This window comes from Lycium ferocissimum, chromosome 4 (genome assembly GCF_029784015.1).
Source record: "Lycium ferocissimum isolate CSIRO_LF1 chromosome 4, AGI_CSIRO_Lferr_CH_V1, whole genome shotgun sequence".
NCBI classification, from domain to species: domain Eukaryota; kingdom Viridiplantae; phylum Streptophyta; class Magnoliopsida; order Solanales; family Solanaceae; genus Lycium; species Lycium ferocissimum.
In genome coordinates, this window is record NC_081345.1 from 6,737,674 (window position 1) to 6,800,547 (window position 62,874).

General features: G+C 37.0%; 2 protein-coding genes and 1 long non-coding RNA gene across 5 annotated transcripts; 2 read left to right on the top strand and 1 right to left on the bottom strand.

Moving 5' to 3' along the window:
* Positions 1-11,173: 11,173 nt before the first annotated feature.
* Positions 11,174-11,644, bottom strand: LOC132053697 (secreted RxLR effector protein 161-like). The gene has a single exon (XM_059445811.1). It carries the CDS (start codon positions 11,642-11,644, stop codon positions 11,174-11,176), a length of 471 nt encoding a protein of 156 aa, XP_059301794.1.
* A 14,577-nt stretch (positions 11,645-26,221) lies between these two features.
* LOC132053698 (retrovirus-related Pol polyprotein from transposon TNT 1-94) lies at positions 26,222-27,348 on the top strand. Its single transcript, XM_059445812.1, has 4 exons — positions 26,222-26,309; positions 26,571-26,878; positions 26,936-26,989; positions 27,145-27,348. The coding sequence occupies exons 1-4, from the start codon at positions 26,222-26,224 to the stop codon at positions 27,346-27,348; spliced, it is 654 nt and encodes a 217-aa protein (XP_059301795.1).
* Positions 27,349-28,152: 804 nt separating this feature from the next.
* On the top strand, positions 28,153-33,530 carry LOC132051478 (uncharacterized). Of its 3 annotated transcripts, XR_009413727.1 has the most exons (5): positions 28,153-28,227; positions 28,399-28,481; positions 28,583-31,496; positions 32,561-32,706; positions 32,858-33,530. It is a non-coding gene; the product is annotated as an uncharacterized LOC132051478 (long non-coding RNA). The 3 variants fall into 3 exon arrangements; XR_009413726.1 differs by having other exon boundaries at positions 28,159-28,481; XR_009413725.1 differs by having other exon boundaries at positions 28,159-31,496.
* Positions 33,531-62,874: the final 29,344 nt, after the last annotated feature.

Genomic DNA, 62,874 nt, shown 5'->3' on the forward strand with positions numbered 1-62,874 from the left:
CAACGGTGTATGATGTCTATTTTCTCGGATATGGTGGAAGATTTCTTGGAAGTCTTTATGGATGACTTTTCGGTTGTTGGTGACTCCTTTGATAAATGCCTTTCCAATCTCGGTAAGGTATTGAAGTGGTGTGAAGAAACCAACCTTGTACTTAATTGGGAGAAATGTCATTTCATGGTGAAGGAAGGGATTGTCCTTGGCTATAAGATTTTCGAGAAGGGTATTGAGGTAGACCAAGCAAAGATTGATGTTATTTCCAAGCTTCCTCCACCTATCTCCATCAAAGGAGTTCGTAGCTTCTTGGGACATGCCGGCCTCTTTCGGCAATTTATCAAAGATTTCTCAAAATCGTCAATCTGATGTGTAAGCTTCTTGAAAAGGAGGCTAAGTTTGCGTTTGATGAAAAGTGCCTTAAGGCATTTAATGAATTGAAGGAAATGCTCACTTCTACTCCAATTATTGTCTCTCCGGATTGGTCATTGCCATTTGAGCTCATGTGTGACGCGAGCGGATTTGCTATTGGTGCGGTGCTTGGGCAAAGGCACAAAGAAATCATGCACCCAATTTATTATGCTAGCAAAACCCTCAATGGTGCTCAAATGAATTATACCGTCACCGAGTAAGAACTTCTAGCCATTGTTTATGCTTTTGAGAAGATCCGGGCCTATCTTTTGGGATCCAAAGTGGTTTTTCACACGGATCATGCGACATTGAGATATTTGATGACAAAGAAAGATGCAAAGTCGTGGTTGATTCGTTGGGTTTTATTGTTGCAAGAGTTTGACTTTGAAGTCAAGGATCGAAAAGGTTGTGAAAACCAAGTTGCGGATCATCCATCCAGGCTTGAGGAAGCCGGGAGACCGAGTGGAGATCTTGAATTAAATGATGCTTTTCCCGATGAACAACTTTTGGTCGTATCTTGTGAAGTTTCTCCTTGGTATGCGGATATCGCCAATTTCTTGGTGACGCATCTTATTACCGACGACATCATAGCTTATCAAAGGAAATTTTTTTTGAGAGATAGTCGTCAATACTATTGGGATAAGCCCTATTTGTTTTGCACTTGTGCTAACAACATCATTCGCCAATGTGTGTCCAGATCCGAGGCCATGAAAATCTTGAAAGCTTGCCATGACTCTCCCGTAGGGGATCATCATAGTGGGAACCGCACTGAGGGAAAAGTGCTTGAATGTGGCTATTATTGGCCCACCCTTTGTCATAATACAAATTTGATGGTGAAATCTTGTGACCAATGTCAACGCCAAGGGTTAATTGGGAGGAAGCATGAAATGCCAATGAATTTTGTCATGGAGGTTGAACTTTTAATGTGTGGGGCATCGACTTTATGGGCCCATTTGTGAGTTCTCATGGTATGCGGTACATCCTTGTTGCGGTTGACTATGTGTCCAAGTGGTTCGAAGCGATAGCATTGCCCAACAATGATGGCAAGAGTGTCACAAATTTTCTCAAAACGAACAAATTCACAAGGTTTGGCACTCCTAGGGCAATCATTAGTGATGGTGGCACTCACTTTTGCAACAAGCAATTCACTAATCTCATGGAGAAGTATGGTGTGAAGCATAGGGTGGCAACTCCATACCATCCCTAAACTAGTGGTCAAGTCGAAGTCTTCAATCGGGAGATAAATAGTATCTTAACCAAGACGGTTAATGCAAATAGAACCGACTGGTCATTAAAGCTTGATGGTACTCTTTGGGCATATAGAACGGCATTCAAGATGCCCATTGGTACTTCTCCTTATCGGTTGGTGTTTGGAAAAGCTTGCCATCTATCGGTTGAACTTGAACACAAAGCTTTGTGGGCATTAAAAAATTGAACATGGATTGGGACGAAGCAGCCAAGTTGCGGTTGTTTCAAATGAATGAAATGGATGAGTTTCGGTATCATGCCTATGAAAGTGCGGCTTTGTATAAATAAAAGATGAAGCATTATCATAATGTTAAACTTTTGAAGAGAGATTTTCAACTGGGTGATTCGGTGTTGCTATTCAATTCAAGGTTGAAGCTCTTTCCAGGCAAACTGAAATACCAAGTGGTCCGGTCTTTTTACTTTGGTGAGTGTTTCACCCAATGGTTCGATGGAATTGAAGTTTGAAGATGGGACTCATACTTTCAGGGTGAATGGCCATCGGGTAAAGCACTACCATTGGATGGTTGATGGGGACAAGATTGTCGATGCTCACCAGTTGAAACATGACACCAGACCTTGACACTAAAAGTGGTATTACGTCGTGTCGCGGCATTAAATTGTGCGCTTCTTGGGAGGCAACCCATGTTCATTTTCGCATTATGTTTTTCATTTCGTTGGTTTTTGTTTTTGTGTTGTTTGATGTTTGTTGATGTGTCTAGGAACCTAAGTGTTGAATGCAGAAATTGCCAAGGAAGCAGATGAACGATACGCATTCGACGGACCGTCGATCAGTTCGACGAGCCGTAGAATGCGCCGTCGAAATGGACCACCTGAAAGATTCATCACTGGAAATAATGGCCTTTCGACGATAGGTTTGACGCTCCGTCGAATTGAACGACGGTAAATTCAACGGGCGTTTTTCTCCCTTGCATATAAAAAAAAATGAAAGGGGAACGACGTTGCACTCGACGGAACGTCGAACCATTCGACGTTCCGTCCTTTTAACGCGTCGGTTAGGGTTATCCAAATTAATATAACCCGACGTCTCTCTCTCTCTCTCCCTATTCATTCTTTTTAAATTTTCACTCCTTCTCCTCCTCTTCCGCTCCCATAGCCGTTACCTACTTTCCCCTATCTTAAATTCACCCATTAACCACCATTCCTCTCATTAACCATTATTCTCTCCCAAGTTTGCTCTCTCATTCTGTAGTGTTGCAATCCTAGTAGTGGCTCCTTGTGTGTTCATCATTCCTTAAGTGCTAAAATCAAGTCTTCTTTCAATTTTAAGGTATGTTAGATCATGTATTGCTTGTTCACACGTTCATACTAGTTGTTTGCTCGTCTTCCCTGTGTTGTTGTTGTTAGTTTATTTTTGCTAGTGGTTTGTTTGGATGTGTGATTCATTGGGTATAACTGATTGCTGAAAATTGAGACTCGTGGAGCGAGTGCATCGTATTCCACCGAGTCGGAGGGCATTACAACAATCGTTACCTCTTTCATGAGATTGTTGTTGTTTTTCCCACCACCTGTTTGATGAAATGCCCAAGTGTGGTGTTGTTTGAAATTTTGGCTTGGAGGGCATTACGACCAAGGAGTTGTTTTGCCCGCCAATTATTTTTCATATTCTAACCCGAGCCAACGTGGGGGTGAAGTCTGAGTAACCCCAATTACGAGAGGGTTTGCACCACGACCCGAGGATCGTATTGAATATGTAAGAAAAAGACCTGCAGATCATTCGACACTAAGTTCGACGGTCCGTCGATTCATTCGATGAACTGTCCTTCTTAACGTCGAATGATTCCTCACAGAAGGTTGAAGCAAAGCAAACTCGACGGTGGACTCGACGGCCCATTGAATCAATCGACGGGGCGTCCTTTCCACCGTCTTTAAGTTGAAATTTCCAGTAACCAAAAAGGGATCGACGATGAGATCGATGACTCGTCGATCTGTTCGACCTTTCTTCGAGCCGTTCAACGGGTCCACTGGCAGCTTTAACATTATCACATATTTTGCATCTTTTTCTGGTTTTGCTATATTTTTATGGTTGTCTTAATGATGAAGGGTGTTCTTTTTGCAGATATGCCTCCAAAGAATCCAGTCAAGCAGGGTGGTGGTCCTAAAAAAGGACGAGGTCGGGGATAATCGACCCTTACTCTTAGAGATGAACCCTCCAATTCTGAATGTCAAGAGGTGGTGCCAATGACTACAATGATAGCACGGACCACCACTCCTCGTGCAGCATCACCTGCCCCAAACTCCTCCCAGTCTGAAGAGGGGGAGTCATCCTCCACATCCGCTAGTGCTAGCGAGGCAGCAACAGAGCAACAAGCCGCTCCTGAACTGAAGTCAGATGAGGAACAAGAGCGGATGCGGATACAAAAAAGGGAGATAGCTGCAATCCTATTTCCTTATGATGGGTGCAGAAAGTACTACATAAAGGGGGCAACTACAGTCGCCGGGGGTAACCCGAGAAGGAATATTCAAGAAGAGGAACAAATCAGTATGAGCGGATTAGAGAGTTACCCTTGGATTACTGATCTCATCCAAAGACTATCATCTAGAGGTATTCACACAGCCTCCAGGGGATTATTGCCCGACCATGGTTAGAAAATTCTATGCTACCTACAGAGTGCTACTAGAGCAGCGGCACAAGAACAAGAGAGCTTTGAAAGTCGCCCCTCCATTAGATACAGTGTATGTTCGGGGTGTACATGTTAATATCTCAGCCCGCACAATCAACAGGTTTTATTTTAGGGATGACTTCATTGAGCCAGCCACAGTGGAATGTGATGATAAGTTTGAAAGAAGAGCGGAGCAATCTGTGAGAGAATGTTTGCGACAATGATGGCTCGAGGTCCGGCAGACAAGGCACCATGGGTGAGTAACTTGTCTGCCAAGATACATAAAGCTGATATCAGCTTGAAAGCTAAATTCTGGTGGAATTTCGTCATATATAGCATTCTGCCTACGGACACGCCGGATAGAGCAGTGGTTGTGGCTGCAATGTTATCCAGGTACCCGATGAACTTGGGTGAGTTGACCAGTAGAGCCATTCGGGCACGCGTACCACAAGAGGCGACAACTTTGATATTCTCGTGCTTTATCACACAGTTTTGCAGGATGGCCCAGGTGAGACACATTGATACATTCGCAGCCACTCTCCCAGCAACGAAGGTGTGTGACATCACACGGAGTAGGGATGAGACACTCCGTACATCTCAGACCACCAGTACTTCACTGCTAGACTTTTCGGATGAGCAGACTGAGCATGTTATAGATTCAGTGTCACAGGGCACAGTTGATCTGGGAACTGAGGGCCCTTTCATAGCAACTGCCTCCACACCATCTGTAGCTGATGCTACCACTTCTTCAGAGGCACCACCTCGGCCTGCTATCCCTTCTTCAGCTCCTATTCCTCCTTCAGCCGCAGCATCAGCCTCTGAGGATATCTTTGTCCTCAACAGGGCAAACTTCAGAGAGTTTGCCATCAAGGCAGAGCGAGCTGATCAGCAGGTGACCCGGATATTACAGCAGTTGGGTAGGTTTGTTCGCAAAGAGATTGCACCAGAGTTGGAGCCTCTTCAGGAGGCTATGGAGAGGCATCACGCTAGGGTGAATGCGAGACTTGACGGTTTAGAGAGGCGGATACTCACTATTGAGAAGAAGGGTGAGAGTGGTACTTCTGGAGATGGGCAGACCGAGCTTGCACAGCTCAGAGCTGAGGTCAAGGCCCTTCGTGCGCGAGAGAAGGTTATTGTGGATGATCCGATACCACCTGCGCCAGTCGCCAGCATTTCAGATTTGATCAAAATAATTGACTTGGTGACTGAGGACGAGACTAGGGAAAGTCTCAAGAGAAAGAGGACTGAGACATTGGCTGATGATGATGAGGAGGAGGATGATAATGAGGATGAGGACCCCGAGTTTCAGGAGAGTATTCGTCGGTCGCGCCTAGACACGAGGTTCACCGGAGCATCTTCCAGCACCAGTGCTATCCCAGCACCAGTCAGGCCGATTACGATAGCTTCTCAGGACTGCGGCCACGGGCCGCCGGCTCCACCTCCCCGGGTCCACCGAGCCGGCAAGAGAGAGAGAGTTTCCATCCGCACTGATGCGGAGGAGACACCTCAGCAGCAGCAGCGGGATTAGAGCATCTCAGGTCGGCCCCTCCACCATGGGGTGATGGTATGATTTTGATGCATTGGGGACAATGCATCCTCTTTTTGCTGGGGGTGGGGTAACCTGATGTATCTTGTATTGTATATGTGTGTTAAATCTTACTTAAAGTAATTGTGACTTTAGTGGTTATTGCATTTTGAACTTATGGCATGAATTTTGAGAACAAATTGGAATGAAAAGGATATTTTTGAACTTGGAAATGAATTGATTTGAAATTGACCCCTCCGAAATTTTATTGCCTATCATTAGTTGTAATGAATTGACATGTATGGTTTTTTTTTGTGACATCATAGATATTAGAGTGTGTATGGGTTGAGTGTTCAAATCCTTATGCCATTGTGCATGTGAGAACTTCATGTGTTTTATTGTTGGCATATGTGGATCTAGAACTTGCCTGGTAAGTTGTGCTATATTTCTTAGGATAGTTGGTTGTGAAGTGATCGTAGGCTTTCCTTGTAAATAGTCACTTTAGCCTTAAAAAGCCCAAACCCCGTTCTATATGAATATCAATAGTTCCCCCTTTTGAGCCTTTGACCCATTTTTCTTGATTAGCCGTAACAAACCTTTGCCCCTCTTCATGAATTAATTCCATCTTTGCACCCATTCCCTCCTTGACGCTATGAGAGAAAAGAGGCAAATCGCCTAAGTTGGGGGTGGCATATGTGTGAAGTAGAGGCTAAGAGCCTAAAGCTGGGGGTGTGTGAGTTACATAGTCAAGAACTAGATGTGATAGCCAAAAAAAAAAACAATCTAATAATTGTCTCATAGAAAGATTGTAAATTCTAGTAGGAATCAAATCATATCATAGTCATAAGTTGAAGAATTAATCATGAATAGAATGGGCGTGCAAAAAGTGAGAATGTGTAGTGTCGAGGAGGATGAGTCACTGATTCCCAAATAAGTATCCTACCCGTCCCCGAGCCTACATTACAACCCAAGAACAAGTCCTATAGTGATCACAACTGAACCATTCGAAAGTGTTAGGCATTGAAATTAAGGGCAAGCATATGGTATCTGCACTTGTATATCATGAACTTCTTTGTGAGCGTGAGTGCTTTCTATTCTCATTTATCCTTGTCCCGGTTCTTATCTTAAAACTGTGTGTGGGACATTCTCTGATCTAAGTGAGGGCATAATGGTGAATACTCGCACGCATAAATGCTTATGATAATGTGATGTCATTGATTGAAGCGTCATAGTCAATTCTAATAAGTTATTATGAAAGAACTTTGTTTTGAAATGAGAAAAGAGGGAGTTGATGTGAAAATGCATATGCCGGTAGTGATGAACAAATACCATTGTAGTTACTTTTACTTTATTTTTAGTATAGTTGTAGTTTTTATTTTGTAGTTGTTTTGTCTGACTTGCTTAAGGACAAGCAAAGATCCTAAGTTGGGGGTGTTGATGTGCCGCGGATTTGTGGCACATTATATTCGACGCCTTTTTACTATGAATTTTGATTGTTTTCAAGTAAGTCTGGGTCATTTTAATGTGTTTTTGTTGTGATTTAGGAAGATGATGGCCCAAAAGCAAAAATAAAGAACAAAGGAAAAATTGCCTGAAAATGAAGATTCGACGGTCCGTTGATCAATCGACGGGCCGTCCTTTGAAGAGTCGATAAGTTCAATTTTCCAGTGATGGCCTAAGTTGAAGAGGACAAAGGACGGAGCCATCGATGAAGTGTCGACCTGATCGACGTTTCATCGTTTGTATCGTCAAACAGATTTGTCTACCAGAAGAGAGAAAGACGGAAAAATCAACGGAGTGTCGAACTGGTCGACAGCACCGTCGAATGGACCATAAAATTGAAGAAACAAAAGACGAAGGCATCGATGGACTGTCGAACTGATCGACGGTCCGTCGATCTTGCTACAGAGGTAGTTTTGCCAATTGCTGATGTGCGTTTTTGGAGCCTATTTAAAGAACATTTTAGGTTTTTGTGGACAACTAGACATTTTCCACGTTTTTGTATTAGTTCCATTGGTGGGTGAGCATTGAATACACCACTTTTGGAGCTTAGTGAAGACAAAAAGATTACATTTCCACCATCTTTATTACACTTTGTAAGCTTTATGTCTCTATTATTGCTTACTACTTTTGTGACCAACATGTGTGAGTAGTTTCTTTAATCAAAGTTGTTGACCCAAATGATGGGTGTTATGTAATGGGTGTCTAATATATATATATATATAATGGGTTGTGATGTGTTTTATTATTTCTCATATTCATTGTTAGTTAGTGGTTGCGAACACTTACTTATGCACAAACCCTAGTTTTATTTGGACAGATGAACTAGGGTTTGAGTTGAAATAATATAACAAGGACTTGGGGCGCTAACTCTCGTTTAATGAACTCACTTAGGGATAAGATGAGTTCTACTTGGCATATTTAATCGGTTGTACTTGCAACTTTTCTATATTTGGGAAAATCATGAAAAGAAATACTTTTTAACTATTGGAAAATATTAGGAAGTGCAATAGAGATTAAGTGCATACAAAACCACTACCCATTAGAAATATATCATATTGATACCCATAGCATAACATCTAATCACAGCGGGGACACAACTTTGGTTCTTTTAATCCAAACAAATTCCAAATACTTCAAAATAGCGAATACAAACCAAAATCCTTTTTCTACACTAGTCGGAATAGAACTAAAGTCTTTAGAGATTAGTAAAATATATGATTAGTATTTATTTCACGCTTTATTCCCTGTGGGATTCGACCCCAACCTAGTTGGGTTATTATATTTGACACCGACCGCCTTACACCATAATTTAGGTGTAATTTGAGCGCATCAGTGATCCTCTAGAATTAGATCTAAATTTCACTCTTATTACTACAGGAAATACCAGTCGCTATACAAAATAAAAAGATTCTGGACAAACATCTAGCCTAATGTAAGTTTAATAGCAATCATTCGAACCCGACAAATTATTCTTTCCTATATGATTCTTTTGCTTCCATTATGTTACGTTCTTAGTTGAGAAAGTTTTTTTTCTTGATCAGTCCATTCTTTGTGGAAACAATTACCTTCAAGTAATGATACGTTTGCCTCATCCCTTTACCTTCAATTTTCACATTCCCTCACCAAAAGATCGATGCATATAGATTTGGCATAGAACATGGTAAAACATTTGCGTCCTCACATTTTATCCTTTATGTGCTATTTGCACCTTGCTCAATTATGTACGAGTGCATGGCCTTCTTAACATTCACATTTTCTGCGACATTCTTCTTCTGAGTTGGGCCGTAAATGTCGAACATTTACTTCTGCATAGTATCGGTGGTCTCAAAATTGTTCTATAGAACTTATGTTTCTTATATAATTGTTCTGTTTTTGTTAGGTAGCTTTTTATCCTGCAGCACTCCAATATTACTCCTTTATTATCGTCACCATGTTATAGTTTAAGTGTTACTTCTTCGTCTATCGTATAATCTCTTGGAAATTAATCCAATATATATGGATTATTTGCATTTATGCACTACAATCTCGTCTATCAACTTTCACCTTTATCCTTTTAATGGGTGCAAACTTGTAGTGCACATATTTTGTCTTAATTCTATTAGCCCTAAAATCCTTATCGTCCCTAAAATCCTTATCGTTTGATTGTTTCTCCATAGTTTTGTACGTTTGGTTAATTTTCAATCGCCAATTAAAATAACAACACAACCATGCCTCATGCTAAAACAAGTCGAAGTTAGTTATATGAATCTTCACCGTTTATGTTGCTCTATTTAAGCTCTGTTAGCCAATATTATACAAGTTTAGTTTTGTAATATTAGAAGTTCTATAATTTTTTAACATGGATATATATAACTGGCAGACTAGAAGACTCTTAGCGAACACTGGACATAAAGTAAATGCACCAACATGAAAAATTTGATCCTAACTAATTTGTATCACCAATATAAATCTCTATTCCATTTTGCCCCATTGTTATCTATATCCACATAGGTCCCTAGAGATTGTAGGTCCATAGAGATAATACTCTTCCATGTGATATTTTCGGTGCCCACTTGCATGTATTTGATGGTGTGGAGTCATCCGAAGCTCCATTTTGTGCTTTATATTTTTTATATCACTAGGCGATGAGGACTCGCTTATTGGTGGTTAGATCGTTAGGTTTGGTCACGACCTTTAGTTGTCATGACAAAAAGATTTCAAGTTTATCACGACCCAAGTCGCGAGCCCTATTAGGCTCCATTTTTTCATGTTATTTTGACCTCCAAAATAACGAAGTAGAAGTTATTTTGAAATATCATTAGTAAAAGGAAATGAAAAAACAAATCCCAGTGGAGACGAAAATACTAGGTGATTTCTTCCCATCTGTCTTAGTCTTGGTGGACAGAGTTATTTGGTACCTATTGCTGGTGAGAGGTAGTAGGTATCCCATGGAATTAGTCGAGGTGCGCGCAGTAATTTACAGGACATCACGGTTATATATATATATATATATATATATATATCCTTTTACAAAATTCTCAAGCAACTTTGCTTCGAATCTCTCTTAAAGTAAAAATAAAATTATTGAAGAAAATATTCAAATTAATTTAAAATTTAATTTGTGTGTGTGTGTGTGTCTATACGTATATATATATATATATCCTTTTACAAAATTCTCAAGCAACTTTGCTTCGAATCTCTCTTAAAGTAAAAATAAAATTATTGAAGAAAATATTCAAATTAATTTAAAATTTAAAAACCAACAAACTACAATTTAAAAAAAAAAAAAAAAAAAAAAAAAAAAAAAAACCAAAGCCAACAACCTACAAATACAAAAAAATAGAAATTATGACGTTTTTACATAACATCTTAGAAGTGATGCATCTTCTCCTCTCTTATGATTTCTTTCCACTTATTTGGAAGTGAAAGAAAATTGTTACCGGTAATTCCAAACTCATTCGACAATTTTTCGGTGAACAACCTGTTAACGTTTTTTTGGAGGAATGACCTTCATCGGTCTCCTTTTACCAACTCAATAACCACCTTCAATGCTTTTTCCTCTAGTTTTCCTCGTTGCGTGATTATTCCCTCAAGCTAATGGGATTAAATAGTTGTTATAGAGAATGTAAATAAGGAAATAATATTACACAATCTCTCAATTGCCTAATTGTAGGGATTTGGGGATATTCCCATATCTACACTATCATTACGGGGATATAGGATATTCTCATATCTACACTCCCCCTCAAGCTGGAGCATATAAGTCATATGTTCCAAGCTTGCCACAAATATAGTCAATTCTGGATCCTCGGAGTGATTTTTTTGTGACTATATTTGCTAGTTGATCTTTTGTGTTGACAAAACTCGTCGCGATTTATCTTGACTCAATCTTCTCTCAAATAAAGTGACAATCTATCTCAATGTGCTTCATTCTTTCATAAAACACAACATTAGAAGCGCTATGTAGTGCAACTTGATCATCACAAATCAATTTCATCGGTTCAACTTCCCTCATCTTCAATTCTTGGAGAACTTGTCTGAACCATATAAGCTCACATGTAGCCAATGCCATAGCTCGACACTCCGCCTCTGCGTTTGATCTAGCCACAACATCTTGCTTTTTACTTTTCCAGGATATTAGATTGCCTCGAATTAGAACACAATAATCTGAAGTGAACTGCCTATCAGAAGGAGATCTTGCCCAATCTGCATCAGAATACCCAACAATGTGGGTGTGTCTCTTGTCTTCATACAATAAACCTTGTCCTAGAGAGATTTTGATATATCGCAGAATGCGAACTGTATTCCAGTGACTATCACAAGGTGATTGCAGAAACTGGCTAATTCCACTAACAACAAATGACATGTCTGGTCGTGTAATCGTACGATAATTGAGTTTGCAATAAGTCTGCGATATCTGCTAGGATCTTTTAGAGGCTCCCACTGTCCTGGAATAAACTTAGTATTTAGATCCATTGGAGTGTCCACATGTTTGCAATTCAACATACCAGCGTCTTCCAAAATGTCTTAAGGCATATTTCCTTTGTGTAATAGCAATGCCATTGCCAGACTGTGCCACTTCAATGCCTAGAAAGTATTTTAGCCTGCCCAAATCCTTAGTCTGAAAGTGACTTGAAAGGTGTTTTGAGCAATACCTTCATGATCATCACCTGTGATAACAATCTCATCAACATAAACAATTAAAAAGGTATGTTTGCTATGTGATGAATGCCTATAGAATACTGAGTGATCAACTTCTGTTTAGATCATTCCAAAATGTTGGACAACAGCTTAAAACTAGCCAAACCATGCATTAGGAGACTGCTTGAGACCATAAAGGGACTGACGAAGTCTATTGACTAGTTTATAATTAGATAATATAGATATGAGATATGGGAACATCCCCAAATCCCTGCAATTAGGCAATTAGGAGATTGTGTAATATTCTTTCCTTGTTTACATTCTCTGTAACAACTATTTAGTCACATTAGCTTGAGGGAATAATCAAGCAACCAATTCCCAAATTCTCTTCTATTTTCCTTCTAATTTCTTATGGTATCAGAGCAGGCTGGGATCGAATCTCACCGCCACTCATTATCAAAAAGTATTTCCACGTGTTTGGTCCATGAAAAAAAATCAGGCCCTCACGTGAGGAGGCATGTTGAGAATATAATAGAGTATTAAAGGTGTTTACTCTCTAACAGCTTAAGCTTTTGGATGAGATGGTCACACAGTTCAACGGGAAAAAAAATTAAATATAGATAAACTCACATACAAAGTTATTTTTCATTATTGTCTAAAGTTAACGGTCGACCATATATATTACCTAAACTAACTTTTAATTTATATTTAAAGATCTTTTTGTGAAAAGTTTCAAACGATGTACATTAAAGAAAAGTATAATTAGAAAATATCACATGTATTATAGGAGTATGTCCATTCGACCCATTTGGTGGGAAGTTACTTGAATAATTGTCTCTGAATGACTAGTTTGTCGAAAGCCACGTCCTCCTAGTGTCATGAGTTTATAGAAATCTACCAAGGTATAAGGGAGACAGTCTTAACTTTTCCTATCAAATGTAAGGTAGAAATACATAGTAAAAGTACATGAAATAAAAAGAAACGAGAACTGATCTTTTTGAGCCCAAGAGTTCCAAGGGAAACTGCCTTAAATTATCCTATCAAAATTAAGATGCAAATGTAAATACTCTTCTTTTTCCAAGTTATACAATGAATATTTACTGGATTAAGCTTTATTTTGGCTGCAAATAACCATAATAATTAAGATAAAAAATAAAAAAAATTAGTACTTAACATCTCAAAATTAATGAAAAACATAAGCCAAAATTCTTCAATCCTTTACAATAAAAATTTAGGGAGACAAGAATGGGGGAAATTTATAAGGGAAAGGATAAAATGATTCCTCATCAAGTCTTGTGGTATTTTCCTTGAAGTCAAGACAATAAAGGTAATCTATGTCTAAAAAATCAAGTACGGACATGAGGTGGCGTAAAGATAAACATTTGGAAAGGCAAATGGGTTAATGATTCTTAAGCTCGGCAAGAGTTTGACAAGAATCATCGGTGATATGCATGAGAACATGTAAAAATTTGAATTGGCCTTGCAACTGATGGTTTTAATTCATGGGAAAATGACTTAATAATACTACTTAAGACTCTATATTACAAAATATAAAGATACTTTTTCTTATTTACAAAACATACCAACAAAATTGCAAAGTATACCAAATAGAATATCAGATTTGGACTTAATGAGATACCCACGATTTTGGGCATTTTTTAAGGAAAAAAATCTGATTTTAAATGTGGACTTAATTATAGGATAGTTACCAATCAACTTCTTCTCCTTTTTTAAAAGATTCTTCTCTCTCTCCCTCTCCCCCTATATGATAGACACCATTTCTAGACCTAAAATTCATCTTCTCTCATAATATAAATTTTCAAACTAATATTACAATTTTTTTTATTACTGACATGTGTATTAATTGTATATAAAAATTGATTTGTATCATTTTGAGATATGTGCGATCATTGTGTGTTTGAAATACTGTATAAATGTTGAAAACTAGTATATGTATGAAATGTGTATGGAATGCGCTATATACTATCATTTTTTAGATATATGTGGCATAGTGTGTATGGAATGTGAATAAATTCGATATAAATTAATCTAAAAAATGTTGAAAATTATACGAGTATGGAATGTGGTTTGTATCAATCAAAAAACTTAATATACATATATACTTTCTCATAATCTACACATACTTTGATTAGATTTTATACAATTTATATACTTTATCATAATCAAAATATACATACAACTTTTATACATACTTCATACATAAAAATTATAACGAATTTATACATTTATACATATTGCATACAAAAATTTATACAAATTTATTTTTTGTATGAACTTTGTATGGAATCTGGTTTGTATCAATTACAAATTTATTATACATAGTTTCTCAAAATTTATACATACTTTGATTAAATTTTATACAATTTATATGCACCTTATCATAATCAAAATACACATAATTTTAATACATATTTCATATACAAAAATTATAACAAAAATTTACAGTTATACATATTGCATATAAAAATTATACATATATGTTTTCTGATGTATATAAAAACTACCGATTAGTATTGACTTTTTGAATAAAAGTTGAAGAAAATTAGAGAACAATATCTCTTAATTTTGAATGGGAAGATAAAAGTGGATGAAATAAGGGAGCATGGAGAAAATCAAGTAACAATATATTTTAATTTTGATTAGAGAGAGAAAATTGGATAAAATAATGAAAGCAATCTCCTTACCTTATTTAATTCTTTTTAATTTGCCTGATTTGTATGGATTTTGTAACAAATCTATTGATATATTTTGTAAACTGAAAAGTATCGTTATATTCCGTAAATATAACCTCTTAGTATGTACATATATGTTTTTTGCCCCTTAATTCATTTGGTAACATGAGCCCATCTTGTAGTACGTCGCCTGTCATTTTAGTTCTGTATAATCTTTCACTACTTACTCCTAGTCCTTTGAGAGCCCATCAAAGATGCCTAAATAATACTTCCTCCGTTTCAACTTAATTACCAGATTCAAAAAATAAAATAAAAAATACTTCCTCCGTTTCATTTTATGTGACCCTGTGTTGCTGAGCATGAAATTAAGAAAGAAAGGAACACTTTTGGAACTTGTAGTTTAAACAAAATATAACATTTTTTAAAACTTGTGGTTTTAGACATACCATAACATTTGTGACCATAAAGTTTGTCATTAAGGGCGCAATAAAAAGTTTAAGTTACAACAACAACAACATCCCCAGTGTAATCCCACAAGTGGGATACGAGGAAGGTATGATGTACGCAGACTTTACCTCTACCTTTGTTGGGTAGACAGGTTGTTTACGGTAGACCATCGGCTCAAACGAAGTGTAATCAAAGCAGAATTGGAAGGAAAATGACGACAGTAAAATAGCAATATGAAAAAGCAAGTGAAGCAACAGGTAGTAGTAAAAAGTGAAGAAAAAAAGTTTAAGTTACATTGTTTCCAAATTTAGAAAGAGATCCTTAGGGTCGCATAAGCTGGAATGGAAGGAGTAGTACATTAGAAAATTTTATATAATTTAACTTGTATAATACTTGTAAATTTTATAATGTTCAGCTATATAAACTATTTTTGAACATATATATAATATTTCGTATGAATCAGGTAACTTATATGATGGAGCACTGAGGAGTACATGACATGCCCTATATGCAATAAAAACACATCTTCACACAAGTTAAGAAGTAAAAAATGTTACATGGGTCACCGTCGGGGAGAAGTAAGAAATTTGATGGGAAAGTAGGAAAAACGTCGAAGCAAAAAGAGCTTTTTGGAATGATACAACAATTGGATTTTTCAGTAGTAATAGATCAGGAAAACACTCAAATAAAATATATGTTGTTCTAAAGAGTTGAATTAAGTGAGGAATGTATTTTATATGAATTACCATATTGGAAGAGTTTGAAGTTGCGGCATAATTTAGATGTCATGTACATAAAAAGAATGTTATGAGGATGTTTTGGGGACATTATTAAATATTGATGGAAAACTAAGGACACAGATAAATTATTAAAAGATCTTAAAGATATAAGCATAAGAAAAAAACTACGGTTGCAACAAATGGTTCCAGTTATATGATGTCATTTGTTTGTTATGATATGTTAAAAAAGGAAACAAATCATGTATTTTTACAGTTTTTCAAATTTCCTAATGGTTATGCTTCAAAATCTTGCCATGTATAAGTGTAATTGATTGTACATAACTGGACTAAAAAGTCATGGCTGTCATGTCCTGTTACAACCAATGTTGCCTATTGATAGTTAGAAATTTGTAAGAGAAATGATAGTCATTACATTTTAGTCAAGTTGCCTTATCATCATCATTCATGAGATTTTGAAGTATAAACATTAGGAAATTTAACAGATTTTAAAATGCACAATTTTCTTTGTAACACATTGTAATAAGCTAGTGACATCGTATAACTAAAACGATTTGTTGCAGCTGTAGTTCATTTCTTATGTCCATATCCTTGAGATCTTTTCCTGCTTTATATGTGTCCTTTGTTTCTCATTAATATTCAAAATTACCCCCAAAGCATTCTTATAAATATTTTTTTTCTATGTGCATGACATCTAAATTATGCCGCCAACTTCAAACTCTTCTAGTATGTTACTTAAATAAGATATTTTCTTCACTTAATTCGATTCTTTAGAATGGTGTTTATTTATGTGGGTGTTCTTCGGATCTATTAGTTATGAGAAAATCTAATCGTTGTAATATATCATTTTCTGGAAGCTCTTTTGGTTTCAATTTTTTTTACTTATTCCACTAATTCCCTACTACCTGTAACTGTATTGTAAAGGATTTAAGCACCTATCATAGGCTGGAAAGTCATTTGTGGTCCATAAAACATGCATCTTGAAGTGCTTTCTAGTTAATGCATCAAATGTCTCTACGTCATCACTCCGTAACTCATTCAGTTCATCGACCAAAAATGCAAATAAATATCCTTATCTCCAGGTACTTGAGGACTAGAAAAAGCAATGATATCATCAAAATGGGCCCTTAGAACATTTCTAAGGAAGAAGATACAAGGAAGCTAAAATGACAGGGCACATACTATAAGATGCAGAGGCGGGTCTAAGACTTAAACTCTTGGGGTTCAACCTTTTAAATTTTTTAGCATTGAACCATTATATTTTTAAAGTTATGGGTTTATATCTACTATTTATTATAAATTTAATAAATTTTTAGATATAAATTTGTACACCGCATCAAAAGTTTGGGGTTCAATTGAACCCCAAATTATAATGCTCCATCCGCCCCTGATAAGATGTACTTGTGTTTCCGAATGGATTAAAACCATCCGTTGCTAGTAGGGCTGGGCATAAATGCCGAAGAACCGAAAACCGGACCGAACCAAACTAATTCGGTTCTTCGGTTTCAGTTTTTCGATTCGGTTTCGATTTTATTTTTTCTAGAACTTCAGTATTCGGTTCGATTTTATTTTTTCTAGAACTTCAGTATTCGGTTCGATTTTCGGTTATGGGGTCCTGGTTTTTCGGTTCTTCGGTTTAACCGAACTTTTACAAAAAGATATTGTACATTGTTACACGCATTATACTCAGGCCCAACAATTTCCGATCCAAGCCCATCCCTAGATCCTAATCCCTGTAGTTTCCCTTTTTTTTGCTATTTTCAAAACTTTCCAATCCAAGCCACACTTCGGCTGCTCATTGTTGATTTCTTACTGCTAGTGTGCTACTGGTTGGTTGCAATCATCAACTTGTGTGTTACGAAATGCAGGGCTGCACAACGAGTAGGTTTAACTTGTGCACATAAATCAACTATTCTGGTTCTCTTGTTTTGAACTCTTTTCTACTGCCAGTTGTGAAAACTGCCAGTTGTGAAAAATGGTTTTAAACAAAGCTGTGTTTTTAACTTTGTGAAAAATTGAGGCAGTGATGAATGATGATATAACTTTTGGCAAATAATTGGTTTGCACTGACGCAGCTGCAATTTTAAACTTGTGGCCCAATTTTTAAAGAAAAAACATAAAATAGCACATTTTGAATTAAAAAAAAAAAAAGGAAACTCATTTTAGAAGCAGAAAAATAGCCATTAATCAGCCCACATCAAAAAAAAGAATTTAAAAACCGAACCGAACTAGTTCGGGTCGGTATTCGGTACACACTATTGAATAACCGAAAACCGAAGATCCGAACCGAACCGAAGAACCGAACGCCCACCCCTAATTGCAACGCCCACCCCTAGTTGCTACGCCTCAATCTAATTTTGCGAGGTTCTTGTGCAAATTACTGACGATTCTTGTCAAATTCTTTCCAATCTTCAAAATTAATAGGATGTTTTAACACATTTGCCTCAGCAAGATGCTTTTCTTTATGTCACCTCATGCCCACACTTGCTTCTCTAAACATAAATACCGTTTGAAGTCTCGACTTTAAGTTAATATACCGCAATACATCATGAGAAATCTTTTAATCCTTTCCATTATCGATTTTCCACCTCGAAGTACCACAACATAGAACACTTGTCTCTCTAAATTTTTATTGTGCAAATATGAATAAATTTGGTTAACTTTTATCTTTAAGTTTGATTTGGTCTTAATTGATAAGGTTATTTGCAACCAAAAAAAGCTCAAGCTAGGGAAGACATGAGGTCCCGTTTCTTTTTAGTTTAAGTACTTTTACTACTCATTTGGGTCTCAAGTTTGATGAAAAAAATTAAGATGGTCTCCTTTGGGTTCCTTTAGATTTCTATAAACTCATGCATTAGAAGGACGTGACTTTAGACACACTATCCATACAGATCAATTATTCAAGTTAATAAGTTATTCCTGCACCAACACCAAATTGACATCTCATTCTTTAAAAAGTTATAAATGTAATATTTTCTAAGTATCTTACATTTAATTCACATTTATATTGAACTTTTCATAAAGACTTTTTAAGTATAAATAAATTAAAAATTATTTTTAGGTTACATATAAAAGCCACTGTTGCACCTAGGGCTCTAGTCTAGTGTTAAGGGTAGCTTAGGCACGCATCACGAGTTCAAGCACTGTTCAAGCTCTATCGTAGACAAAATCTTAATATTTAAGTGGAGAATATAGAGACATAGGTCCATTATCCACCAGGTTTTAACGGTGCGCCTGCAGGCCGTTGAGGATTTCTGGATTATCAAATACAACAACAACATACCCAGTAGAATCCCACAATGTGGGGTCTGGGGAGGGTAGAGTGTACGCAGACCTTACCCCCACCTTGAAAGGTAGGGAGGCTGTTTCCGAAAGACCCTTGGCTCAAGAGAGAACAAGACAAGGTCAGATAGGGACAAGCATATCAAAACAATATGAAAACGAGAATTAAAGCGAGAAAGTCATGATAAAGCAGTCTGGAAAGAAAGGAGCAGTAGCTACCATAGATAAATAAGATAATCGAAGTGCAAGACCCAACAAATATATGCAGAGATCAAATGACAATACACGAATAAGCATAACTACAACTACTAGGACGAGAGAAAAAGCGAGACTACCTCCTAGCCTTCTATCCTAATCTGGGTCCTCCACAACCTTCTGTTTAAGATCATGTCCTCAATAAGCTGAAACTGCTCCATGTCCTGTCTAATCACCTCTCCCCGATACTTCTTTGGCCTACCTCTACCTCTCCTGAAACCGTCCATAGCCAACCTCTCACACCTCCGCACTGGGGCATCTGTGTCTCTCTTCTTCACATGCCCAAACCATCTCAGCCTCGCTTCCCGCATCTTATCCTCCACCGATGCCACTCCCACCTTGTCCCGGATATCTTCATTCCTAATCCTATCCCTCCTAGTGTGCCCACACATCCACCGCAGTATTCACATTTTCGCGACTTTCATCTTCTGAACGTGAGAGTTCTTGACTGACCAACACTCCACCCCGTACAGCAAAGCCTGTCTAATCACCACTTTGTAGAACTTGCCTTTAAGTTTTGGCGGCACTTTCTTGTCACACAAAGACTCCGGAGGTGATCCTCCATTTCATCCACCCTGCACCAAATACGATCTGCAACATCATCGTCGATATCCCCATCTCCCTATAAACTAGACCTAAGGTACTTGAAACTTCCTTTCTTTTGGATGGCCTGGGTACCAAGCCTCACTTCCTCGTCAGCCTCATGTGATACACCACTGAACCTGCACTCCAAGTACTCTGTCTTGGTCCTACTCAACTTCAATCCTTTAGAATCTAACGTCTGTCACCAACCCTCCAGCTTAGCGTTAACTCCGCTACGAGTCTCATCAATCAAGACTACGTCATCCTTGAACAATATACACCAAGGCACCTCACCTTGTATTTGTCGCGTCAATCCATCCATCACCAAGGCAAATAAAAACAGGCTAAGAGCTGATCCCTAATGCAACCCCATCAGAATAGGGAAGTGCTCCGAGTCTCCTCTGTCCTTACCTTGGTCTTAGCTACATCATACATGTCCTTTATCGCTGTAATGTACACCACAGGTATACCTTTAGCCTCTAAGCATCTCCATAGAACCTCTCTTGGCACTTTGTCGTAAGCCTTTTCTAGGTCGATGAATACCATGTGCAAGTCCCTCTTCCGCTCCCTATACTGCTCCACCAATCTCCTCACAATATGGATGGCTTCTGTAGTTGAGTGCCCCGGCATGAATCCGAACTGATTCTCTGAAATAGGCACACCTTTCCTCACCTTCATCTCCACCACCCTCTCCCACACTTTTATAGTGTGACTTAGCAGCTTGATACCTCGATAGTTGTTGCAACTTTGAATGTCGCCCTTATTCTTGTACAAGGGAATCATTGTACTCCACCTCCATTCTTCAGGCATCTTTGCCATCTTGAAAATGACATTACACAACCCAGTCAGCCACTCCAAGCCTACCCTGCCTGCACTCTTCCAAAATTCCCTAGGAATCTCGTCAGTTCCGGTCGCTCTTCCCCTGCGCATTCTACGAACAGCTTCCTTAACCTCCTCAACCTTTATACTCCTACAATATCCAAAGTCGCGACGCCTATCAGAGTACTCCAAATCTCCCAACACAATGTCTCTGTCCCCTTCTTCGTTCAAGAGTTTATGAAAGTATGACTGCCATCTCCGTCTAATGTGAGCTTCCTCTACCAACACTTTGCCATCCTCGTCCTTGATGCACTTCACTTGATCTAGATCGCGTGCCTTCCTCTCTCTCGCCTTAGCAAGCCTGAACAACTTCTTATCCCTACCTCTGTCCTCTAGTTCAGGATTATCAAATATGTACATAAATGTGTATTTATGTGTATATATATATCTATATTAGATAGCAATCCAGAATAACTTTATATAAGTGTGTATAGATTTATTTATTTTTACCCAATGAAAAACCAGACAAAAAAGCCTTGAACGCATAAAGAGAACAACGGGAAAGATAGTTATTGATATTCTAGTTGGTAAATGGAGTGTAGTGAACCCGTTCCTTTAGAAATAATGTCAAATGAGCTTAGAATTATTGGCAGATTTTTTATTTTCTCTTCCAAATGAGTGAAAAGAACTAACAATAGAGGAGAAAAGATGCAACAGCTTAGACATAATGTGATGATGTTATTAACTTTTATTTCCGTATTTTGTAGCTTGTAGTTTTTAAAGTTTAATATTTAAAATGATTTTAGTTCATTTGAATATTTTCTTCCATAACTTTTTTTTTAACTTTACAAGATATTTAGAATAGCTACATGAGGATTATGTGAAGGATAGCTATAAAGATATATTAAAGAACATAAGTAGACAATGTCATTAAATGTTAAAAACTTTTCGCGAGTGTCTAGTTTGAGGAAGAAGCACATAAAACTGAGGTGCGAGAATTGACTTCAGATAGTTGGAATAGGCTTTGTGGTACCTGGAGTAACCCCAAACATAAGGTAATTTAGATTCACGTGAAAAATACTATACTTATCTAGATTTTATTTGCTTTAATAATGTTTTATTTCCTCTATATAGAAACAATTAACAATGTGAGATAAACAAAGAAAAAAAGATCTAAGATTTCTAACCATCTTATGACATCAAAAGGCATCTGCGGCTGCTTTTTGTGAAATTGTAAGCGTGAGCTGAGTTTTGTTTTTCTTTTCTGTTTATTAGTGACATTTCACACTTACTTCTAACTTCTATTTTTGGTGAGATGAAAATAACACGAAAAATTGGTGCCTGATAAGGGTCACAACTCTCAAGCTTCCGGTTGTAACATGGTAAATTTTTCCAAGTGATCGCTTAATCCCCTTGTGACTGAGAAAGTATAAAGCATAGTATGAAGTTTCACGCGTCTCCGTACCCATAAAACATACGCAAGTGGGTCCCCCTACCATCATGATAGTCATGACTAGCAAATTTATTTTCTCGCACACACATAGCAATATCCGTGTGCGGGGCTTGTGAGCAAATTCATGTAGCTGTGAGTTGGTAGGTAGTATAGCTTTTACTATTTCATTATATCTTGTCAGTGTCTGGATTATGGAATATTAGGAATTGAATTGATGATTGAGGAGAATTCTCAAAGCTACACAATTTGCATAACAAAGCACTTGACTAAAGTGTGGGATGGAAGCTTAATTATTGCTGCAAACAATTGTGGAACATGTATGTTAGCGTTTATTATGCGGCACCGAGGTAATCAGTGAACTATTCTACAATTCTTATCTTTAAGGGAAGAAAGAAAAAGAAGTCAACATAAGAGAATTTCATGTTTGTAGTTTTCTATTCTATTAAATATAATAGATGTAGAAACTTTCACTAAGCTGTCTTATTTATTTGTCCTGTCTGTAACTGTCTTTCCTCCTCTGGAATAGGATGTTGAGTCCGATTGAACACATAGTCAAACATCTTTCATACATTCTCACGTGCCATGAGCTTTGGAGTTGAGTAGGTCCCTCGGACATGTGGGGCCCACCAGAGTTGAATAGTAAATACGCGTGGTCTTGTTCACGCGTATAAAACGCGGTTTCTTGTTTGCTTGCACGCGTTCTTTCACACGGTTTACTTTTCACGCGGTTTCTTGTTCACGCGGTGATCTTGTTCACGCGGTGTCTTGTTCACGCGGGTTCTTGTTCACGCGTTTTTACGAAGCTTATAAATAGAGTTCTAAGCTTCATTTGGAATGACACCAAAAAATCTCGGACAATACATCGAGTGAGAGCGGAAGTGAGGTATTCCATAGATATAAGAAAATAGTCGTGAAGAAAAATAGAGTGTGAGTGATATTGTAGTAAGGTGGGAAAAATCAAAAGAGTGTTTTTCTTTTGTGGGTGTAGTGGTCTTAGGAGTATTTATACTCGTTACTACACGATGTAAAATTCCTTGCTATAGTGATATCAAATTACTCCTCTTGGCCGTGGTTTTCCCTTATTCGAAGGGTTTCCACGTAAAACCTTGGTGTCATTATTCTTTGCATTTTATTCTTGCTAATTTAACCATAAGTTAGTGTTCCGCGTTTATCACTAATACCGTGAATATTATTTTTGCGGGTCTATTTTATTCCCAACAAGTGGTATCGAGCCAAGGTTACATGCAGTATGCTCTGTGGTTGCGGCACGATCGAACTTCCACATCGAAAAGAATTACTTTGGTCTTCGAATAAAATAGTATTTGTATTTGTGATAAACGATGGAAGCCAACACTAGTAGAATGATTACTTTAAATGGCGTAAATTATGCCATTTGGAAGGGCAAAATGGAAGATTTGCTCTATGTCAAGAATTTTCATGAACTTTGTCTTTGCAAATAAAAAGCACGATAATAAATCGGATGAAGAGTGGAATTTGTTGCATCGGCGAGTTTGCGGCTTTATTAGACGAGTGGGTTGACGATAATGTGTTGAACCATATTTACGGGAGACACATGCTCGGACCCTATGGGAGCATCTTGAAAGTTTGTATGCTCGAAAAACTGGTAACAACAAGATGTTTTTGATAAAGCAAATGCTGGGTTTAAAATACCACGATGGTTCCGCAATGACAGATCATCTGAATATTTTTCAGGGGATCATGAACCAGTTATCTGCTATGGGCATTAACTTTGATGAAGAAATTCAAGGCTTGTTTCTACTTGGTTCCCTACCGATTCTTGGGAAATTATTAGAACTTCATTATCAAATTCTGCTCCGGATGGTGTGATCTCTATGGATCTTGCCAAGAGCAATCTTTTAAATGAAGAGATGAGAAGAAAATCTCAAGGTTCCTCCTCATCAGATGTCTTGGTGAGCGACACTAGGGGAGAGGCAAGAATCGTGGTTCTCAAAATAGAGAACATCATAGAAGCAAATCCGAAAGCGAGACTTAAAGATATTGAGTGCTATCATTGCGGGAAAAAAGGGCACACAAAAAGTTACTGCCGGATTTTGAAAAAGGAGAATAGAGATAAGGAGGAAAAGAAAGAAGATGGCAATCGTGTTGCCGTTTGTCACTACGAAAGATCTTGTTACTATCCTTGATGCGGATCGATAAATATTGCTTGTGATGAGTCAAGGCTTGGGTTGTGGACGGTGGTGCCGCATCTCATGTGACATCACGGAAGGAATTTTTCTCATCCTATACTCCGGGTGACTTTGGAACTTTGAGCATGGGTAATGAGACTTGTATCTAGGGTGGGCTTTGGTGTTGGAACGATTTGTTTGAAAACTAGTATTGGAACTAAACTAGTTTTAAACAATGTAAAGCATGCACCCGATGTTCGTTTGCACTTGATCTCTGTCGGTGTTTTGGATGATGAGGGATATGTCAGTACCAATGGTGCTGGAAAGTGGAAGCTTACTAAAGGTTCCATGATTGTGGCTCGTGGCGAAAAACGTCGTGGTCTATACTGGACTACGGTCTCTACCTGTGTTGATATGGTGAATGCAGTTGAGAGCAATAGCTCTTCAACGTTATGGCATAAGAGGCTTAGCCACATTAGCGAGAAAGGACTAAATGTTCTAGCCAAAAAGAAATTATTGTCAAATTTCGAAAGTGCTAAATTAGAAAAGTGTGAGCATTGCTTGGCTGGAAAACAAAATAGAGTTTCTTTCAAGTCTCATCCTCCTTCAAGAAAGACGAGTTGCTTGAGTTGGTGCATTCAGATTTATGTGGTCCAATGAAGACAAGGACTTTGGGTGGTGCACTTTACTTCGCTACCTTTATTGATGATTGCTCAAGGAAACTTTGGGTCTACGTCTTAAAGACTAAAGACCAAGTGTTGGGTGTCTTTAAGCGAGTTTCGGGCCTCGGTTGAAAGAGAAAGCGGAAAGAAGGCTGAAGTGTATTCGTACGGATAACGGTGGTGAATATTGCGGACCGTTTGACGAATACTGCAAGCAACAGTGTATAAGACACCAGAAGACTCCTCCTAAGACTCCTCAGCTCAATGGTTTAGCAGAGAGGATGAACGGGACCTTGATGGAAAAAGTTAGATGTTTGCTTTACGAAGCAAAGTTGCCGAATTCCTTTTGGGGTGAGGCATTGTTGACCGCCACACATGTTATTAATCTATCCCTGCGGTTGCTTTGCAAAGTGATGTTCCAAACGAGAGTTTGGTATGGCAAGGATGTTTCCTATGACCACTTGAAAGTGTTTGGTTGCAAAGCTTTTGTACATGTGCCTAAAGATGAGAGGTCAAAATTAACTGCCAAGACAAGGCAGTGCATCTTCATCGGTTATGGCCTTGATGAGTTTGGTTACAGGCTATATGATCCAATTGATAATAAGCTCATAAGAAGTCGTGATGTTATCTTCATGGAGGATCAAACCATTGAAGATATTAACAAAGCGGAGAAGATAAAATCTTCAAGTTCTGAAGGTTTAGTTAATCTTGATCAAGTCCCTCATACAAATGTTGATGAAGTTGGTGGGCTCGATGACGATGGTGATGCCCAGAATGATGTTCCAGATCAGCATGTTGATGATGATAACGATGCTGCTATTGATGAGGTAGATGCTTCTACTTATGAAGTCGTGGATGAGCTCGGACATTCCACTTAGAAGGTCTACTAGACAGCATGTTCCTTCTTCCCGTTATTCACCTAATGAGTATGTATTACTCACTGATGGGGGAGAACCTGAATGTTATGAGGAGGCCATGGAAGATGAGCACAAGGATCAATGGATCGAAGCCATGCAAGATGAGATGAAATCTCTGCATGAGAACCATACTTATGAGTTGGTGAAATTGCCTAAGGGCATGAGAGCTTTGAAGAACAAGTGGGTGTTCAAAGTTAAAGCTGAAGAACACAGCTTGAAGCCCAGATAAAAAAGCTAGATTGGTTGTTAAGGGATTTGGTCAAAGGAAAGGTATTGACTTTGACGAAATATTTTCTCCTGTCGTGAAAATGTCCTCCATTCGGACGATTCTTGGTTTGATTGCTAGTCTTGATTTGGAGATTGAGCGGATGGATGTGAAGACTGCTTTTCTTCATGGTGATTTAGAAGAGGAGATTTATATGGAACAACTTTGAGGGCTTCAGGAAAAAGGTAAAGAAAATTTTGTATGCAAACTTAAGAAGAGTCTATATGGATTGAAGCAAGCTCCCAGACAGTGGTACAAGAAGTTTGAGTCTGTTATGGGGGAGCAAGGCTACAAGAAGACTTCTTCGAATCCTTTGTGTGTTTGTACAAAGATTTTCTCATGATGACTTTATCATCCTTACTCGCTATATGTGGATGATATGTTGATTGTAGGCAAGAATGCTTCCAGGATTGACGAGTTGAAGAAACAGTTGAGTAAGTCTTTTGCAATGAAAGACTTGGGTCATGCTAAGCAGATTTTGGGCATGAGAATTACTCGTTCAAGAGATGAAAGAAAGCTTTATTTGTCACAAGAAAGGTACATAGAACGTGTACTAGAGCGCTTCAATATGAAGAATGCTAAGTGGGTTAGCACACCTCTCCCTGGTCATCGAAACGAGCAAAGAGATGTGTCCTACAACAACGGAGGAAAAAGAGAGAATGGCCAAGATTCCTTATTCCTCTGCCGTCGGAAGTTTGATGTATGCAATGGTATGCACTCGACCAGATATTGCTCATGCAGTCGGTGTTGTTAGCAGATTTCTCGAAAATCCAGGAAAAAAGCATTGGGAAGCTGTGAAGTGGATACTCAGGTATCTAAGAGGAAGCTCAGATGAATGCTTGTGTTTTGGAGGATCAAATCCAATTTTGAAGGGCTATCTGATTCGATATGGCGGGTGACCTTGATAACGAGAAAATCCCTCTTTGGATATTTGTTTACTTTTTCGGGGGAGCTATATCATGGCAGTCAAAGTTGCAGAAGTGTGTCGCACTATCTACAACGGAAGCGGAGTATATTGCGGCTACTGAAGCTGGCAAAGAAATGATATGGCTCGAGATTCCTTCAAGAACTTGGATTGCGGCAAATGGAGTATATTGTCTATTGCGACGGTCGAGTGCAATAGACTTGAGCAAGAAACTCGATGTACCATGCGAGAACAAAACACATTGATGTCGGATATCACCGGATTCGTGATGCTACGGAGACAAAAAGATTCCGGTTGAAGAAAATCCACACGGATGGAAATGCGGTGATATGATGACAAAGGCGGTCTCGAGGCAAAAGCTTGAAGTTTGTTCCAAGCTAGGCTGGTATGAGCTCTCGGTGATTCACAAGAACATTCTTCCCCATGTCGTCGGGAGGGGGAGAATTGTTGAGTAGGTCCCTCAGACATGTGGGGCCCACCAGAGTTGAATAGTAAATACGCGTGGTACTGTTCACGCGTATAAAACGCGGTTTACTGTTTGTTGTTCACACGTTTCTTGTTCACGCGGTGATACTTGTTCACGCGGTGTCTTGTTCACGCGGGTTCTTGTTCACGCGTTTTTACGAAGCTTATAAATAGAGTTCTAAGCTTCATTTGGAATGACACCGAAAAATCTCAGACAATACATCTGAGTGAGAGCGGAGTGAGGTATACCATAGACTGTGTAAGAAAACAGTCTGTAAGAAAAATAGAGTGTGAGTGATATTGTAGTAAGGTGGGAAAAATCAAAAGAGTGTTTTTCTTTTTGTGGGTGTAGTGGTCTTAGGAGTATTTATACTCGTTACTACACAGTGTAAAATTCCTTGCTATAGTGATATCGAAATTCTCCTCTTGGCCGTGGTTTTCCCTTATTCAGAAGGGTTTCCACGTAAAATCTTGGTGTCATTATTGCTGCATTTTATTCTTGCTAATTTAACCATAAGTTAGTGTTCCGCGTTTATCACTAATACCGTGAATATTATTTTTGCGGGTCTATTTTATTCCCAACAAAAATGACCAACTTTGAGCTTCTCATAAGTTACATAAGGATGTCTTCTTTCGCCTGAATTATGCGAACCTCACAGGTGAGTTTTTCATGAATTCCTCGTCTTTTGCTTCGAAGTTTCTAGTTTCTTATCTATCAGTTGCTGAATGGTTCCAGTTAGTACTATTTTGCTTCCTATTGTGCTTGGGATACTTTCAATTTTTAACTAGCTTTAACAATTCTTTGTACCATTCAAAATTGTACCTTTTAGGTAGTATTTGGCCGCTTCATCTTGTGACCATACTGTCAAGATACAGAATATGGATAGCTTTACCTCGTAGAAAACTCTTATAGGTAGCAAACACTAATTGCCATTTATCTTTTTTACTTCTCTTTCCCCCTTTTCCGATCAGCTTCTTTCAAATTCTTCATCACATGCAATGTGTATTATCCAGGACATGAACACTGGCTATGGAACTTTGTATTCTCTGTCGATGGTGCTTTTCTCATCACAGGTACATACTGAAATTGTTATGAACTGTAAGAATATTTCTGATATTTCCTCCTGGCTATAGTGTAACTTAAGAGTACTTATTCTGTCTTGTGTCATTTGGATGGGGCCAGTGTCACGACCCAATTTAGCTGTGTCGTGCGGGCATCTACCTTTCCCACCTCGGTAAGCGAACCCTTATCCCAACGATCTCAAATACATGAAATAATAAGTAAATAAGCGGAAGAGATAGAAATACGTAAGTCTGACATAATAATAAATAGGATATACAAAATACATCACAACCACCCCAGAAATCTATGTATTCATACAAGAGCAACTACTAGAATCTACGAGTCTGGAAATATCAATAATACATCAATAGTCTGAATATGTCTCGGAATATCAAGTAAGACATAAAATAAAGGAAGAATCTCCAAGGCAGCGGACGTCCCCGTGCTCACCCTGTAAGACTCTAGGGAAAATGAGCTAAAAGAGACATCTGAGAGTGGAATGAAGGATAACGGATTTCATTTTTATTTTCTCATTTCTTTTATTTCATAAGTTTGATTAAGTTTAAATGGGGCTGAATTAGAATATTTAACAACTTAGGGTAAAAAATTAAAATATCAAAAACTTGTAATAAACCCAACCAAATCCCTCCCCGTTTCCCCATTTTTCAAACGTCTCCTCACTTCTCTTCTCTCTATATTCTTCTCTCCCCTTTTTCCTCTTTAACCCACTTTTTTCTACTAATTTCTCCTTCAAGAACGCTTTCTCTGCAAATTCGAGCTTTTTCAGGTACCCATTTGTTTTTATTCTTATTTATGTTGTTCTTATGCTCATTTGGGACATGGGATTTTTTTTTCCTATGTTTGCCTGATAAAAATATTTGAAGTTGAAAATCGTGGTTGAGTCTAGATATCAGTTGTGAGCGCAGTGAGAATTTGAAAGTATCGTGCTACTAGGAATAACCAAAAGGTTGTGAGATCATTCACTTATTTGTTATAGAAATTTCAAAGATATAAAATTTTTGGTGTAGTGTAATGGGAGTAATAGCAAAATGTGGTAAAATTTCTATTTCATTTTATATTGCAGTGTTTCCTTTTATGGAACCATTGTTGGGGTGTTGCTAAAAGAAAGGGTATTTTTGCCTGTGGGTTTTATTGTTATTAACAAGGACAAGGACTGATTCTTGGGTTGACTCACAAAGTGATTTATTGAGATTCTGTTGGTTTTGTCGAATAGTGAGATTCTTGAATTATTGCTATGAAATAATGAATTGTTGTATCTAGTAATCTAACGCTTATATTTCTATACTCTTAATCTGAGCCAAATAGAAGGAAAAAAAAAAAGATTGGGTTCACCTTTGAAGATAATTTTTGGGTCATATGAAACAGTCTTTTAGGATGTATTTTGAATGGCACAATTGTTACAATGCAGTTATGTGACCAAATTCTTTTCTTTTTCAATTTTGAAGAAGCTTATATGAAACCGTCTTTTAGGATGTACTTTGAATGGCACAATTGTTACAATGCAGTTATGTGATCAAATTCTTTTCTTTTTCAAACTGGTGTTATATATTGCTCTCTGTTTGCAAGAAATATTTTATTTTGTGGCTGCTATTGTTTCAGAATTTCTCCTATGTTTAATATAATATGATTCCATGTTGAACAAGAAATTGAATGTCGCAACCTTGTGGAAGTTTGATCTCAGTAAATCCACCTTCTCAGCGAGCCTACGTACTCAGTGAGCCCAACTACTAGGATAAGAAAACTTGGTGTATACTTGCTCCATATGTACCTGATATTCTGTCACTTTAATGAGGCCGAATTCCTGAATCCAGATTGACTAGTATTCTAGTACAAGCTTTTGGTCATTGCTACACTCATGCAGTTCAACATTTCAAAAGTAGGTCTTGATAACATCATTTACCAAACGGTCGAGGATTATTTGACATTTGTAATTTTATTTGTTTGCACATGCTCCAGTATCACACCCGTAGAATAAAGTTCATAAAATACTATACTATCCTTGACAATTTGGGGGGAAAAACTTCTTATCTAGCTAAGTTTGGCTGCTTTATATTCTTTACCTAGGGATTATATTCCTCCTGTGATGTAACACATCAATTAGCCATAAACTAGTACATCTGTCTTTAATAAAGAGTGGATAAAGATTGACTTTAGTTTAAAAAAAAAAAAAGGGTTTGAAAAGATAATTCTTATCTGATGAACATAGATGTAGAAGCATATTGTAGATATGTTGAACATATTTCAATTGTATGTTAGTTCAATAGCATCTATGGTTATTTATATATGAAATCTGAACCTACACAGGTTCTATGTGTAAACAATCACATATTGTTTAAACAACTTGGGTTTATTTTATAACTTCGAGAAGTTTATTCATTTGTTCTATTGTTGACAATCTTACGATGCTTTATGTATGTAGATAAAATGGCAAATAAAAATCAAAGAGTTTATAAAAGAAGGCCTAGAAAAAAGGTTAGGCCAACGGAAGAGGAGTCTGCTCTGGCTAGAGAAGCAGATATGTTTCCACAAGCTCAGGTAATAGAATAAATGACCTCATCAGCTCATGGTTCAGTTAGAGAAGAAGAAAGCGCAGAAGATGAGGAATCGATAGATCAGGAAGAAGACAATGAAAGTGGAAAAGAAAATGCAGAATATGAGAAATCAACGGATCAGGAAGAAGAAAATGAAGGTGGAAAAGAAAATGCAGAAGATGAGGAATCAACGGATTAGCAAGAAGAAAATGAAAGTGGAGAAGAAAGTAAAGAAGAAACAAATCATGATGTACTTTTCAAACAAAGAAAAAAAGTATTACATGATGAGAGTATTGCCCCTTCAAGATCAAATGTGAGTGTTTTTTTAAATTATCATTACTGAAAACAAAGAGTAGGTGTTTTAGCATCCATTTAGTATTTTTTATGAAACTACCACAAGTTCAAACAACAAATGGATGATTAAACACCTACTAATTGTTTATTGCAAACAAACAGTTGTTATTTAAGCAACGACTACTTGTTTATGGTAACAAATAACAGATGTTTGTGGCTTTTTTATACCTTGTTTTAATTAATCAATTTTATAATCATGTACAGTTTGCTGATGATTCTAATACTGAGGTACCCGAATGCATCAAGTCCATTGATCTTACAAAGTTCTCTTAAAGACACATTATTCCGTGCGCGATGATTTTTCGGGAAAGATTTTTGTAAAGTCACTTCTAGGAGGAAAAAAATTTGTTGAATTTAGAGGAGTTCTGGTAGAACATGATATTTCAGATAGGTTCAAAAAAAGTTGTTTTGGGCATTTCCTTGATATTCCAATGCAGCGAGTGAATTTCGGGTCGCTAATATTTCATGGTGTTTTACTTTGACATATCATTTGTGAGAAAAAGATGAAACTGTGGTTTGAACATGAAAATATGCCTGTTTATTTTGGCTTGAGGGAATATTCCTTGATGACCGGACTAAGGTGCCACCCCTTTACTTCTGGAGAAGCATTGACTAATCTGCTAAAGAATGATGAACCACTGTGAAAATTTGTTTCCAAGAAAAGAAAAAACATTAATGCTAACTTCCTCCTTGAAAAGATCAAATCACCGAAAACACCAAAAAACTATAAGTTTTCACTTGCATTGGTTTGGTTCTATCACTGCATCCTATGTGCAAAAGATGTATCAAGTGGTGTTGATGCCGACATGATCAAGCTAGCTTGCAATCCCTCTGTCTTCAACGAATATCCATGGGGTCTCAAAAGATATCTTTTGACTGTCGAGTATCTTGCGAAGCCAATAGAATTTGAATACAACCTCTACGGCTTCCCGTGGGCGTTCTTAGTAACTAAATAAATATTTTTTTTATATTATTTTACTTTTAATATTTATATTGATTGTAATTGATTATTACTCAATTTAGGCTTGGGCCTTTGAAGCTATTTTGAAACTTCAATGAAATGCTAAGAATGTCCCCCCCTGAGAGGACATTGCCACGTATGATCAGGTGGATGTCGTATGGAGCCCTAAAAAAAATCTACAGATCCATTCAGTACAACTGATGAAAAGGTAAGGCTCTAAAACATGTTAAACAACCTGAGACTTGCTTAAATAACTTGAGGTTGTTTGAACTAAACAACATTCAGTTGTTTAATAAACATGAGGCTGTTTATAAAAGAATATCATAATATTGACTTTTTTTTTTGTTCTTTCTATGCAGGTAGTGCACCCTTTCCTGATTCCTACAAATGTAGAAAAGAGTGAAAAATACATGAAGGACCTTGAGCTATTTTCCAGTGAGAAAGCCGATAGAAAATTTGATATGTTAAAAGCAGAATTGGTTGGGGTGACAACCATCACAACAGGTGAAGTAGGAGCTAGAGAGGTTGGTGGTGAGGACAGGATCCCAGTAAGGAGCGGGGCTAAGGAAAGGAGATCACCAAGGGGCGGGGGTGCGGAAAGAAGCTCTCCAAGAGGCGCGGGTGACGAAAGGAACCAGTGGAGCCCTTTAATAAATTATGGTGACAGAATTGCTGGTAGTATTTTGGTGGTCAGTATAGTGAAGGAGGTGTTGGTAGAGGATCTTTTGGTGATTTTCTTTCAAATGTGAAGTGCTCTTATGAATATCTTACCTATGCGGAGAAACAAAGACAATTGAAACTAAAATTTCTAAAATGGAGAAGGAGTTGTTTGAACAACTTCTTGTTGTTTATTATAAGTAATCAAGAGTTGCTTGAACAACTTCTTGTTGTTTATTATAAGCAACCAGTGGTTGTTTAAGCAACCACTAGTTGTTTACCTACTTTTTACGAGATATGATGTTATTGTATAAGCAATCAGGAGTTGCTTGAACAACTTCTTGTTGTTTATTATAAGCAACCACTAGTTGTTTACCTACTTTTTACGGGATATGATGTTATTGTATAAGCAATCAGGAGTTGCTTGAACAACTTCTTGTTGTTTATTATAAGCAACCAGTGTTTGTTTAAGCAACCACTAGTTGTTTACCTACTTTTTACGAGATATGAGATTATTGTATAAGCAATCATGAGTTGCTTGAACAACTTCTTGTTGTTTATTACAAGCAACCAGTGTTTGTTTAAGCAACCACGAATTGTTAACCTACTTTTTAAGGAAAGAACTTTATACTGTAAACAACAATATCCACATGTAAAGACCAATAGCAAAAACAACTAATATAATAAATTGATTCAGTTGTAAGTATAAAACAGATTGATTCAGTTACAAGTACGAATTGAAGCTACACTACTGCTTGTTCCTTCATTTTTCTCTCTCTGAGACTGCACGTAGTTCTTTTGTGACCAACTCTTTTGCCTATGGAGCATTTATTTTTCTTCTTCTTTGAACCCCGCTCCAAGACTGAAGGTGCCCACTTTCTTTTCTTTCTTCCCGGCTTGCACACCACATACAGACAAGGTATTTTACTCTCTAAAGGCTCTGGAGGAACCCAAATTCTTCAGATAGCACTAGATGAATTGATTTTTTATATGCATGTTTGTATGACCATACTGAATAATATGGAGAAACAAAATCATACACTCTTAATACATAATCATCCCCGAACTGGGTTCTTATCACTGCAATAGCATGTGGACAAGATATTTTGTCCAAGTCAAACTCTCTACATGAACATGTTCTATTGTTTAGATCAACCTTAGCCACTGCACTGTGACCAATGATGCTAAGAGTGTGGAAGCTTATTTGATGGGCCAATAGTGTATTGCCGATCGTCACACTTTCTCTTATTGTTATTTCAATAGAAAGGACACATATGGTTGATGTGTTGGCCAACACCATACGCCTCTCATGAAACTTTTGAGCAAACCTTCTATTTATAGAATTGAATAGAGCAGTAATCGGGAATTCTCTTTCCTCCAAGAACATTGAGTTAATTGACTTAACAATGTTGGTGGTCATTACATCATACCTAGAACATCAAGAATACATACATATTAACTAAGAATCTGCACTGTAAACAATCAGGAAGCGCTTGAACAACTTACTGTTGTTTAGTGTAAGCAAATATAATTTGTTTAAGCAACCACTGGGGTTTATAACGTATCTGTTGCCAGGGAAGTGTGCTCTACTCCATCTATGAAAACCAATATCCTCAAGATATTTGGCGACGCTCATATCCAAATCTTTGATTTGTTGAAAATGATCATTAAACTCGTCCCTCCGATATGCGTTCGCTGCATCATAAAAATGGTGCATCCAATCTCCACAGTGAAAAGTTTTATAGATGCTTTCACCAAGGTGCCTCATGTAAGCTCCATAATGAGCTTCAGTATAAATCTTTGAAATTGCTTTCTTTATAGATGGACGTCTATCAGAAATTATACACAACTCATTAGTGTTGGGGACGATCTCGAGCAATTGTTCAAAAAGTACTGATACGAGGCATCATACTCCGAATTTACTACACAAAATGCCACGGGGAATATTTTTCTGTATCCAGTGCCACAGCAGACAACAACACTCCGCCATACTTTCAAAACAAATGTGTTCCATCAACAGCTAGGACTTTTCTTGTTTAAGCAAACACTACAAGAAAAAATATATTTGGCAACAAAATTTTTTTTGTTGCCATAGATTGATTATTGTTGCAAAAAGTACTTTTGGCAACAAAAAAAAAATTGTTGCATGAACTTTTCCCAACGGCTGTTATTGCAACAACGTGCAACAACTTTTTTTTTTTGTTGCCAAAAGTACTTTTTGCAACAATAATCAATACTATGGCAACAAAATTAAATTCTTTGGCAACAAAAAAGTCATTTGCCAACAATAAAACTAAGTTGTTGCCAAATATAAATTTTTTTGTTGCGATTTCTATACTTTCTTGTAGTGAAATCCATTTATCCATGCTCCATAGGATACAAAAAAATACAAGAACCTGTCACGAGAATCAACCTTCAAATCTGTCTTGCTTCCTTCATTTGTAACATGAATCATATGACGGTACTTATCTATAACTTCATATCTGTGTCCTGGTGTTCCTCTTGTCAAAGATTTTGCAATATAACTACCTACCAGACACTTCCACTAACTAATCTTGCATCCCAATTCTACACGAATTGTTTCCTTAATTTCTCTTGTAGATAAACTGGTCCCCTCGATAAACTTATTCTCAATCTATTTAGCAACGACTTCAACGGTTGCATGTTGATGATGGCTTGTAAGATGTTGCACTCCACATGTGTGCATATTATAGTATGTGGTAATACGAAACCTATCGGTACCCTAAAACTTCATAGCTCGCAGTCGCCACTTGCAATTCTTATCTACACATTTGACATTGTAGATTTTTTTTTTTTTGTGTGTGTGTGTGTTCTTTACAAGCTCAAAACTAAAATTATTCTTTACGGTAGCAAGCTTCAACGGGACTTTCAATTCTTGCTTCTTCTTAAAAGTTAGACCCGAGAAAAATCTTGTGCCGTCTTCACGACTGTGGCTACATTGCGTTGAGCCCTCAACCCCCTGTGTATTGCTTGGATTAATAAGATAATCTGTATCTTCTTCTGCCCCTTCTACCCTTGCCGTATTGTAATCAAATTCTAGAAACTCTGAAGTAGCTTCTACCCCGGCTGTGTTGTAATCAAATCCAGAAAAATTTCTAGCTTCTTCTTGCCCTACCACATTGCTAGCAAGTCCAGGGAACACTGCAACTGCTTCTCCAGATTCTGGAACTTCTATCGGCCCAATTTCAACCATATTTACTAACTAATAAGTGAACAAATCGTCATCATCCTTTATTTAAGAAAAATGTGCTTTTTCCGTTGCAACAATGCTGAGCATGTAAGTGATTGAGGGATCCTTCGGCGCACAACATAACTTACACCTAGTAATGATGATATCAACAAACTCAACATACGTAACATCCCTCCTCACTAGTATCGATACTGTAAGACCACTCTTTGACTTCCAGCTATAATGCTCATCGGTCTCTATCCATTCACCATGTAGATCAACTGCTAATAGTATTTTGTCCCCCATTAATTGTCACAACACCTGCGGATATTATAAAGATACATATTAGAATTTGTGACAATATTATAGTCAGTACGGTATTTATACATAGAGAATTTATATGCAGGTTCGTAGTGTAAACAACATATGGTTGTTTAAACAAAGTGTGGTTGTTTACATGGAGCCTGCTTGTGCAGTGCCAACTCTTAGTATAAATACCATGCGGTTGTTTAAACTACATATGAATATTTAAATACATTAGGATGTGCAGTTTTTTAGTGTAAACACTACATGGATATTTTAAAAAATATATGATGTTTATGTAAACACCATGTGCAATGCAGGTCCTTTGTGTAAACACCATGTAGTTGTTTATAAACGACTACCTGTTGTTTATAAACAACATGCAGTTGTTTATAAACAACTACATGTTGTTTATTAACAATCCAGAAGAACAACAGAATGTTTAATTTAGAAAACGATGAAGAACGTTAAATTATTACCTTAAATCACTGAGATGAACTATTTATCCCCTTTGAAGCAAATGTCCAAACAATGTATTAAAAAATTACTATCAAGAACAGAGAAGTAACACAAATTCAAAAATCTCTGGTTTAGTGATGAAGAAGAAGGCAAATGCAGATTTCATTTTTGTTCAATGAACATAAATCTAACCCTAGTTTGAAGAGAACAAGGCGTTTGAAAGACCGAAATGTGCTGAGATTGAAAAAGAAGAAGAGATGTGGAAGAAGATGAAGATGAAGATGAGGATGAATGTGGGCCTGGTTCATTAATTGTCTACGCGGGAATGACATGGATAAATGGAATTTTTTGTTGGCCTTTGGCCAAAAAACCCTTTTATATGTTGGGCTTTTTTTATAAATAGAAAAACTTTGGGGTGTATAAAAATATTTTTTTTAAAATGAGCATAACACATTAATACCTAATTATAATAGAGTCCCTTTTACCCAATTTTTTAAAACTTGTGTCCCAAATGCTTAAATAAATAACTCAAAAGTCGCTTTTAATTCCATCCCCCACTACACTAATAGCAACTCTCGCACCACTATCAGCCACGAGAAGCACAGGTCAATCCTATCTGAAACTCTGCATTCATAAAGAAATGCAGAAAGAGCAGGTCAGTACAAACAACAAGTACTAGTAGGTATCATAGGCCGACTAAATTTAGCTAACACATATCAAGTCAATAAAGTAAGACTAACAGGTAAACCAACAAGGTATAAGTCAAACACAAGCCAGAATCCAAGTACACGTCATCACTTAAGTTTAGCATCTAAACCCAAATGTGTACAGTCTCAAAATACTCCATCAGAATCCGTATATCACAAGAATATCACAATAGAAGCCATAATACAATGCAATGCAATAATGTATGAAATGTGTATGCAATGCATATGCAGTGTACACATGTACTCCAATGATGGAACATCACATCTCGGTAGCACAACCCATAAGGGACCCGCGAAGTCCATGTACCTCACGGTTCTGACAACAACCTCGGCAACTGCTACCTCATGATTCCAGCAACAAACTCGGCAATCGCTACACTCATACCTCGATTCCAGGATAAACACCGGACATCGGTCCTCACGTCACTCTCATTCAACTGAGCCCAGCTCGTAACATTATTTCCTTAAGTATTATCAATGTATCAACAGTATATCATCAAAGATGAGAATGTGTGCAATGTATGAGTTCAATGTCAATAATCAAATCAATATCACAAGTACCACGCATGGGCACACCACCAATATCATGAAAAGGCTACATAATAAGCCATAATAGAATACAATCCTCGTATCAAACGTCAACAAGTTAGATACTATAATATCATGGTCAAGATATATCAATAGTATCCAATATCTACTATCTCCACGTGGCATCAAGCCAACAATAATAGAACAAGATAAGTCACAACACAACGGGGTGGCTAATCCTAATCACACAACAGGGCCCAACCTAAGATAATATCCAACCCAACTTCATACCCGAAGGTTTACATGCTTTCTCCGATAATATCGTCTAAATATATGCTTCGCTAAACGAAGTCTCACCATAGAGTAAACCGTAACCTACCTGGAAGGCCGAACAACAATATCACCACTAATCAATCCTTAGACTTCCCTTTCCTTTGAGCCTCGAGATAAAGAAAGTCTAGGCACATTCGAATCAAGAAATTAGAATCAAGAAGAATATCAAACAGACCCTACTTCTATTCAAGACCTGAATTCCCAACCTATGAAATGGGTTTTATGAACTAGAAGGGTGAAATTAAGAATCTAAAGGTTCCAAGATGAAATTAAAGCTCTAGGTGATCAATTCCCATCAATATCAAGCTAGAAGAATCAACAATTTATTCAAATTCGAATTCTAGGCAAAATCCCCAAATTTGGGTATAAACCCTAACTTCCAATTCCATAAATTAGCCTCTAATTAGGAAGCAATTATGAAATAAAGGGTTCTAATCATCAATTCAATGCTTAAAGAAGCTAACCCATGAAGCCTAGAAGAAGAACTCATGGAACCCTCTTTTAATCTTCAAACACTTAATGAACTATCAAGATAAAGAAATTCTAAGGTGATTAAGGACAATGGAATGGTAAAGGGATTAGAAGAACTTACCACCAAGAATTTCCTTCAAGAATATCCTAGAATTGCTCCCAATAGCTCCGATTTCATAATAGTAATAAATGAGGGACTTAGGGCATTTAACACTTCATTTAATGAATTAACTGCCCGAAACCCGCTTCCGCGACCATCAGGCCGCTTCAGCGGTCCCATGACTGCTACAACGGTCATGCCCAAATGGCATTGGTCGCTTCGGCGTACAGGGGTAACCACGATAGCATATCGGTGGCTGGCCGTTGCACCGCGTGTCTTCGTGCCGCCAAAGCTGGCACCTGACCCTAGAAAAGTCCCCAAGTTTTCATAACTCAACCCGAATTTCTGACTATTTTCCGAGGCCATCTGCTCATATACCGGATATGCAGACATACATAAAAACACGCTACGAATGCACTCGTGGCTCGAAATTTCCAACGGAAGTCTCGTTGACCGAGTCAATCCATATCTCAATTCCAACTTCCCAACCCAAGTCCCAAAATGAACCCGAGTGCATTGGAAATCGAAACAAATACGCACACAAGTTCTAAATGACCATCCGGACCTCTCGGAATCGACGAATTTTTGAAAAAGATCCGTTGACCAAAAAGTCAACTTTGAGTCAATTTTTTTTCTCTTAAAGCCAAAATTTCCCAAAAAGTCATCCTAATCAACCCCGAACACCTTGGGAAGCGTGTCAATGGTCCTCTCGGGTCAAAAGTGAGCTAACAAGCTCGGGAAAAGATCCGAAAGTGCCGAAAAGACTATAACGACCAAGCGGGTCGTTACATCAGATACCAATTAAACCATCGCTCGTCCTCGAGCGTTGAAGGAAAAAAGAACGGAGAAGTACCTGAATCAGCAAACAAAGAGGATATCGACTATGCATATCGGACTTAGTCTCCTAAGTGGCCTCCTCAATAGGACGATGCTTTCATTGCACCTTCACAAAAGCAATCTCCTTCGACCTCAACTTTCGAACCTGCCTATCCGAGATCGTAATAGGCTCCTCCTCATAGGTCAGATTCTCATCAAGCAATATAGAGCCCCAACGAACAATATATCTAAATCTCTAGGCAAAACCCCCAAATTTGGGTTAAACCACAACTGCCATACATCTTTACTTAGGAAAAGAAATTATGAAATAAGAGGTTAATCATCAATTCAATGCTTAAAGAGCTAAAAAGCTTGATTTAGAAGCCTAGAAGAAGAACTCGAATAACCTTCAAACACTTAATGAATTATCAAGATAAAGGAGACTCTCTAAAGGGATTAGAAGAACTTACCGCATCCGTATCCCCCAAGGTCTAACCTCAAATGCATCAAACCAGCCAACCCATCGGTGATCTCAGGCGATCCCATGACCGCTACGGCGGTTCTATTGGCTATACAAAGCCTCAAAAGGCATAACTCAGCCGAATTTTTGACTATTTCGAGTGATAATTGTTGTTGTACGCAAACTCTACCAATGGAGGTTTCGTTAACCTAGCAACCCCATCCTAATGACAACCAAAACCGATAACGCAAGCTCTCAACATATCATCGAGCATCCAAAAACAACTTTGAACAACTTTTTTTTGTGAGCCAAATTTTCCCAAAAAGTCATCTCAACCCATCGGTCTTAGGGTGAAACGCGGTACTAAGATCCAATCCGGTATATCCCAACTCCTCAAATGAAAAGCTCTCCAAAAGCAAAAGAAACGGAGAAATGAAGTGAAGATAGTACCCCGATCGTGGCCTCCTCATATGATTCAGAAATGGGAACCCCATGCAATCTCATATTATCCTAAATGTACAACTTGGCTGACTTCTCCGCTGTATAAGAAATGTGAACTGGAATGAAATGAGCGGACTTAGTCGACCATCAACTATCACCCAAATCGAATCAAACTTAAATCTCGGATCTTTTCGTTTGCTCTTTTTGTCGAAGACCCGCAACGAAATCCATGGCAATCTTCTCCCACTTTCAAATGCGTCAAACCAGCCAGGAACGGGCATCCTCTCGAAGTACACCACCGGTCGTAACCAAACCGATAAACGCCTCTCATTCATCGAGCAAAAGTTTGGCCTTGCGGTACAAACTTTTACCCAAAATGGGAAGTGAAGATAGTACCCCGATCGGATATGATAGAAATCCCATCGCCTTAAGACCTAACTTTTGCCCAAAGAATCAAACTAGGCCTATTCGGATCAAAGTTTCACTAGGGAATGGGCATCTCTAAGGCAAACTTTGCCCAAACTTTTTCTTATAAGGTGCAAACTCTACCTTGAATCCAAAACTCTGTCTGGCTATTTTTTTTAAATTTTTGACTGAGCGGGGTTCGAACCCGGAACCCATAAATTTTTAGGCGAAGGTCAAAAATTAAAGACCAGTGCTTTTAAAGGACATTCCGCGCAAAAAAAATGAATCTGTAACACCTTAAGAATTCATAAAAGAAAAAGTCCATTCCTATCACAATTAAGCTTTCTTTAATCACTTCATAACACAAAATTGCAGCGTTCAGTATCTTGGATTTAATCCTAAGATACAAAAATATGCTCCATTCCGCTAACTAAAATTAGTCGTTTTAGCAAACTAAATTTGACAATAATAAGATAAAAAATTTTTTTTACAACAACTCTACTTATACTATTTTGATTGTCAGAGCATTATTTAAATGAGAAGTTTAAGAAGAGATGAACAATTTAGAAAAATACTCTTATGATTAAGGCTATTAAATTCCTTTCTCATGGTATACAAAAATATTAAAACAACTATTATGGACCAAGAGTAGTATAGTAGTAACACATTTCCTAGTAGTAATGAAATTTCGTTATAATTTACCATCATTCCGTACTACCTTAATCATGTACAACAGATATGAGCTTAAAGACTACAAGTGTATGTGTATGGTCAAGCGGCGAAAAATTGCTTATTTTGAGAAGTGCTTTTTCTAAAAGTATTTTTTTAAAAAGTATTTTTGGTGATAAGTAGTTTGGCTAATTCATTTAAAAAGTGTTTTTGATATGCAGATTGTGTTTGGCAAATCTTTCTAAAAAAATGCTTTTAAGTGTCAAATTATGAATAACAACAAGATCACAGTGATACACATGCTAAAAAAAACGCTCTCTAGAGAAACCCTAACCCTAGCTAAACCTTAATATTTTCCATCCTTTTTTCTGGCCACCACGGCCACTGTGCAACCTCCACCGAAGGTTGTCCAGTCATCAGCAACACCCCTTAATACTATACAACAACCCATGCAGCTTTTGCAACCCCAAACCTATGCGACAACCTTAAAACCTATACAACCAGTTCAAAACTTTCCACCATTATCACAAAAGAAGATCACGTACTTGCATGGAGAACCAAGATTCTTGTGGGATGAAGAAGAAATAAAATAGATGATAAAACAAGAAAATCTCCAATATGCCATTTTTGGAAAGTTTTCATATGGTTGGCCTGATATTAAAGAGCTTCGTAAACTTGTACCAAAGCAGTGTGAATTGAAGGGAGAGTGTCCTTTAGGTTTGTTAAGAAATAGGTATGTGTTTCTTCGTCCAACCCTAGTTGAAGATTATGTGAATCTACTATCGAAGCCTGCTTTTTATATTAATCATCAAAATTGATGGTATCCGATGAGAACCCTCAAGTGGGATCCTTGGTTTGATCCTGATATTGAAACAAGCATTGCTATTGCATAGATATCTTTCCCTTATTTGCCTCCGAACTTCTTTGTCAAAGAAGTTGTTTTTACTTTAGCTTCAGCAGTAGGGAAGCCAATCCAAGTGGATATGGCAACAAAAAATCAAACCAGGCCTAGTTGTGCAAGGGTTAAATTAGAAGTGGACTTATTGAAAGATTTGCCTCAAAGGGTAAATATTGGAATGAGAAAGAAGATCACATGAGAGATTATTGATAAATGGATTGAGATTAATTATAATCACCTGCCAAAGTATTGTAGAACATGTAAGTTACAGGGGCATAACGAAGTTGAGTGTTTCAAGATTCATCCTGAATTGTATCCTGTAGATGAGGAGGAAGATGTGCAGGATGATAGTAATAAGAAAGGAAGCACAAATAAGAAGCAAAGTACTGATAATATTGATGGCTATATATAGAAGAATGATCACAAAGTGGTACAACATACTGAAGAGAGCTCAATGAATATGGAGGAGAAGAAGAATACAAAAGGAGATAGAAATCAGAAAGAGGATAAGAAGGAACAACTCCCAAGGAGAAAAAGATATAAAGGGTGGGGGGGGGGGGGGGGTATAACAAACCAGTTCAGGGATAGAAAGCAGTAGCAGACAAGAGAGATAATGTGATGAAGGCTAAGAATGATGAGGATCCTACAGGTGTTGCTACTAACAATATGTTTGGTGCTTTGGCTACTAATAATGGTGAGGAACCTGCTGATGTTAATACTGCTTATGAAAATGTAGAGAAAGAACAAGGCTCAAAAAAGGAGACTGCTAAGACAACAACAACAAAAGGGAAAGAGACAGCAAAACCATGGGTAGAGGCATCTTTTGGGAAGCAAAATCAAAAAAGTCAAGAAGGAGGAGAACATAGTTTGGGCAAGGTGGTTCCTGATACTCAAATGACAGGCCAAGAGAAACTACTTGATGGTGAAGGAGTGAAGGCTTCTGATACTCAAGAGTTTGATTAAGGAAAACAAGTGGATGGTTCAAAATTACTAAAATGGTAGGATCCTTTGGGTGGAAAAACTGGTAATGAATTCTGTGTCCACAAATATAATTCCTGATAAGCCTTTGGCAGTTGTGGAAGCATCTTTGGATCAGCTTGAAGCAGAGAGTAAAGGAGAGGATGTTGATAAAGGAGAGGATCCTAATACTTTAGATCCAAGAAATTCTTCGCTGCAAGCGTTGCATAATGAAAATTTAGAATATGATGATGTAGACACTGATGAGCAAAGAGACATAATGGAGGATGAGTCATTGGATCCTAATATTGAACAGATTTCAAGAGATGGAGATTTATCTCCTAAGCAGACTAGTAGCTTAAAAAGTGGTAAGAGGACAAAGCAAAATGTTGTGCCATTTCAAGTTACTACAAGGAGTAATAAAAATAAACCTCTCTGTTCTCAATGATAGACAAACTATTATTTTGGAATATTAAATCAGTAAACACTCAGAATTCTTTTGAGAGGTTAACTGATTTACATAGGAGGCATCATTATGCAGTTATAGCACTTATGGAACCTTTCTAAGAGCTTGAGGTGATTGAAGAATACAGGAGAAGGTTAGGTATACAAAATGTAATGGTTCATGTGTCAAAGAAGATTTGGTTATTCTGGACTGAGGAATGGCAAGCACAAGTTATAATTGATTCAGTGCAGCATGTTACTCCCAAGTTGTCTCATATAAATATGCAGTATGAAACATATGTTACTGCTGTGTATGCTAAATGCAGTGGTGCAGAGAGACAGGAATTATGGGATTGAATTGGATAGGTGGCTCTTAATGTTCATGTGCCCTTGATAGTTGGGTTTGACTTTAATATTATTCTCAAACCTGAGGAAAAGTTCGGAGGCCTTCCAGTTCATCATCAAAAACTACTGAATTTGCTCATTTTGTTAATAATTGTAGTTTTTTGGAGCTAAAATTCTCTGGTAGCAAATACACTTGGTGGAATGGAAGAATAGAGAAGGATTGCATATTCAAAAGACTTGATAGAGTTCTTGGCAATCAGGAGTTCATGGAATTATTCCCATCAGCTGAAGTTGTTCATCAGATTAGACATGGTTCTGATCATGCCACTCTCCATGTTGTTTGTGATTCTCAGATTGAAGTGGTAGTTAAGCTTTTTTAAATTCCTGAATTTTTGGACTTCTCATCCAAAGTTCATGGAAGTGGTGGAAAACATTTGGTGTTTGGATTTTGTAGCTAATCCTGTCATTGAGTTGTAGGCTAAAATGAAAAAGGTGAAGCAGGCCTTGGCAAAGATGGAGTAAGGAAACATATAGCAATATATTCCAACAGATTTCCACTATGGAGGATGTGATCAAAGTGAAGGAGCTGCAGTTTGAATTGAATCCCTCAAGTCTGAATAGAGAAGCTTTGCATAAAGCTCGGGCTGATCTTAATAGATATTTATGCTTAGAGGAGGAATATTGGAAACAGAAATCTGGCATGAGGTGGTTCAAGGATGGAGACAGAAATACCAAGTTTTTTCATAATTAGGTTAAAGGAAGAAGGAGGAAGTTGGCAGTTCATACTATACAAAATAGTCAAAGGACCGGTTAAACGAACGCTAGATATCGTACGGAAGTCGTGTCTTTCTATCAACACCAAGCCGTTAGACAAGAAACATCGTGTGATTATAATATGCTGAAGAAGATTCCTAAGGTGATCATTAAGGCACAAAATGAGGTCTTGACTGCTTTACCTAGTAATGAAGAAGTCAAGAATGCAGTGTTTGGATTAAATGGGGATAGTACTGGTGGTTCAGATGGTTTTTCAGGCCATTTCTTTCAAACATGTTGGAGTATCATAGGTGGAGATGTAACTAATATGGTAAGGGCCTTCTTATGTGGTCAAGAACTGCCAAGATGCATCACTCACACAAATCTTGTGCTGATTCCAAAAAAAGGAGAATATAAACGCCTTTGCTGGTCTAAGTAATTTTGCTAATAAAATCATCTCTAGAGTTTTGCATGAAAGAATTGTTCCACTGTTGCCTGCTATAATATCAAGCACTCAGACTGGTTTTATTAAAGGTAGGAGCATTATGGAGAATGTATTACGAGCTCAAGAGATCATCAGGGATATTAATAAGAGAAACAAGCTACACAATGTGGTGGTAAAGCTTGATATGACAAAAGCTTACGATAGAGTTTCATGTATATACTTAACTAAAGTGCTCAGATAGTTTGGTTTCTCTGAAATTATTATAGATATGGTTTGGAGATTGGTTTCAAACAACTGGTACTCAATATTGATTAATGGGAAACCTCATGGCTTTTTTAATTCATCAAGGGGTTTGAAGCAAGGTGATCCACTCTCTCCAACACTTTTCATAATAGCTGCTGAGGTTTTGCCCAGAAATTTGAATGAGTTGCATGATGATCCAGCATTCAAGGGCTATGGTATGCCAAAGTGGATTCCTCAGCTAAATCATCTGTCACATGCAGATGACACAATCTTATTTTGCTCAGCAGATCCTGTTTCTTTAAGAAAGATGATGAAGGTCCTAAGAAACTATGAGAAAGTGTCAGGTCAGCTGGTAAACAATGAGAAGAGTTCTTTCTACCTGCATGAGAAGGTGCTAGCAAGTATTGTTGGTAGAGTAAAAAGAAAGACTGAGATGAGGTAAGGAAATTTTTCATTCATATACTTGGGATGTCCAGTCTTCTATGGAAGAAGAAAGATAGTGTATTATGAAGGTTTAATCAAAAAGGTGATGAATAGAGTAATGTCTTGGTAAAACAGGTTACTATCATTTGGTGGAAGGTATATTTTGATTACTCATGTTCTGCAGACTATGCCGGTTATCATATCTCACGAATCCATTAAAATGGGTGATTGAGCAGCTGCACAAGATTTTAGCCAAGTTCTTTTGGAGTAATACTACAGGAGTTAAAGGAAAACACTGGGTTGCATGGGAGAAAATGTGTTTACCAAAGGAGGAGGGAGGTCTTGCATTCAGATCTCTACATGATATTTCAAAAGCTCTTTTTGCAAAACTGTTGAACCCCGGGACCAGGCGGTGTCATTATGGGGGGCTTTCATGGCTAACAAGTACTGCAAAAAACTTCATCCTGTTATTGCACAGGCCAAGGATGCATCTCATGCATGGAAGAAAATGGTAGCTGTAAGGGAAGATATTGAGCACAATATATGGTGATTGATCAAGTAAAGTACCTCTACATTCTAGTTTGATAACTGGACAAAACAAGGGGCATTGTTTTTTGTGGATAATGAGCACAATTTGGAAGATGAGACTGAAGTTAAGGAATATATCTTGAATGGAGAATGGGATTAGCATAAATTAACTTCAGTTTTGTCAAGTGAAACAGTGGAATACATTGTGGAAAATATCAGTCCTACTTTGGTGGAGGCTGATAATGATAAGGCCTGGTGGATGGGGGAAAACAGGGGTCAATTCTCTGTTAAGAGTGCATGGGAAGAGGTAAGGCAAAAACAAGAAACCAGATCAGTGTATAAGTTTATATGGTTGAAGGGCATGCCAATAAAAATCAGCTTCTTCCTGTGGAGACTGTGGAAAAGTAGAATTACTACTGATGATAATCTTAAGAGGATGCATATCAGTCTTGTATCAAGATGTTGGTGTTGTGAGGAATATAAGCAAGAGACCATGTCTCATTTATTTCTAACATCTCCAACAGCTTTTAAGCTTTGGAAACAGTTTGCTTCTTGTGTTTAAACATAGGCGGCTACAACCGCAAAGTTATTACACTTCGTGGACGGCCTCGCATCACACAAGTTGCAAACCATCTTTCAAGCCATTCTTGCTATCCTATTATGGGAAATATGGAAAAGGAGAAATTCTATCAAGCATGGCAGAAATACTACATATAGCAGAATGGTGTATCAAGTTCAGCAGGCCATCTATCAGCTGGTTCAAGTGAAATATCCATGGATAAGGAGGCTTCCACCAGACTGGCCTTCTATAGTGGAGATGCTCACACAATATAAGCCAAGGCTTCATATTCATAAGGTTGTTTGGGAACTGCCACAATATGGCTTTAAATGTAATACTGATGAAGCTTCTCAAGGGAATCCAAGACTTAGTTCATATGCATTTTGCATCAGAGATGATAGAGGGGATCTTATGTATGCACAGGCTAAGAAACTAGGCACAGCTACTAATATGGAAGCTGAGACAAGAAAGAATCAAAGAGGCTCGTTCATTATTGTTACTCTAACAATGCGGCATGTTCGGAGTTAAAAGCTGATTCACTGGCATTGAAGAACATTATTCAGGATGTATGGAAAATACCTTGGCAGCTAGTGGAGAGGGTAGAGATGATGCAGCACAGAATGGGGCACTTGAACATGGACATCAAGCATGTTTTCAGAGAGGGCAACCAACTAGCAGATTTTTTGGCAAACACTGCTCTTCAACATGATGAGTTGCTAGAGTTTCATAGTTTTCAGGAGTTGCCATCCAATGGAAGGAAGATTATAAACATGGACAAGTCACAAATTCCATCATTGAGGATCAGAACAAGGAAGATTCAGCATGCTTAGAAGGATTTATAGCTATAGGAGTTATTTTCTTTATCATAGTGTAAATCTATCTTGTGTGAGTCAGTCATCAAGATGGTTCAAGTTTTAAACTTTATTTTCTGATGTAGAAGACTTTTCTAATTAATGAAAAACCAGAAGGCATAACTTTATTTTCTGATGTAGAAGACTTTTCTAATTAATGAAAAACCAGAAGGCATGCCTTCTGGAAATTTAAACTAAAAAAAAAATGAATAACTACAAGTATCAATGAACATTTACTATAAAGATTATTCTATAGAGAAATCATTTTAAAAATCTATTATGAAAGACTTTATTTAAACTTTTACTTTTATTTAATTTAAATTTAAAATTTGAATTTATTAAAAAATTTAATCAATATAATACATAGGTGAATCAAAGCATATTAACATTGTCATTCTTTAGCTTCAAAAAGAGTAATAAGTTTGCTGGAAGACCAAAAGAAAAATAAACATAATTTTTTGATCAAGAAATGAATTATATCTGCAGTATAAAATTCAAAATATATAAATACAACTTGATAATTGTAACAAGAATATTAAGTAACTGTAATTTTATTTGAAATATATAAATGTATTGAGATCTCATTAAGAATCAAAATGAGTTGCTATACGTAAATATGTATAATTAGAAATTAATGAGGGATACACTTGGTAAATATGTATTTATTGTAGGAATATTTTTGTCTTAATATAAATAACTATGTCACGACCCAACCCCGTAGGCCGCGACTAGTGCCCGACCTGGGCACCCGTACACACCCATTAATCAGATATGGCGTACTAATAACTCATACCGGACAAATAACATATATTTACGAGAAAAAGGGAACGTCGCCCAAAGCTGTCACAAATATACATATACATATATTTGTCATAACTTCCAAGAAATAGTATCACATGTAAGCCGATAAGGCTATCATAGCATAGGGGACGTCCAAATCACAAATCACACGATTAACACCCGACCGAATAGTGAGTACCCATACCCACACATATATGTCTACGTACCTCTAAGAATAATAACGAGAATCATATGACGGGACGGGGCCCCGCCGTGCCGAATAGACCCGTACATATATGCAATAACCGAATCCGGATCAAAGTATAGGCTCGGAACAAGTGGACCGCTCCAAGACAGCTCGAACAGAATCTAAGCCGGTGGATCATCCAAATAAGTATACGTACCGCGCGTGACGAAACGCCTTCGAAGAAAGCGGGGTCGAGCATACGGAATATGTACGAGTTGGTATGCAAAGCATGAAATATAGTAAACAAGATCATAGTCAAAACCCGAAGTACGGAAAGTGAATGCAATATTCAAAATATCAAAATGCTTACTCATAAAAATACAAATCATGCATAGGGCTCTTAGAACGGCGTGGTCGCCCGCCCGTCGTTGGCGCCACACCACATCATCACACCGAAGGTTTCATATCTCCGTATCCCCGTCACACATCATAGCATATCATAACATCATAACATATCATAACACCATAAGCGGTACCCGGCCCTCTAGCGAGGAACTCAGTGAACCATAACACATCATACCGCCGAATATACATAGCGCGCACGATAACATAACCGGCCCGGACTCGGTGAAGGAGGTAATGACAAAATGCACTGCAAGCAGTCGCGAGCAACTATATGCAATTTAAAACATTTTCAAAAACTCGATAGATTAATCAAAATGAACCATCATTTAAAAACGAGGCGATAGTCAAATCAAGTTTCCTCAGGGTCGTTCGAAAGCATATCAAATAGAACTTTGGACTCATAAATACGTATTAAACTATATGAAGTAACTTATGGAACTTAGGGGCATAATCGTCGTTGTAAACTCGTTAGAGAAATAAGTAATCGCCGCCGAGGGTTAAGGCGATCGTTACACTAAATCCTTTCAAAAGTCGTTAGTACACACAAAGGAGAGTCTCGGGGCCCACGGATGAGTATCGAACCAATCCGGGTCCATTTATGAAAGTTGGAGACCTTATCCATCGTAGAATCTCCCGCGAACGTTTCAAGCGATCCGAGCTCGTCTATGGAAGTTACGATTGTTCGTAGTTACAAAGCCTTTTTGGAATAAAAACCTTTATAAAATCTTTGAAACCAAATCATGTAAAAACATAAGGATCATGGTTCGACTGCATTAGGAGATCCAACATTAAGAAATGAATAGAAATCGCACACAAACTCGGACCTTAAGAATGGAGTTACCCCGAGACTCGTATCACAAGCTACTTACGACTAAGACATGCCACAAGAAGGAAAGGGTAAGCTTCACATACCCTCGTCTCGCTTCCTACGTAAATACAACTTAGGCCTCGGCTTCTCAAGATCTACAACAACATCATTTGGTATCAAACATTAGCCATAGATTCTTAAAACTCCAATTTCGACTAGCACTTAATTTTACGAAATTTGGGCAAAGATTTCCCATTCAACATCCCCGAGATTACAACTCAAGCTAAATCTTCAACAACAATACCAACAACCATTCTAGCAACATCAACAATTAATTCAAAAGGCATTCTAACGTCAATAACTCTTTTCTACATATTTCGACAACATTCCATTTACGTTCAAATTAACCACCTATGATCAAGCCAACATCAATGCTTACATACATTCAAGTACCAATCCGAAACCATTCAAACAAAATTCAAGAACAACTTCAAGCAATCCAAAAATGATCACACGGCCCAACCAATGGGCAACACCACCCGAAACTCTCCAATTGCCATAGGAACAACAACAACACATGTCTTTCTTCCAAATTCATAAACCACACCAACATTCCACACATTAACAACATTAACCACAATAACACAAAAACTATATTAAAATTACATTATCTTCTCCAACAACCCACAAATGATTCAACTTCCCTTTAAATCATTAAACCATCATTTTACATCATAGAATCCACAACAACAACAACCAAAACACTAAGTAAATTTAGTTCATTCCTTGTCACAAAACAGCCCATACTCACGGCTCAACATCAACATACAAAGTTTCATGAATTTCATCCATTTCTACATACTATTCCCTCCGTTCTAATCCGTTAAACTCTGAACAAACTTGTTAACAATGAAAAGGAACCTTAATCTTACCTCAAGTGCAGCCACCACGTCCACCCTTCTTCTTGGTTGATTTTTAGCTCAAATTGAAGGCAACGCGACGTACGACACTTTTCTCTTATGGGCTTCGGAATTCGGGCGCGGATTTTGGTCAAAATTAGTTTTTCTCTCTAAGCTCTCCTCTCTCTTTTTCTCCAGAATTTTCTGGGTGTTTTGGTATGAAATATGAGGAGAAAAGGCTGATATTTCATTTAAAAAGGTGTGGGTAATGGGCACGACCGGTTGGGCTCGGGTTGGGCCTGGCCCACTGACCTTTCTGCCTTAAAACGTCCATATCTCCTTAACCCGATGTCGCCTGTGAACCCACGACTTATGGTTGGAAAGCTATTTCAATTATCTACAACTTTCGTTCTGGGAGTTTTCCCAAATTCCAAACTCATAATACCGTTTTGACCCTCGAAGTCAGATCACCCGAAGACGTTTTCTTAAATCGTCCTTTTGGAGGGCTTACACTCATTTTTAGCTTATGGGTCCTTCTTAGGACTTGCTCAACTTCACATGTACTACCCATATATCTCTTCATATGTCCTTTATAAAATCCCGACATGTGGGTCCCACCTTAACACACGGCCACTTTGGCCTTTTCATGAAATTTTTATTTCAACTTCTAGCCCCTAATTTCCCTTAATATTCCATACCAATAAAATTCATAAACAACTTATGCATTACACCAAATCGAAAAATAGCCTTGTCCTTAACTTGTCGCAACTAACTTAAAATATTCCAACGTACAAAATACGGGATATAACAAACTATCTGCTTTTGCTTCTGCTTTTTTTAAGAAGCAGAATTTTTTTGCTTCTTCCCAACCACAGAAAAAACTGCTTCTGCTGTTTCTCAAAAGCACTTTTTTTTTTCTTTGCCAAACACCTTAAATCTAAGGAAAAAGTGCTTCTAAACTTTTAAAAAAAAAAAAAAGTTTCACCAAAATTTTGATTTTCGTTTCTTTTACTTAAACCCTAACACTCATATAACTCTATGACCAATGGATTTTTTGTTGAATAATAGATAAATAAATAAACAATTTCATTCTAATTTTAAAAAAATCAATATGTGTTTTTGTGAGAAAAGGCCTAAAATAGTACATTATTTTTGGGCTTGGACTTAAAATCATTCATATTCTTTTACTTGGAGCACTAATAGTACACAATGTTCACTAAAGTGGTGCATTTTTAGTCACACTCCAGAGATTTCGCTAAATTTTAACAGAGATGAAATGGAGTCATGTGTGATGTTAGGTGTCTTTATACGCTTTTCCTCCATCTTTTACCCATATTTATACCTTGTTTTAGAACTAAATGCAGTAAATACACCTAACATCTATTGACTATTTGATATGGTACTATTTGTGCTTTATTGTGGAATCTAGGTACTTTACGTTGAAAATGCTACAAAGGTGATGATGAAGAGATTTGGAGCAAAATTGAATAAAATGTGGAAGAAAATAAAAGAAAAGAAGAAAGGAGACAAAGTGGGAATGCAATAATTACTAGATAATGATTAGTGCATGATGAGTCAATGATTAAAGAGAATGTAATTGAAAAGAAAGAAGGCAAAGAGAAGAAGAATTACCTGATCAACGTGGCAACCTATTTGAAGACAAACAAGAAGAAAGAATTGAATTGGGCAGCAATTCAAATCTCAAAAGGAAAAAAATGTACTTGGCATCATGCCCTCGCTGGGCGAGAGTCCGGAACCAAAATGATCCATTCAAAGAGGGATTGAACCAAAATACCCCAGGAAAAAAAAGCGGTACAAAAGTATCTTTAACGCAGTAAAATATTGCGTTAAAGGACTTAACCATAATGGCGCGGTTAAGTCATTTAATACAGTATTTTACTACGTTAAAGGAGCTCTTCCTTTTTCTTTTTCTTTTTTCTTTTGGTTAAACTCCTCTTTCTTTTACATTTTCACACTTTTTTACTTACTTTAGCCATAGATAATCATGCTTCGAGACTCTGAAACTTGAATATTTTATTTAGAACCCTACTTATTTTTGTGCGATTAATAAGGTAGGCTCAATACATCAAGGATAAGCAAAACTTCGGATTGTCGTTTTAGTGGTTGAAAAGTGCTCGAAGTCCATTTTTGTTTGAAGACTTATCATCATTAGCTTTAAGTTATTTAGGTTTTAGGGTTTAGATTTAAGCATGTTATTTTTTCATCAAAATTGCATCATTCATACCAATCTCAAAATAATTAAATTGCATCATTCATAACAATATGAAAATACGTAAACTTGTTCATTAATAACAAACCCAAACTTGTTAAAATACAATCATCAAAGAAAGAAAAAACTTAAAATACATTCATCAATTCATGCCCTTGAGTTGATCTTCCGCCACCACCGCGAGATGTGCCACCACCACTAGATCTGCCACCACCACGAAAGTTTTCTCCGCCACAAGAGGTACTTCCACCGCAAGATGTATTTTGACCACCATGCCGTAAGGGACACTTACGCTTATCATGACCAACATAATTGTAAAATGATCAATTTCGAGTGTATCATGACCAATATAATTACAAAATGAGCATTTTCGAGTGTACTCCCTGGTGGAACATCCATTTCATTAGGAATACAGGAGTATGCTTTCTTTTTGAATTTACGGATAAATGCTTTATTTGCAACCATGAAAATGGCTCATAGTGGCCAATAACTCTCACTACCAAGTGGGTAGAATCTTCCAGCATACGTTTTTGCATAATTTTCAAGTGTATATTCCTTAGCCACGTACGTGGAGGCGTTCTTTCCCATTGTGATAAAACACTTGAAGGCATGAGAACATGGCATGTGATATGATTTTCACTTGCCACATGTGCGTGTTCTTGGAATCTCACTAATTGTGTGGACGTTACCTCCTTTTCCTTGGTGCACACTTGTTGTGAGTTCAAATATGCGCTCTGCGTAGTTGTACTCCATCCGATTGTGTTGTTGAGCCTTAAATTGCTGATACTCAAACAATTGTGACGGTTTTGGCATCCATTTTAGACCTTCTGCCGCAAGTCCTTTGGCCTCTTTTGATCTAGTGACCAACTGCTCCACAACTTGCTGAAAAGGCGTTCTCACCATTGCGGTAACGGGTAGTCCTCCTATAGATTTCAACAAGCCATTGAATGATTCAGAGTTGTTTGTTGTCAGCATCCCCCATCGCCTACCTTTATCCCGATGTAATGTCCATTTATCTTTATCAATTGTATTCAATCAGTGGAAGGCTTCCTCATCTGCCCGCCTAATAATCTCCATCTGCAGCCAAAACTTCTTCTCCCGAAGCTCTGGTGCAGCCGCCCACATTCAATTGCAAAGTGCTGGGCTTCGATATGTCTTTTGGAAGTTTGCCTTCAAATGCCTTAAACAAAAATGATGGTAGGCAAAAGTCAGCTACCACCCATGAAAATTAAACATATTGCTCAATATGCCAAAGATTTCTATCTGATATAACATATATGCCTATACGATCCTTATAAACGTGTTGCCTCAAGTAGTTCAAAAACAGATCCCACGTATTAGTGCTCTCATTAACTGCAATTGCAAAAGCTAGAGGGAATATAGATCCATTTTCATCCATCCAACTGCAATTAGCAGCTTTATGTCGTGTACCCCGTACACATGTGTTCCATCTATTGATATTACCGGCTGAGCAAAACCATTAATGCATGATTTGAATGCCCAAAACACAAACTCAAAAATATTGCCGGGCATACCAGGCTTCGATTTGAGCTTCCATTCAACAACAGTACCAAAATTGAAGTGTTGTAGATCCGCCATGTATCTTGGCAACGTCTTGAAAGAGCCCTCCTAATTTTCGTAGACTATATTATGTGCACGCCTATGCCCAAGATACGCCTTTCGCCTACTAATGGTTTTGAGATATACTTTTGGGATGACTGTAATACATTCTTTAATTTGGTACCTATAGAAGTTGAAATATCAACATATAGCAACAAGGAACATCGTATTAACATCAAAATTAAAATAAGCTTTGGCGAAAGGGATACCTTGGGCTTTTTACAATGTTGCCAACTAACACAAAGAACAATCATATTGGTATCTAGATTGCAATGATCATCTAGGAGGTCACCCATATCACAAGTGTTCCTTGTGTAAAACTTTGAAATAGTCCACATCTTTTCAGCAGTCTCCTTACCATGGAGCATCCATTAATAACCTTGATTTTTTTACATGCAGACCAATCGCTAAAGTTTTCAATTAGAATCGACAACTTTTAACTCCCTCATCCCCTGGATGCAATAACTCTTAACAGCCTTTTGCAATGACTATTTCGAGTTGAAAATCATGCCTTTTTCAATATGAACTATCTGTTTTACAAGATCCACTAGCTCTTTCCACAAACTTCATCGAATATGATCATCATCCCTAGCAAAGACAAAACTATCGGGGCGATCTTGAAGATGATCAAGATAGGGGATCTCATCAGAATGCCACTGAACGGGGGTCGATTCTTATTGTTGAATTTGGCTTTATGGCATAGGCTTTTGTTGGTCAAATGGGTGCTGTAAATTCAGTTCTTCTTAGTGTGCCGGATTATTCATCATGTATTGCAACAGTTCTACTTTATCTTGAGGATTAGTACCAACCTCAATCTCATCCTCACTTTCTTCATCTTCACTTTCCTCCACATTAGGTATTTTCTCACTATCACTCGATGACGTATTTATATAATTCGGATAATCCACACCATCCAGAGCAGGTCTTTTCTTATAATTTGGTGCAACGACATTCTCCTTACATAAGAAACTAGATTATTTTAACTACTAAGCATCAAATAATACTATTGGTGTTAAAAAAGTAGACGTACCGATAGTAATCAACAAAGACCAAAACTTGAGGAAGGACCATCGTTTTGAGTAGTTTGATAGGCTGAGGATATTCTAACCTGATTCATCTATCCTGATTGAGAGGACTGTCCGATATGATCCATATCAGGTGTATAACCCCTAAAAAATATAATCAACATCATTAGTAGCATTCACGTAATAAACATATGCTACTACACATAATAAGTCCTTTAATAGCAGAGGATGACACATATTTGTCTAATATTAATAATAAGGCTCGCATAGCAACAAATATTAATAAAATTGATGAATATTATGTTGTTAAGCCTACCCAGATGATGTATTATTATCCTCGCCCAACTCCTCAAGATGTTTTATTAGAGGAGCATGAACATGTTATTTCCAATAGTTATAGTGGTAAGGAAATATATGAATGGAATATTGACGGTTATAGTGAACGTCAAATTTATTGTACTATTCATAGGATGTTGATGTACAGCACTATCTGCAAGGTTCATAAAAATACTGAAAGGGTTATTGCAGATATGATTATAGCTAGTTTTAGGGGTCAATTATAAGGCTGGTGGGATAATTATTTAACCCCAACATAGCGTCATTCTATTCTAACCGCTGTTAAACAAGAAGGGGGTAATGAAGCACCTGTTGCTAATGCAGTTTATACACTGGTTATTAATATTGTTAAACATTTTTTAGGAAGATGGACAGATAATAGTGAATCTATTCGTACCATGCTTCAAAACCTTAGATGTACGACCCTAACCTCATTTAGGTGATATAAAGATGTTTTTCTTTTTGCGAGGTCATGGAATTACCGAAAGTACGACTCTCATTGGAAGTCCAAATTTATAGATGGACTCCCTCCTCTTTTTGCAGAAAGGGTTAGAAAAGCTCTTAGGAAAGGGGAAAGAAGTATTAATTATGATTCTTATACTTATGGTAAATTAATTGGTACTTTTATGTAGGAAGGATTAGCCTTGTGTAATGAAATTAGGCTCAATCAGCAAATCAAGCGCCATGGTCTTAATGAAAGACAACAATAAGGAGAATTTTGTGGACAATTTGGGATGGACATTCCATAATCTTCTAAAAAGCCTCATAGGCATAAGAAAAAGCATAGAGACTTCCAACAATGGAAGGAGAAGCGCTCACAGAAAAAAGCTAGGCGCAAAAAGACTTTCAAAGAAAGAAAAGATTTTATTAAATTCAAAAACCCAAAAGCCTGTTATAAGTGTGACAGAGTAGGTCATTATTATAAGAACTGTAAGGTTAAGGAGAAGATTAAGGCCCTTAACATAGATGATGTTTTCGAGAATCTTCATATAAGATTTGTTAAATTCAAACTAACGATTAGGATGATTCGTGCCAATAGTTCTTCCAACCCCTCTTCAAATGAAGATATTAGGGTTTTAGATTAAGAGAGTTATATCTCAACCAGTTCAGATGAGGAGTGTCAACCATGCCAAATAGGGCAACCTTGTGTCAAAACCAAGGAAGACGATAAGTTTTATGAACTTGCTTCCCAATTTAGCGAAACCAGTATTCATGTTCTAGATGGTAACAACCTCGTTGACCTCCTTAAACATATTAAGGATCCCAACCTTAGGTCCCCAATTATAGACCAAATAGGTTAAAAACAAATATTTTCAAGAAGAACTAACCGTTAGAAATAACGACCTTTGGGACCTTATACTATAGCTAGAGTCAAAAAACTCCTCCAAGAACGCAGGAATATCATAAGTACAAGGCAACCACCTAGGATTAAGAAAGAGAGGTTCATAACCTAAAGCAAGAAATTTCCACCCTTAGGAGACACCAGAATACCTTAGATTATAAGGTCTCGCAACTTGAGGGAAAAGGAAAACAAATCATAGATACACCAGTTTATAACACTATAGAACTATACCTACCTTTGCAAGATAACACCATAGAAACTTTACGGAGGAAGAAGGAAATAGTTATGATTAATCCCGGGTCCGGTTTTTTTTTTTTTTTTTTTTTTTTTTATAGATTTATAAAATTCATGATATAAAATCGTTGAATTACATCACCTATTACTACTGAAATACCATGGCTCTGATATCATAATGCTGCAGGATCGCGCCGCCGTATGATGCCATCTAGTATTTTATAGGTTACAAACCTATCCGTTGGGGGAGTCCTACCGAACAAGTCCAACAAAAGCCCTAAACGCCATCCCGGTGGCGGGCTAACAACGGGACCCACTTACTTTGGTGATGGACGATCTGCACGGGTCAGTCTCTACCTAACCTTGAACATCATGTTTTAGCTTTGATCATGATGCATTAAAGCATTATTACCATGATCTCAGTAGCCTAGTGTGACGTAATTCAACGGAGCATTTAGCCTATAAGGCTAAACATAAACTGATTAAAATAAAATTTAAAAAGAAAAAGAAAAATAAAATTATACCTTAAAGATGAGAGTTGTGCTCAGCAGAGGATAGATTTATAAACAAACTTTTATTTATATGAGAAAAGTTTTTTACAAGGGGGAGTGGTAGAAAGCTCGTGCTTGGGGGATCCAAGACTTGCCTTCTTCCTAAGAAGAATGATCCTTATATAACGGATCAAACACAATAAACAACAAAACTAAAAGAAATGGCCGACAACATTATGGCCAGATAAAAAGTAAAAGCGGAAAGTAAAAAGCAAAAGTGGCCAAAAGTGACCAAAAGGAAAGACATAATTATTGCAATACAAATAATTAAAGCTGCTTTATAAAAGCAGATTCCCACTTTATTAAAGTAGCCGCCTAGTGGCGGGTCCCACCAATCACTTCATTGGTGACTTGCCCTTGTCTTTTGTGGTGCTGGAAGATTCTTCCAGTTGGCTACTAAAATTGAGCCGCAAATTTTTCAAAGTCTTCTGTATTATCTGGACTCTGGGATTCCCCTGCTAAGACTTGAGTATTAGGGTCTTCTTCTTCTTCATCATCATTATCAGTGGTATGACCGAAAGATGCCATTGATGTATCAGAAATAGCTTCCATATTAAGATGCTGCATTAAATTATATTTAAATTCGTCCATGTATGTGGCTATCAGCTGTTCTGGGGGAATTACTCCTTTCTTCATTTGAATTTTTCGAGCAATGTGCTCAAAAGGACTAGAAATCTCCCTTTGTCTGAAATTAATGGAGTCCTTATAATGTGCAATGATGGTTTTAATCTGATTTATTAAATCTTGTCCTGGGATAGTTCCATCTTTTGATTTTTGAATCAATTTTTTCCAGAATTTTGTATAAAAAATCCTGTTTAAGCAAGGCATATTTTGGGGGGTATAACCCACTTCAACTGACCATTTCATAATCCATGGAATAGAAAATTCAATGAAGAAATACATATTAGAAATTTCTTCAGAGAAAGTAATATTATTTTCCAAATCTATAATTTTTGGAGAAACATCAACCCATTCAGTATAAATACTCTTGAAGGGTTCTGATAGAGATTTTACGGTTGGAACATAATGGATCCACCATTGATAAAACCAATTTGGAATGCCCTGTTTATAAACATTGACGTATTTTTATAAACCATGAGTGTTTCCTATTAGATTCTCATATTAAAAAGCTTTATTAAAGCTTTCAACATAATCCCAATAATTAAATTTAAGCAGGACTTTTGTTACGGGTGGATATAATCCCTGTCTTTTAATGGACTTATTCCCAATTCATTTGGAGAGAATATCTTTTTTATAATAATTTTTGAAAAGTTATAAACTTTTTTAGTTTTAGCAGGATAAAAATGCTGAAATTCAGCTGACCCTGTTTATGAAAGGATCATTTCATAATTCATCCGATATTTATTAGTTGGAGTAGCGTATGACGCTGTATCAAAATACCTTTGCATTATTTGCCAAGGCTCATCCTTCTATTGGAGATCATCATTTTCAAGGAGAATTATTAACTCTCGATGAGTATTTTCTTCATATGAATCAGTATCCTCATTATCATCAGTTACGAGAGCACTGGAATATGATGGAGGCATATGTTCCCCTTTTTTCTGTGCTTCTATGAAAGCAAGATGCTCAGCATAAGTGATTTGTTTCTGGGTATTACCAGAAGTTTTACGCAATATTGTCTTCTATTAGCCTTTTGTTACCCATTTGGGCAAGAACAGTGCCTCTGCCTGTTCCTTTTTGTCCTCTTCCCCGTCCTCCATTAGAGGTGGGTGAAAGTGTGGGCCTCATCCTGCAAATGAGAAAATGACAGTTATGAACTTAAATATTCTCGAGTGAGAAAATCAGGGAGACTATTATCAATTCCCTTTTTATAATGAATTTCAAATTCAAATGGTGCTAAAAGAGCTTGCCATCTGGCAAACATTTGTTTGAAAACATCATGTTTGCAATCTTTATTAAACATAAATTTAGCTGCTTGGCAATAAGTTTTTATTAAAAACTTTTAATTGTATAAATCACCTTGGAATTTTAGAACACATTTAACTATAGCAAGAATTTCTTTTGCTATAGTAGCATAGTTCTTTTGACTATTATTCCATTTACCAGAATAAAATTGGACTAAATATTCTTGTTTATCATTTGGAGAAAGCTGTTTAAGAATTCCTCCATAGCCAATATCAGAGGCATCAGTTTCAATAATTTTTTGCCAATTAGGATTGGCTAAAGTAAGACAAGGAAGATTATTAACTTTCTCGTTGATTTTTTGAACTGCTTGCATATGAGCATCAGTCCAAGGTTTTGGAATTTTCTTTAATCTATCATATAAAATAGATGTATCCTTTGCTAAATCTTTATAAAATGGTGAAATATAATTTAAACTTCCAAGAAATCTTTGGAGTTGAGTTTTATCAGTAATAATATCAGGAAATTTAGAAGCAAATTCAATACTTCTATTAATAGGAATAATTTTTCCTTTTTCAATATTATGATCCAAAAATCTGACTTTTGTTTGAAAAAGAGACATCTTTGGCTTAGATATGACCAAACCATTCTGGATAATAATTTTCTTGAATATATAAAGATGTTTAAAATGCATTTCAATAATATTTGAAAATACTAAAATAATAAAAAAATTAAAAAAAAACAATAATAAAAAAAAAATACTAAAATATCATCGATATAAACAATGATAAAATTACTATAAACCATAAAAATGTCATTCATAATTTTTTGAAATTATGAAGGGGCATTCTTCAGCCCAAAAGGCATAATTCCATTCAAATTGTCCAATTGGAACATTAAAAGCAATTTTATATTTATCTGCTTCAGCAATTTGGATTTGCCAGTAACCTGATTTTAAATCAAATTTAGAAAATATAATAGCATTATGGAGACGATCTAATAAGTCTTTTTTATTAGGAATTGGATATCGAATCCATTTTAAAACTTTATTAAGGGGTTTATAATTTATTACTAATCTTGGAATTCCTCGTTCCTGTTCAGCATGTTTATTAACATAAAAAGCTGTGCATAACCATGGAGATTTCGAAGATCATATGAGACCTTTTTGTAAAAGAGAAGAAATCTCATTTTTGCATAATTCCAAATATTCGGAATTCATTTGACATGGTCTTACTTTAGTAGGAATATTATTTTCAGAAAAAGATTCTTCATATGGAAGAGTGACAATATGTCTTTTTCTATCCCAAAAAGCATTAGGATGATCACTACAAATTTGTAAAGAAAATTAATTTTTTATAAACTCAATTTTTCCCTGTAATTTAGGATTTTGTAAAATATCTTCAATTTGAAGAGTATAAATTTCTTGTTTAAGAAAATTAATTTGCTGATGTTTATTCATCAATCTATCTTTAATTTCATTTAAAATCCTCGAAAAAGGTTCAGTTATAAACTGGAATTTAATTGGTTTTTCTTCATAGGTTCCTATAAAACCTTTATCATCCATCCATTGAATAGGAAATAATTTATGAATGAATGGAGTTCCCAAAATAACTTGATTTGAGATATTTTTTACGAGTACAAAGTTTTCAGGGATACAAACTTTGTCTTGGCAAATATAAGCTTTGGGTAATTTATAAGTAATACCCATTTTTTGGCCACTAGTAGACCGTAAACTATGAGTAGTTTTTTGAAAATATTTTGAAGGAATTAATCCTTCTCGAATACAACTTAAATCAGCTCCACTATCAACTAGAGCAGTAAATTCTTTTTTGAAATTATAATCAATTAAAAGAGTAATTTTTATAAAGAATTTAAAAGACGTAATAATATCCAATTTTGTCAAAAAACTGGAACTAGGATTACCACTATTTCCTTCTTCCTCCGTAGCAACACTTCTGGTAATACCCAGAAAAAAATCACTTATGCTGAGTATCTTGCTTTCATAGAAGCACGTAAAAAAAGGGGAACATATGCCTCCATCATAATCCAAAGGTTTCTAAGTAATCGATGATAATGAGGACACCGATTCATACGAAGAAAATACTCATCGA

Bases quoted from the DNA above. Each gene is read 5' to 3' on its own strand.
- LOC132053697 (XM_059445811.1), bottom strand. From the start codon at position 11,644: ATGTCATTTGTTGTTAGTGGAATTAGCCAGTTTCTGCAATCACCTTGT.
- LOC132053698 (XM_059445812.1), top strand. From the start codon at position 26,222: ATGTCCTCCATTCGGACGATTCTTGGTTTGATTGCTAGTCTTGATTTG. The intron at 26,879-26,935 runs GTATGCAATGGT...TGTTGTTAGCAG, and splicing joins TCTGCCGTCGGAAGTTTGAT to ATTTCTCGAAAATCCAGGAA. The intron at 26,990-27,144 runs GTATCTAAGAGG...ATATCATGGCAG, and splicing joins GCTGTGAAGTGGATACTCAG to TCAAAGTTGCAGAAGTGTGT.